Source organism: Bidens hawaiensis, unplaced genomic scaffold, assembly GCF_021521415.1.
Source record: "Bidens hawaiensis isolate Kalapana, Puna unplaced genomic scaffold, B.hawaiensis_p1.1 tig00007641_1, whole genome shotgun sequence".
Classification (NCBI taxonomy): domain Eukaryota; kingdom Viridiplantae; phylum Streptophyta; class Magnoliopsida; order Asterales; family Asteraceae; genus Bidens; species Bidens hawaiensis.
Genome location: NW_027491532.1, coordinates 416 through 72,504, shown reverse-complemented (window position 1 = coordinate 72,504; position 72,089 = coordinate 416). Strand labels below are relative to the sequence as shown.

Sequence of the window (72,089 nt, the reverse complement as noted above, 5' to 3'; positions counted from 1 at the left end):
ACGTTTTATTTTTCTAACGAGCGTGTTAGAAATTATTATTTGCTAAATAATATTGGTTTCAAATGTTTTGGGAACATGTATTTTCTAATGTGCGTCTTAGAAAAGATATTTTCTAGACCATAAAACGTTTGCGTACGTTTAGTTTTAACAAACATTTAGAAAATATCATTATTGTTAAATAAAAAGGCTTATACACTTTTACTTTCTAATGAGCGTGTTAAAAATTGTGTATTTTCTTAACCCACATTGGTTAAAATGTTTTATAAACGTTTGACATTCTAACATGCGCGTTGGAAACAGGTTAATGTTATAAAATAAATGAACGTTTTGTGTAAACGTCAACGGTTTTAACATGAGTGTTAAATACGTATTATTTTATAAATAGAAGCCTTAAAATATTTGTCTAAATATTTAACTTTTCTAATGAGCATGTTAGAAACGGTTTATTATGAACTAAAGTTTTAAAACGTTGATATCTAAACGTTAATTTTCTAATGAGCATATTAGAAATGGTTAATTAATATTAACCAATGTTTAGAAACATTTTATCTAAGCGTTTAATTTTCTAACGAGCGGGTTAGAAGTGATTTATTATAAAATCGAACGCCTAGAAATGGTTTTGTCTAAATATATTATATTTTCTAACGAGCGTGTTGGAAAGGATTATATTTGTATAAGGCATCTTATTTTCTAACGAGCGTGCTAGAAGTAGTTTATTTTATAAACTAAAGGCCTTGAAAATTGTTTTGTCTAAGCATTTATATTCTTTAATGAGCGTGCTAGAAACAATTATATTTGTATAAGAAATCGGTTAATATTCTAACGAGCATGTTAGAAGGGTTTGATTTTGTAAAACCAAAATTATAAAAACATTTTGTATAAACGTTTATTTTATTTTTAATGAACGTGTTAGAAACGATTTAAAGGCTTCAATATGTTTTGTTTAAAGCGTTTAATTTTCTAACGAGCGTGTTAGACGCGGTTTATTGTATAAACCAAAGGTTCTTAAAAAATGGTTTTGTCAAATCGGTTAATATTCTAACGAGCAGGTTAGAAGTTGCATAAATATTATAACGAGCGCGTTCATAATAATTTTATTAACCCAAAGGCGTTAGAACGCTTTTAAACAACTTGATGTTGTTGTGAACAAATTAAATTGTTCAAATGTAACTATGTGCGTGTAGTTAATAGTTGTTCAATATGGGAGTACCACTGAGGGAGAATCTCAAATGAGTGATGTTGTGATTGCATAGAGCTCTTGTGCAGGGGAGCCTAATTGCATCACTTGAAGACATCATGGGAACGATTTCGGAGATGTATGGAATCATGTGGACATTTGGTGTTCGTGGATAGTTCTTATTGTTTGAAGCATATATTCTGTTATGAAAAATGATTCAAAATTAAGAACTATCTTATTGCTAAGAGAAGCATGATACTTATTGATGGTCGTTGGACATCAATAGGAAAATGTAGAACTGGGTTATCTACATTAAGTATCCTAAGTTTGAGAGTTAATTTATATGTTCCCATACGTCTCAAAAGGGTATAATATTTTCTAGTAAGCTTACTAGAGATGGATACTCGTTGAACTATAGCAGTTTATTGATTTACTTTCAAATATTGTTTGGGTTCAATATCTTCGGATAACCCATACATAGAAATTAATCAAATGCTTATAGTATAACGAATAGTGAAAGAAGATATTTACACAAAGACAATTTGTGAGTTATCACCATGATTAAATGTCAAGAATGAGACATCACACACCATGTGATGAGTGTATTAACATGGATACAAGATATGTTGAGAGTATCAACATTGTGAAGATTCACATTTGTGAATTATAACATATGAAAGAAATATATGTTATTATCGTAAATGACTTTAATAAACCGTGTGTGATTTATTATAGAAGACTTACAATAATGATGGATTTATAGTTGCGTCTACCACCATCAATGTTGTTTGAATGATGTGGAGGATTTATCCTTCATTTTGGGAGAGTATCCCAATACATGGTTTCAACGAAACAAACAACGAAAATGTATGCATCACTTTAAGCAGATGCAATTGTCTTGTTTGATTGTCAATATACTTGACTATAATTCAAACTTTAGTGATCTTATACGGGTAACATTCATTATGTTGGATGTGTTCACCAAACTAACTTGTTTTAAGACTCATTTTTGAAGTTCTTATGAGTAAATGGTAAAGCTTTTGGAGAACAAAAGTATATATCTTAATTTGACTAATGAAATTAAGTATGTTTGCATAACGTACTTTAACTTTTGAGACTTTCCTAATACCAAGGTGTTGGGATGATGAATAAAGTCTCATTAATTTATCTAAACCAAGATATGAATGTTGGCAAGAGATAGTGCGGTATCTCTTGAGGATGTGAAGAATCAGAATGATGCATCTTCTGTTCACATGCTAAAGTATTGTAGTCTAAAGCATGCTAGACTAGTATTTGTTAATTTATATGCTCAACGGAGATTAAATTAACTTAGAAAGAATTCATAATATGGGCACACACAAGAAGGAATTCTTATATGGGCTAAACCATAAGTATAACTTCATTACGTCAAAACGGATAACTAGATCATGAGGAGAACTCATACGCTAGAAAATGTGGCAAGCTCACACTAAGGCATATTTGCCTAAACTGGATCAAAGTGCAAGCAACGTGGGGGATGTGCCATTTAAGAAACAACCCATTATGGTATGTTGAAACGGTCTTTGAGAATGCTTTCTCAATCCTCGCATGAAAGGGAGAACCTTTCATTACCCCTCTTAGTGATTGGATAAGTTTATCCAATAAGACTTAATTGTGGGGGTAACTTGCAATTTGATAAGAATGTGGAATGTTTAGCAATAAGGATGTTGGTAATCTAATTAAAGATTGCAAACATGTGACCAAGTGGAGTACACAAGGTCATAACAAGTCTATCTAGAATATTAGATTTGGATGCCAATTGGTAACATTCAGAATCTTGGTAGATTTCTGATATAGTTTACCAAAGGCATGATGGAAACGTGTTGAGCCTTGAAGAGTGTTTCATGTAATTCTAAAGAATAAATGATGTAACTAGATCCAGGTAGAGATTATGAGTTATAGTCTTAGGAATGACAAATGGCAAGAATGACTTGTGAGTCAATAACACGTTAAAACAACTTATCTCAATTACAAATTATCGTTGTTGACTTTACAAAGTCAAAGGTAATAATGTCTATGGATCCAACAACCCGAGGGTTGGTGAGAGATCAAGTTGTGGAATGAGACTACAGGCGGAATGGCTACGTCAATTTGTGGAAGATATTCCAATATGGCCAAAGCCTTTGTCGGCTATTTGCATACATTGTGACAATCAATCAGCGATTGGTAGAGCCAATAGAGTGATGTACAATGGTAAATCAAGGCATATTCGATGTAGACATAACACGGTATGACAACTACTCACAACGGGTGTTATCACGATTGACTATGTGAAGTCAAAAGATAACATTGCAGACCCGTTAACAAAAGGCTTAAGCAAAAAGTTAGTTAACAAGTCATCAAAAGGAATGGGACTAAAACCCATGGGAAAAAAGGGACATGAGGGAAACCTAATGTAACACCCCGACCGATGGCGGATTATACATCGGGGCGCCACGTATTGTTTCATTACTCGTGACACTATTTGGGTGTCAATATTTAATAAATACATTTTCATTGCGCACGCGCAGAACACAAATCGTAAAGTAACATAAATTATATCATAACTCAAAATTATTCAAATAACATAATTTGTCTCGTTACATTTTAATCTAGGTCCAAAGAAAAAGAAAACATCCTACGTGTCCTTGAGATTCCCGAAAGCAGCTACAGCAAACCTGAACATGTGTTAAAATAAAACGTCAACACTTGCGTGTCGGTGAGAAATCAAGTTTAATAGATATAAATAGATAATAACAAACACTGCGCACAACATGTGTTTAACTGGGGTTTAACATAGGGTGTAATCAGATTGTGATCAAGCCTAAATAGATCATAGCTCATAGTTCAATCCGTGCTCCCAATCGAGCACAAAAACAAATAATCATACATGCATGTGTAAACAAAACAAGAAAACCGTAAACGATAGGTCTCCCGTGTTCATCTAATGGATCCATGAAAACTTCGGAATAGGCCGAACAAAGCGGTTAATGATTCACACATACAAATAAACAGCCAAGTAAACGTCCATAACACATGGGGTTTTGCGCACATAAATTTCATAAACAAGTTTAAGACTCAAGTTGTACGAACACATGAACATCCCAAAACGTTAAAAATGAAAGGGGATTAAGTACGAGATTACTCACCTGTAAACGGTGCGTTGAAAGATAATGCAAGAATCCAATTTTTAAACAAGCACAAGTTAACCTATAAATAAGAGGTTAGTGGTTTAACGATTGGTTTTTATGTCTTGAATACATTTAAGCATTGTTAATAAGTAACTTAATCAAATTATTATATATTATAGATTACCGGAAAACAGGGCAGAACAGGAGAGAAGACGAATGCAAAGGGAAGAGGCGGCTGAGGACAACGGCAGAGAGCAAAGAGAGAGAATGAGTGTTTGTGTGTGTAGTGTTAGATAACAAGAAAATAGTATTATTTATAGGGAAACCCTAGGGAACACAATCCCTAGAAAAGGGGAAAAGATCTCAAAAAGTAAAAGATTCTAAAAGCAAAAGATATCAAAAGATATGACAGCTGCAGGGGACAAGGGAAAAGCTGACAGGTAACAGTAAAAAGCATGGGCGGGTCAGATAAAGGTATTGGTCAAAGCATGGAAAAGCAGATCTCAAAAGATAATGTCAGTCACTTTTTCTGCCAACCAATGGGGTTGGTGCGCATGCTGCGCCAAAAGTGGCTTTTCAGACAAGATAGGTCAGGTCAACAGCACAGAAGATAAGACATCACAAAAGTAAACGGCTGGGTTAAACAGAGACTCAAAGGGTTTAACGCGAGAAGGCTCGAGCGCGCGAGCGCGAAGGCAGACACAGAAGGTCAAGAGTGCGCGAGCGCGAAGGCAGACAGAACCAACCTTATCGCGCCGCGGGGAAAACTACAATTCTAAGCGCGCCGCGGGAAGAACTACATTTCTTAGCGCGTCGCGGGAAGAACTATAATTCTTAGCGCGCTGCGGGGACAGTTCGCCTCGCGTATCGCAGCAACAGATGGTCTTCACGCAGGCTTCCTTGTAAGGAGTCTGGCGCGTGGAGCTGCGCAGACAACCTTAAGCGGGAAGAAACAAAGGACAGTTAACAAAGAGGGGTTCAAGGCTTAAGGGTTAAGCAGAGGGGCGGAACGGCGACAAGAGAGAGAAAGAGGCGGGACGGCGACAAGAGGGACAAGGAGGCGGAAAGAAAGAGAAGAAGAGGGACGGGACGGCGGAAAGGAAGAGAGAGGGGCGGGGAGGAACATATTATTTTTATTAAAAGTAAAATATACAAGTATAAATAAATATTAAATCATAACAGAGAGATCGGATTAGAGAAACGGGTACCTGGGTCGGGTCGGATCGGGGCAGATGTCACAGTCTCCCCTACTTTAAGAAATTTCGTCCCGGAATTTATCTCGAAGTAGGTTGCGCAGAGAACAGGTACGGGTACTTGATCTTCATTTGATCTTCCCTTTCCCATGTAAACTCGGCTCCGCGCTTGGACTCCCAGCGAACTTTCACGATAGGGATGCGACTGCGCTTGGTTTGCTTTACCTCGCGATCCAAAATCTCAACAGGCTTCTCAACGAAATGCATAGATTCATCAACTTGAACTTCATCAAGTGGTATGTGAAGGTTCTCGTCAGCTAAACATTTCTTGAGATTGGATACATGGAACGTTGGATGCACATTGCTGAGCGCGGGCGGCAGGTCTAGTCTGTAGGCAACTTTTCCCACACACGCGAGAATCTTGAATGGACCAACATAACGAGACGCAAGCTTACCTTTCTTCCCAAAGCGGACAACACCCTTCCAGGGCGACACTTTGAGGAGAACAAGATCACCAACTTGAAATTCGAGAGGCTTTCGCCTGCGATCTGCGTAACTCTTCTGTCGGCTTCTGGCAGTCAGTATGTAATTGCTTGAGGCTTGAGAGTGTGAATGAATACCTTGAAGAAATGATACTCGTATTAATAGCCGAAGGTGGGGGAAGGTGATTGGTGGAGTTGTCTCTATCGATTTATTCCCTCTCTACCTGAATGGACACGTGACGAGCCTTTATTGGATGTCAAAGCTTGGACCCGTTTATGGGGCAACAATTATATGTGCATGTCGTGGGATGGCCATTACGCGTCCAGGTGTCATCTTTCCATTCGCCGATGTCACTATCAGGAGGTATTAGGGGAATCTTCTAGAAATAGTTTGTTACAACTACTCTTCCATATCACGTGGGGGTCATATGTGTGATGAGTTTCTTGTATTGTTTGCGGATTCCTTCCGCGGATGCTCTCATGGTAATCCGCAGGTTATAGTGGACATCTGCGAAGCATGACTTGGATGGCTTTGCCGGTCCACGTGTTCCTTGCACGGATGTCTTTTGACAATCTGCGGGTCAGAAGAGGGATCCATGGGTGGCGGATGTCTTTTGATGATTCGCGGGTCGGATAAGAGATCCGTGGGTAGCTTTGCTACCCTCCCTCTATAAGCCCCCCGAATCCATCGTTGCTTCCGTGATGCGATGTCGCGGGTGGAATTATGGACTCTATTGTGGCCTTTTGTCGCGGGTTGCAACTACTGACCCTTAGGATTCCTATTGCTTTTGAACTGGGGTACTGTTTTGACATATGATATGTGACATCTTCCGTCTGAATCATGTCAAGAGTGGTGCTCGAGGTTGGTGCACGAGTTTTTAGGCGGATGATTCAAAATTATTTTGTTTTGTCAGGTTTTGAACTGGACGGTTTTGGCGTGTGAGCTGGATCCCTCTCTCTTCGCATTAATTGTGATGTGTATATACAAGGAAAACCGTTTCTTTTTCCAATTTACTAGCAATAATTTTCTCTCGAATCCGATCATCTTCATCCTCTTTCTCTGCATATTTTCATACTTTTCTCTGAATTAAAATGGCCGGAAGTAAGAAGGAAAAGAGAGGCTGTGAGAGTAAGAAAGATTCGTCAAAGGGACTGGTAAAGAACATTTGCATTAACTGAAAAGTTACTGACTTCCAGGATATCGTCAATCTTTACGGGTTGGCGCGGAGTGGGAACCGAAGCTTCCTTCTCCGGGTTCTACTGCTGATCGGCCGCCAGCCGGAAATATTGCTCTGTATGGTGAGTCTTTCACCACTTGCAATTTCCGGTTGCCTATCACCAAGTTTTTTGGTGGTTTCTTGGGTGTATCTGGGATTCATATTTCCTAGTTGCATCCGTTCGGAATCATGAGGCTCCGACATTTTGAGTTTTGTTGCATGGCCCTTGAGGTGGAGCCCACGGTAGATCGCTTTCTTGCGATTTACAAGATTCAAACCCGGGGGAGTTCGTTTAAATTCCAGGTTCAGCGAAAGGCGATAGGAACTGAGCCTTCGCGGAGTCCTCACGAGTGGAAGAATAAGTCCTTGTGGATTAACGCCGACGTTATTCCATTGGCGATGACCTGCCGCTCACTAACTGAGAAATTTCTTCATCTTCCGGTTGCTGACGCTGAATATGTGGAGTGGTATGTGAAGCTAACACGGACTCCAACCCCTATGGTCCTCATTCCGGAATCAGCTTTAGTGCAGGTGGGGATGAGTCGCCTATGGCCGTTTCCGGATGAACACCCGTACTTCTCCCTGGACGACGGAAGTAAGCTCTCTCATTACTGTATCCCTTGATGCTGTTCTTTGTATTCCTTACTTATGTACACTTGTTTTTCTTCTTTGTTACAGGGGAGAGTTCGCTGTTCAAGGTTCTTATTCCCACCGTCGTAGGGAATATGTTCAATATGACTTTGGAGATGTACCAAGAGCCTATTCTTGAACAAACCCGAGGGAACTTCCTTTTCCTGACCCATGGTCGCACTAAGCCTGTGGTCAATGAACTTGCTATGGGCCAAGGTGTGTACATTCTGAACCCTAAACCTCTTACCATTATGCATCCGAATGGAACGATAGTCCTCTCTTCTAGTGAAGAGTCTTCTAGTTAAGACTCAACTAGTGAAGAGTCTCCATCCGGTAGTCCGGAAAGTTTTCATGCTGGCGTTGTGTGTGCTATTGCAGATCTGATTCGCCGCAATAAGAGGAGGACAGATACCGCTGGTGTATTCGACCATAATAAAGATTCTGACGCCGATGAACCCGCTGGTGGGGAGGCTACTGAGGGTATCGAGGATCCAGCAGGTGGGGAGGCCTAAAACACTACCGATGATCCCGCTGGTGGGGAGGCACCTAAGGGCGCTGATGATCCCGCTGGTGGGGAAGCGCCCCAGAACGCCAATGATCCCGCTGGTGGGGAGGCGTCAGAGGCAGGAGTGGAGGGTTCTCCTCCTAAGAGGATAAAGCTGACCCGGCTCCAAGACCGGGTCAGGAAGAGGACGACCGTTCGACAGCCCGCGGGTATTTGAAATATTTGCGTTTTCAGCTCTATATTGTGAACATCGCTAACTCTCTTTTGTTTTTCACTAGTGGCGGCTGCTGTTCTTCGTCCGCCTTCTCCACCTCCAGAGATTTTGCAGGCGGGAGGTGACAAGGATGTACCTCCTGAGGATGCCAGTACGCAACCTCCTGAGGTGGTGGTGGAAACAGAGGTCGTGCTGCCTAAGGATATAACTGAGACCCCTCCGGTTTCCGCAGGTGAAAGGGGGGGAATCTTCGAATCCTTTATCCTAGGACCAGGGGGATTCCCTTTTCCGTCCCTCAGGGAACCTTGGCCCGGACGCGCTCTTTACCGATCCGCGTGTGTGCCAAGAGTTCTTTGAGCACTGCCTCCCACCCTCTGAGTGTAACAGGATACACTCCCAAACTCAGGCTATTTTGGCGCAGGCACTTAGCTATCATCTGGCTAATGTGCTGCCAACTAGCTGTGAGGTATTCAAGGGTTGGGTTATGGGGTAGACCGACCTTTAGCGCACTGTCAGCCGCATGGTTGAGGCTGAAGCGGCTAGGGATGCTCCCCGGGCAAAGACCAGGGAAAAAGAAGCTGCCCTCCAGGCTGTCCGAGAAGAGAATAAACGCCTGGAAGAGCGTATGGCTGCGCAGGTCAAGTTTATCTCCGCCCGGGATTAGGAGGTCCGGAGGCTCACGGCCGAGGTGAAGGAGAAGGACGACCGCCTTGCTTCTGTTTCTGAGGAGAAGGAAGGTCTGGAAAAGGCCTTCACTGATGCCTCGGATGAGAGGCGGTGGCTCCTCAAATTTGGCATTCCCAAGGTAACCACTTCTATCTTGTGCTCCTTTTGTGTAATATTATGCTAACTATTCTTTGTATTAGATTGTCAGGCTCATTAAGGAAGGTCCTGAGCTTGGGGATTGCCTTGCTGACCTGTTGGTCAGTTCTTCGCGGGCGGGTCGCCAGGCTGGATTCGAAGAAGGCTACGCTATGGCTCGTGAGGGGCGCCCGTCCGCCGAATTTGAGCTTCATGGCCGGGATTGTCAAAAGGAATACGATGCCCATCTCGAATCCTTTGATAAACTTTCTTTTGACATCCTGAAGTACATTGAGGAGAACCGTCAAGAGCCCACCGCTGTTGGTGAGCTGCGCCTTCATGTAAACAGGCTGCTCGCGGAAACTGAAGGCAAAGAGGTTGCCAAAGAAGATTAGGACTATAGCATAGTGTTTAATGATGTATTTCCTTATCTTCTTTTGTAACTTTTGTACATAGATGAAATGAAATTGTCTTTTTCACTTGTTGTGTTGAACTTGTTGCACTTGGTGTAATTCTTTGTGCTTATCAGGAAGGCTATCCTGATTGCGGGTGATCGCATTGTTTATGACCTTTCCGCTTGTAATTATGACTTGTCTTTTTCCTGTTCTTTTTTGTAGTTTGGGTTCCTGTAGTGTCTGACTTGTCAGTCAAAACATTTAGTTTTTCTCGTAACCGTGTAACTAATAAGTTTTCGATTACTTTTGAGAAATCTGACAGATGTGACGGGTGTGATCTGTGTAAAATAGGTTTGACAATTGGCCCTAGCCGTATCTTGGGATTTTAAAATCCTGACTTTTGGTTTTCCTGCCTAACGTGTCACAACCTGGTTGGTCAACAGTCGCGTTGTACTATTTCACGCATTAAATGCTACCACTATATATATATATATATATATATATATATATATATCCGTCGATCCCTCTTCTTCTCTCTTACTTTGTATTGAAGAGCTGAGTTAGTCATCGCCAGAGTTCTTAAAGTAATCATCTCTTCAACCTTTAAAAAATTTCTTTTATTGATTTCTAGGGGCCATAGCTCGTTGTAAACAATATTTGGCCGATGATTGGGACATCAAAGGGTTTCAAGACGTCGTCAATGCTTATGGCACGGCTCCAGAATGGGAGCCGGAATTTCCAACCCCAGGTTCGACGGCTAACCATCCTCCGGTGGGGAAGATGGCTGTTTACGCCGAGTTTTTCAGCTCTGGGAATCTCTGATTTCCAATTACCCGGTTTCTGGGTAAATTGATAACCGGGAATATGGTTCATATCTCCCAGCTTCATGCGACGGTGATGATGCGCATGCGTCATTTTGAATTCTGTTGTCGGGCGAATGGCATAGTCCCTACTATTGACAAGTTTGCTGTGTTCTACCATTTGTATGGTAGGGGTGGCCGATACGTGTACCTTCCAACTAAACGGAAGGCTATTGCTTTAGACACGCCTCTTCTGGACCCGCAATGGACCAGGAAATTCTTTTAGATCCAGGAAGACGTGATCCCTGTGTCCATGTATTGGCGCTTGGCGAACCAGCCACTGCTCGCCCTTTCGTACGTTGATCGTCCGGATTGGCATGGGTGGTATCAGCAGCTGACTCATACTGCGACCTCAATGCGCCCCATCCCCTGAATCTGCCCTCATGGGGGTTGGGATGAGCCGCCTGTGGCCTTATCCGGATGAGGTGCCATACTTCCGGAAGCCAGATGGATGTAGGTATATTTAAGGTATTTCCTAGGTTTATCCTGATTTCTAACCTTGGCTTATTATGCAGTTGAAGGTCTTTTGCTGTATGTTCTTACTGCGGGTGTGCCTGGGGTTATGCACCTTGCTTCCCGCGACAAGAAAGATCTTCCTATCCTTGACAAGAACAGGGACAATTTTCCGTTCCCTCAACAAACCCATTGTGAACCCATGGTCTCCAAGGGTTTGTTCGCGACAGGTAACCTTTTTTTTTGATATTTTGATTTTTACCGTCACATTGCTAATAAATGTATCCATGATGCAGCCTTTGGTCGCAAGAGAAACGAGGTTTCTTCCAGCAACGTTCCATTGCTAGTTGCTGAAGGTCAGGATATGACTCTCTCCACTCCACCTACTCCTCCTGATTCGAAGAGGATTTTCCTTCGTGATCGTGTTGCGATCTGCATGCGGCGCACGTCAGGTACCTTTCCGAGAATTGCATATATTACTGTGCTTTCAGCAATTTGACTTTTGTAATGTTTTTACGCAGACGATGTCATCCTCTTCGATACTCCCCCTTCCAAGGGTAACCCTAGCAGACTACCTTCTGCTGACAGGGGAAAACCAAGGAGGGTGCAGTTCCCTCCGTTGTTCGGGAGCTGTCAACGTCGGAATCACTACCCTTGTCCCCGCCCATCGAGACCGAAGAATCTGTTGGGCGGGTATCTGCTCCTCCTCCATCTCCAAATCCTTCCGAGGAGGGGGAAAGGGTTCCTGTTTTGCCGGGGGGGGGGGGGGGGGGTGTTTCCCGCCGTGTTTCTGATTGGATCCTAACTTCTTCTTCCCGATTTTCTGACGGTGAGGTGTGTTTTGACGTCCTTCATGAAGGTGTGCCTCCCGCAGAACGTGAGTATCAGCAAAACCGTGACCGGGGTATCAGTTGGAAATTCGTATATTATCATCTGGCCAACTTGGTCTCCACGACCCAAGAGATATACCGGGACTGGAAGTTTATGGGCCTGAACTAGGGGTTGCAAGATAACCTCCTAGAAGAGCTCCGAGCTGAGAAAGAGAAATACCGAATCGAGGCTAACACCAAAAAGTGGAAGCTGAGAGATTCTGAACGGGCTTTGGAGCAGGAAAGGCAACGCCAGGCCACTACTGCCAAGGACTGGGAAGAGGCGTGTCGGCGACAAAATGCTTCAATTGAAGCTGCCCATGCTCTCGCTCGTTCTCGTGAGGCTGAGCTTGCCAAAGCAGAAGAGGCAAGGCAAGCTCTTGAGGCTCGTCTTGCTACTCAAGAAGAAACTCTTAACACTCTTCGCGCTGCCGCTGCTAAAAAGGATCAATTAATTGAAAACCTGATCAAAGAAAACCCGATATATTGGTGAACAGGGCGCCTTGAAGATAAGTGTTGAGCGAGTTTCTTCTGACCGAGCCTGGTTGATGAAGGAAGGTCTTTCCAAGGTATGGGTTTTCTTTCGTTCGTGATTTGTAATTTTGTTTGCTAATGTTTGAAACATTCTCGTAGGTTATTTCCCACATTCATAAAGGGGATACCTTAGGAGACTACCTTGCCGATCTTCTTTGTGCGTTAAGCGAGTCAGGGCGTAAGGCAGGTTTCCAAGAGGGGATAACCTTTTCTCGAGAGGGGCGTTCCCTGGAGGAGTTTGACCTTCATGGAGTGGATTGGGATAGGAAGTATGATGCGCAAATGGACGCGTTTGACCAACTGCATTTTCCCATCCAGGACACTATCCAAGGTTTTGCTGAAGCGGCGGATGGCGTTCCTCAACTCCACGATTATCTTCGTGAAGAATAATTTTGTTGTCCATTTGTTTTTTGTTTCTGTAATCCCTTTTTTGATTGTATATATGATATGGATTTTACATTTTGTCTTGTATGATTACAATATAAATGTGTGATAGCTAAATCCGTCATATGTCCAAAATATAGGATTAGGATAAGTATTGGCACGCAGACCTATCCGTACAGAAATTAAAAAACGTAAAAATGGAAAATTATGCGTTAATCATATTTGCATTAGCGTCAATTTCAAAATACTAAACAAAAACTTGTTGCGCAGACCAAGACTTAGGTCGCACAGGCCCGTAAAAAGGCGCGCAGGCCGAAAGCAAAAATTACATAGTTCATATATAGCACCTCCATAATTGTGCTACGTTCCACGTCCTGGGAATAGGAATGCCGTCCAATTTTTTCAGCTTGTATGCACCCTTTCCCCGTACTTCATCAATTTCGTAAGGGCCTTCCCAGGTCGGTGCCAACTTTCCTGGCGATTCAGCATTTAATGTTTCGTTACTTCGGAACACGTAATCGCCTTGGCTATACTCGCATAGTTTGACTCGTGCGTCATAGTATTTTTGGAGTTGACGTTTATATTTGCTTTCGCGTATTGTGGCCAACTCTCTTCTTTCTTCTAAGAGGTCGAGGTTTAATCGGAGTTATTTTTCATTATCAACAACTAAAAGCATTCGTATGGATGGAACACCAACTTTGGTGGGAATCATTGCTTCCGTACCATATGTCAAACTGAACGGGGTTTCCGAGTTACTTATTTTTTTTCTGGTTCGATGTGCCCATAGAACGTGAGGCAATTTGTCTACCCACCCCGTTTGTTTGGTTCCCAGCTGTGCTTTAATGCCTTCTTTGATACTCCTATTTGCTCGTTCCACTTGCCCGTTGGCTTGCGGGTGAGCTACCGATGTAAACACTTGATTAATGTGCAGCTCCGACAACCACTCTTGCAGGTTTTTGTCAGCAAACTGAGTACCATTATCACTAACTATCGACTGGGGAAGACCAAAACGACAGATTATGTATTCCCATAGGAATTTTTTGACGTTTGCTGCTGTGATGTGAGCCAGTGGCTTGGCTTCTACCCACTTTGTGAAGTAGTCAATCGCTACGAGCAGGAATTTGACCCGCCCAGGTGCTTTTGGGAATGGTCCCATGATATCAATGGCCCACTTTTGGAAAGGCCACGCTGAAGTTACCGACATCAGGTTATTTTGTGGTCTCAAGGTTTGAGGTGTATGCCTTTGACAGGCATCGCACTTCCGGATTTCCTTGACTGCATCCATGTGCAATCCTGGCCAGTAATATCCGGCATTCATTATCTTGGCGACAACCATCCTTGGGCCCGCGTGTAGACCACAGATGCCTTCATGGATTTCTCGGATTACGTAGTTGGATTCTTCCGCGTCTACGCATCTAAGCAACGGCCAAGGAATGACTTTCGGAACAGAATCCCATCGTGCATTTGATACCATAACTCCTTATGACGGATCTTCTGTGCTTCTGCCTTATCTTCCGGAAGAGTACCAGAAGACAGGTAGCTCATGATGGGTTCCATACGGGAACTTGTTCCGGTCTGAATGACCAGAACTTGGTGCTGAGGGACAGACGGAGCGTTTAAAACTTTGATTCTAACGTCTCTCCCCATGTGGTCAAAACTTGTGGATGCTAGCTTGCTTAGTGCATCCGCGGGTCGAATTCTCATTTCTCTTATGTGCACGACTCTATAAGAAGTGAACTGGTTGCATGAGCTCTTTTGCTTCAGACAGATACGGGGCCATTGTGTCATTTTTTGCCTCATAAGTCCTTGAAACTTAACTTGCTATGAGCATTAAATCAACCCGGGCTTCCAAGAATTTGACACCCAATTTTTTCTCGATCCGCAGACCGGCCAGGAAAGCTTCGTATTCTGCCTCATTGGTGGTACTTTTAAAGTTCAGCTTTATGGCATAGGTGAAGTCTTGGCCGTCTGGATTGATTAATTTTAAGCATGCGCCTGAACCTTCCCCACTGGATGCCCCATCCGTAAATAAGATCCACTTCTGACTTTCATCAGTTGGGGTTGGGGGTTGTTGCTCTTACAGGCATTCTTGGACTTTGTTATCTGGTATCTCTGTTAGAAAATCTGCTAAGACTTGACCCTTTATCGCGGGCCTGGGTTTGTACTCTATAGAGTGTTCCTCCAGTTCAATTGCCCATTTGGCCAATCTCCCCGATAATTCGGGTTTTGCCAATACGCTTTTTAACTTGTAGTTTGTTAGCCCGATGACGGGATGACCTTGGAAGTAACGTTTCAACCTTCTTGCTGCGTATACTAGCGTGAGAACCAGTTTTTCCAGCATCGAGTATCTGGTCTCAGCGTCTGCCAATGTTCTGCTGACATAGTATATCGGCGTTTGTACTGTCTTCCTGTCCGTTAGGAGAACTGCTCCTACCACAATGTCAGATGCGGATAGGTATAACGTGAGAGGTTCTCCTTCTTGAGGTGCAGTTAATGTAGGAAGTTCCATGGGACACTTCTTTAATTCAAGAAAGGCTAGTTCTGCTTCCGGTGTCCATTTGAAATGTGTCTTTTTCAGGAAATTCTGTAGTGTGGACACGAAAGGATGAGATTTGGTTGCATGATTCGAGAGGAACCTATTCAAGGCAACCAGCCTTCCGTTCAATGTCTGGACTTCTTTTAACGAGGATGGGGAGGGCATTCGAGCGATTGCCTGGACCTTGTCCGGGTTTGCCTTGAATCTGTCTCCCGTTACGATCACACCGAGGAACTTCCCTTCTTCCATTCCGAAGGAACACTTCAAAGGATTCAACTTCATGTTGATCTTTCGAAAAGTGGAAAAAACGTCTTCAATGTCTTTTAGCATTTGGTCCTCTTCAATGCGTTTGGTGACCAAATCGTCCATGTAAACTTCAAGATTCTTGCCAATTTGATCACGGAACGTATTGTCCATTAGACGCTGATATGTGGCACCCACGTTCTTCAGACCGAATGGCATCATTTTATAACAAAATGTGCCTTGGTCAGTTCGGAAAGCAGTTTTATCTTCATCGCAGGCTGGCATCCGTATCTGGTGATATCCCTTGTAAGCGTCTAGGAAACATTTGAACTTGAAGGGCGCGACTGCGTCAACTTTAAGATCGATTTCTGGAAGTGGGTAACAATCTTTTGGACATGCTTTATTCAAATCTTTGAAGTCAATACACATTAGCCATGAACCATTGCTCTTTGGGACCATCACTGGGTTTGAAACCCATGTTTGTTATTGAATTTCGCGGATGATCCCGGCACGCAGTAAGTCTTGCACCTGCTCATTCATAGCCTTTGTTTGTTCATGTCCCATCTTCCTTTTCTTTTGGACGATCGATGTATACGCTGGATTGACCCGTAACCAATGTTCTGAAATTTACCGCGGAACGCCTGTCATATCTGAAGGCTTCCAGGCAAAAATGTCAGTGTGCTTGATCAACAATTGTTTCAAAAAGACCCGTACTGTTTCCGAGATAGATGCCCCGATAGCAACAGTCTGTTCTGGGTATTCCAGGTTGACAACACATTTCTCAGGCTCTGTTCGCAGTATCTTTTTGGGGACCTTCGCTGGCTTTGACCCTTCGGTCGCGTAACAATGCTTGTTAACTCGGATAATGGCTATCCCTGTTCATGTGGGCACTCCCACCGCGCCGTGTGCTGTGGAAAGATTGGCGTTGAAATCACCGATTGCCTCCCGCCCTAAGATTATGTCATGTTTAGATCTCGCGGGCAGGACGAGGAACTCGACGTCCTCGATCCTTGTATGAATTCTGTCACTTAGTGTGACTGGGAATGTTATGACCCCCTTGGGGTGCATAACTTCATATCAAACCCAAAAACTGGCACATGCACCGGCTTCAGTTTTGCTTTATCTTCATCGTCTAGCTGCTCGAAACATTGTTCGTACATTATATCGGATGTACTCCCAGTATCGAAGAAGACATATTGAGAACGATAATGACCGAACAGAGCTGTGACGATTAAAGGTTGCTTCATGCATGGGCCACCTTTCACTCTTGGAAAGATTACATGTTCACTTTTCCATTCATCCACATCCGCCTCCATCCGCTTAAACTTCCGAGTAGGCCCCCCTTGAATCATATGGACATTCAAGTCTTTGATCTGCTTTCGCGGGGGACCTTTATCTGCGGGAGTCGCATTTCTCCGTGGGCCTTGCCACACGTTTTTGAGTAGATGGTCGAGCTTTCCAGACCTTATGGCGGATTCAATTTCGTTTTTCAAGCTTATGCACTCTTTTGTGTCATGCCCAATGTCTTCGTGGAACATGTAATGCTTGTTCGGATTCAGGTTCACCCGCTTAATCAGCGGTTGAGTTTTCTTAAATTCGACGTTCTCTGTTGTCAGGATTTCAGACGGGGTTTTTGTCAAGGGAGTCCAATGTTGCCGGTCAGACTTGCCCGCTTTTCTATCTTTCTATTTCTGCCCGATTAGTGATCTGGCATCAAACTGCTTGGGAGAGTTTTCTGGGGGTTGAATCCTCGACCAGATTAAACCCCTCTCTTCTTTTTTGGGTTGATTATTACGAGGCTCAGCTTTCACGTGTTGCTTCTGTGTCTCCCGCCCTAATAACTTTTTTGTGGCTGCAAAGACCTTGGCTGCGGACATGATTCCGTCCCAGGTCTGAGGCATACCATCCCGGCCTGTCAAGCATCTAACCATCTCTAGGCTTTTTGCGTTTACTCGGAATGCTCCCCTCAGCATATCTTCACTGATTCCACCGATATTCAAGCTTTCGTTGTTGAATCTGGTGATAAAGCTTTCTAGTGATTCGTTGTCTCGGCAGACAACACTCAGAATTTCTGAAGGGTCACGAGTATGCTTACGCTGCTGACTAAAATGCTGTGAAAATTTCGCAACTAGGTCGTCCCAACTTTTGATTTGACCATCTGGTAATTTTTCAAACCACTCTCTGGTTGCTCATGTTAATGTCAATGCGAACATGTGACACCAATAAGGAAGCGTCCATCCTCTCACTCCGCCAACCGCTGTGAAGTTCAATAAGTGATCGCTCGGGTCGGTCATCCCATTGTACTTTCCCAAATTACTTGGAATTTTGATATTCGTTGGGAAAGGGGCGGTGGCTATTCTCATAATGAACTTTGATTTTTCCGCGAACGCAGCGGGACGGTATGGTTTGGTGAAATCCTCCTCTACATCGCTGAAGTATTCAGCATGCTTCACCGGTGGTCTGGGACGGCTAGAAGTTTCTCTACCATAGTCCCAGCTGCCATCACTCGCGTAACCCTCTTCTTGTTGAAAGACCTCTTTTTGTTGAGCATCTCGTGGGGTTTTGTGAGATGGGGTACGCTGAGTATGGTGACTTCTCTCGCGGCTTTTCATGAGCGACCGACCAGCATATCGAGAGTTGTCTTCCAACTCTAGATCTTGGGTGTGTTGGAATGCTAGTGGCGGTGATGGAGAGGGTGAGTCATAAGTCAGTGTTCTGGCTTGTACTTGATCTCTTCTGATTCTTCGCTCATACTCCTCTTTCAGCCGTTGTTTTTCTTGTTTGTACCACTCTTCAGGGGAAAGAATGTTTTTTCCAGATCTGGTCTGGTAAACTCATGTTTCATCCCCATCATGTGTGGGAAATTCTCCGGCTCCGTCTTCCAGAGCCGGAGTATGAGTGGTCCGTTGAATCTCTGTAACTTTGTGCCTCGGGAACTCTCCGGCCGTATCTTCCGAGACCGAAGTTCGGGTGTTCCTACGAGGCGCAAAGTCTTCAAACCTTGGAACTTCTCCGGGTCTATTCTCGAAGACCAGAGTTCGAGTGCTCCGGCGAGGTTCATCCGGACACCTGTCCTTCAGGTACTGGATCGTCCAGAATTTCAGTACGACGGGGTCTCGCTGGAGCAGCAAAAGGCTGTTGGTTCTGACTCATCTTCAGATCACAGTGAATCGAAAAAACCGTAAAAAACCGTATATCTAGCTAAAACCGGATGGCACCAATGAAGAAAAACTGGCTCAAACTGGATAGTCCGATCAGATATTTCCCCATATGTGAATATGCTGAAGCGCTATGAGATCAGATCCAAACTAGTGCCTGCAAAGCAGAACACCGTTGAGTCTCGTTACGGGAAGGACGGAGTGGGGGGGTCTTCCCGTAACCACCTTGCGGCGTGAGAATAAGTATCGTACTCTGGTCGGAATAAAGTAAGATACAGTATGTAATTTTGCTTGAGGCTTGAGAGTGTGAATGAATACCTTGAAGAGATAATCTTCGTATTTATAGCCGAAGGTGGGGGAAGGTGATTGGTGGAGTTGTCTCTATCGATTTATTCCCTCTCTACCTGAATGGACATGTGTCGAGCCTTTATTGGATGTGACAGCCTGTACCCGTTTATAGGGCAGCCATTATCAGTGCACGTCGTGGGATGGTCATTACGCGTCCAGATGTCAACTTTCCATTGGCCAATGTTGCTATCAGGAGGTATTAGGGGAATCTTCTAGAAATAGTTTGTTACAACTGCTCTTCCATATCACGTGTGGGTCATACGTGTGATGAGTCCCTTGTATTGTTTGCGGATTCCTTCCGCGGATGCTCGCATGGTAATCCGCAGGTTATAGTGGAGATCCACGAAGCATGACTTGGATGGCTTTGCCGGTCCATGTGTTCCTTGCGCGGATGTCTTTTGACAATCCGCGGGTCAGAAGAGGGATCCGTGGGTGGCGGATGTCTTTTGATGATTTGCGGGTCGGATAAGGGATCCCTGGGTGGCTTTGCTACCCTCCCTCTATAATTATTTTATTTCAATTGTATTGTAATTTTGATTTTTTCCAGTGTAATTCGTATTTTAATTTATTTGCTTTCCTAGATAGGTTTGATTTCTTATATTGTAATCATTTTATTAAAAGTGTTTTATTTTTATAGACGAACGGTTTCCTACAAGTTTGTTGTTAAAAAAGAAAAAGAAAAAAATTCTTGTTTTAATCAAACTCGTGTTCTTATAAGTTGATTAATATACTTCCGTTTCCTTTGTAAATTAAATTAATTTTTAGTCAGTTAATTAACGTTCATTAAGAAATCCAATCCAACACAGCCCCAACCAATATGAAAGAAATTAGAAAAAACGATTTAAAAATCCAGCAACTTATTCTGTTACAGATTGGAACTAATTAAACTATCAAATGTATAACATAATTAACCAAGATTAAAATAAAACTCAACACATAGCACTTAGCAGAATATAAATATACATCGTCAAGGCTAAACAAACTAATTGAGAATTCGAATACCTTGCTGTTTTCCCCTCAAGTATCTTGCTATGGCTATCTTTTCTTTTTTTCAATATAAAGTTAAGTTGTTAAGAAAAAAACTTAAATGAGCCGGACTGAGTTGAACCAGGGTCAAGCTTGAACCGGAGTTGAGCCAGTGACTCGGCTCATTTACAACCGAATTGATTTTGAACGAGTTATTTCTGTACTTATTTAGAGTGAACTCCGAGTTACTAAAGAAACCTAAGTTGAACCCTCAATAGTCTCTGTTTCTACCAAAAAAAAGTTTTCTATTGTGGAAGGTTATTGCGTCCATTGCTTTGATCTAAGTCTCTAACTAGCCTTTCCATTTGAGAAAGTGATTTTGTATTGAAAAACTTGATCATGTCATGATCCTTCGTAAGCACCTCAAACTTTTTAAGAACCAAAACAGAATAAAGTTCGTTCCTTGTCGTCAAAAAATATATTTATATTTTTCTTCAAATTATACAATTTCTATATCTATGCATGTGTATAATTATAAAACATTCACCGCCAATAATCCTAAAGCCTGAATTATGTATATATAAATTTCTTTTTCTTTTCTTCTAGAAATTGGGCTCCAAAGGAAGCGAGGGCTCAAAGCTCTTATTTTATTTCAATTTCTCTAGAGATCCTTTTGGAGCCTAGTCTAAACTCTAAACTTGCATTCCAACTCCTCTTGCCTTACTTTATTTCACCAAATCTTAGTTTTAATTGTTCTAAATAATAGCTAGCTAGGGTATAAATATAGAACAATAATCGTAGGCTACTACTTTAAACAAAGTAAAAGGTTAGTGTTTTTAAAATATTCATGACCTAGATGAAGGATTTCTCATTATGAGTTTGGTTTGACTTGTTTGACCTAACTTCACTGCATTTATCGTTTCTTTAACAAAGTCGTAGATCGAGTCTACACTTCCTCACACGTACCATCACTTCTTGTTGCTCAACATCTAGGCTCACTTATTTTATGGTTCGTAAGTAGTCCTATAGTAACTTGTCGCTTTGCATCAAAAGGTGTATCTTACATAAGGCTTGTTGAGTATCAAAACTCAAAAGTTTATTTCCTTAAATCAGTCCCACAAGGAAATTAGAATGCAAATTTGTATCTTTTCTACAACTAACGAATCCAGAGAAGAATTACAATTTACAACTATGACTTTTTTGCATAAATATTCAATCTTTACCAAAATCACTTTAAAACCCAAATCCAATGGAACTATCAAATATGTTTCTGGTTTTACGAAATTCATCTACGAAAAAAAGGGTCATGCATTATTTTTACCAATACACATTTTGGATATTATGCATTGCAGAAATGATAAACTTGGTAATCAGAATTGTAATAGATTTGTATTTCTGTATGTTGAATAAGTATGATACAAGGAGACATATAGGGATAACAATAAGTAACCGAAAGACTATACGTATCCGAAGACTTTACATATTCAGATTCCGTGACTATATGTATTTAGTCTAATAATAAACTAATTTAAAAAATGAGCAACCATTTTAAGAGGCTACTAGCTTCTTCGCTTCTTCTAGCCACGGTACAAGTCATGAGAAAACATATTTTAAGACAAAAATTTGTGCATATTATTTTTATCACATAAGAAAATTTCAAAAACATCACTTTCAAATGTGTGCATCTCATAGCATCACTAATGGCACATAGATATCATCCCCTTTTTATATAATGCCGGATTTTATACAATATTACACAAACAAAACGACACCGTTGCTCCATTTGCCGGCTGTCAATCCCTTTAAAAAACTTCAAAATCTTAGTGTTCTCAGCCTTGTTTACGGCATAATTCATCTTCAAACCGATCACGTGCACGGTGCATGTTCACATGCTCATTCACATTCGTTAATGGAACCACGACGATTTAATAAAAGTGTAGGAAATGATAATCTTCAAAGGAAACTCGTTAGAATAGACGAAAGGGGAGTCGAGTCCAAGAGCAAGTGCCCGACATTGCGGATTTTATGAATGATATGTTCTTTGGGGCAGTAAATAATGAGAAAAAAGTGTATAATCTTACTGGTGATGGTGCGGATGTGGTGGATGAAGATGATGATTTTGACTCGAGCACACGGAGTACTAGTAGTAGGTTGACTCAAGAGTGGCTAGAGGAAGCGAAAAAGCTGGTAGCCTCTTCACCTAACCGTGGCTTGTCACGAGCCGAGGGGCATTCACCCTCTCGGCTTGCTGGATCACCTAGGTTTGGCGTGTCTGGACCTAGGTTATCCACTTCAGATAGAGATCCCCTATCAAGATCAGCTAGAAGGTAATTTCATGTATTTACTCATATAAATTACTGTTAACTTTTTTTAACAGCTAAATAATAATTGTTATTATTTGTTTAACTGAAAACTAGATTTCTTTATATAAAAATATTATAATAAAAAAATTATAAAATTTAAATGACAAACACAGATAATAGAAATACAAATTTTGTCCTTTAAACATGTCTGATTTACGGATTCGGTCCTTTAAAAAGTTTACTTTCAGGCGCTGTCCTTTATATGATATCTTTCCTCGATTTTCGTCCTTTACACTAACAAACGTTAAGTTTTTCTGTTAAATCATCTCATGTGCACTGCATTAAAAATAAATTAGAAAATATTAAAAACTATTATTTTATATAAAAACTATATATTTCATAAATATAGATATCAAACTAATAACAACAATAATAATCTCTTTCTAGTCATATCTTCTTTCTCTCTATGTCATAAGTCATAACCACAGCAGCAGCACCACCACCACAACACCACCCGACCACCGTCGCCATCAACTCCGACTACACAAACTCACCGCCTCATTACCCTTTTTACATCCCTATCAGAAGACCTCGGATCCGGAGGCGTCTCCGGTTCATTTCTAGGAACAAAATTTCGGATCAAGAAATCAACATTGGATGTTTTTTGAAGATATTAGCACTAGAATTGAAGTGGGTCAAAAGGGTTTGTGGTGAAAAGATCGAATTTTGAAATTATGAATTTTTCAGAGGGGTGACGAAGTGCCAACCTGGTGGCGGTGGCGTAGTGCGGTACTGGTGGTGTGGCTGTGGGTTGCAGTAGTGTTGGTGTCGGTGACAATGGTGGTTGCCGGAATCGCAGCAGCGGTCCTAGCTTAATAGTTAGTAGTGGCCGGTGGTTTTGTTGGTGATGGTTGAGGTTCTCTTGAATAGGTGTGGAGAAGATGATAGATTTGATGGTGGGTCCTATATTATTATATTTATTTTCATTTATTAGATTTTTTAATGATATATATTTACAAGCAAAATGACTTTAATGCCCTCATGTGCCTAGACTTAACTGAAAACATAGATGACCGTTAGTGAAAAGCACTAAAAACGAGACACTTTGTCGTATAAAGGACAACGACTGAAAGTAAATTTTTTAAAGGACTTGATCCATAAATTAACTATGTTTAAAGGATAAAATTTGTAATTCTGTCCAGATAATAATAAATCAAATAATAATAACTAGAATATAGCCGGGGTCTGATTGGTTGAATGTTGCAATAAACTGAATAACAGACACAGATCAGTTGACGGATTCACTGGAGAAATCCTGACAAAATCCTCAAACAAGACTCACAGCCGTAATAATTCTCAGACCGCTATCGACTCATTTCCAAATTCACCACCACCCACCACCGATAATTCCCCGGCTAACGCCGTACAGAAATGGTTCAACAACATCCTAAAACCACCCAACGCTAGCGATCCTACTCTCACCGCCACATCACCACCTCCAGACATTATCCCACCTCGAGCATCAACCCACCGCCGCTCCAGAGTTGAACCCCAATCTCCACCACCACCACTACCGCCGACACCACCATCCGCCACCATGACCACAATGGCGGCAGCTGACCCCACCGCGGTTATCCACTCACCGCAGATCACGATTCCAAAACGACCCGAATTTAGCCCAACCCCAAACAATATCATCATCCAAAAGAACCATGCCCACTACAGCCACTCATGTCCTATCTCCACCAAAACACCTGCATGAATCAGCTCAACGGAGATCAATATCGTCTTCTACGTGCTCTTTTCCGGATAAGCAAATCCTTTCTCCTCCGAGGAATCTAGTGGAATCTGCTCAACGGAGATCGATTTCATCGTCAACATGTTTCACAGACAAAATAATAAAACGTACCAGCCCTATGAATGGGGAGTTTAAGGAGTCGGATGTGGATCCTTTGGATCTTAATGGGTTCTTGAAGAAACAAAGAGTTAATATCCTTAAGCTTTTGAATGGTGAAATCAATGGGAAAGCAAAGATTGTGCTCTCTGGACATTCAAACAGTAAGTTTGTTTTTCATATTTGATTAATAACCGTTTATTTTGTCTCATGTTTTGTGAATAAAGAAATAGCGGTAATTCCTTAGACGACATGACACGAAAACGAAAAAGAAAAAGAAAAGAAGTTTTGGGTCGACTAAGACAACCCATTCTAGCATTCTGTAAAACATGTTAACTTGTTTCCACACGTTTAATAAATGGGTTAATACAATAATACGGCCTGTTTAATAAATGAGTTAACTTATTAACTGTTTAAGGTTTTAAAATAATTTATATATATATATATATATATATATGTATATATATATTTGAAGTAAGGTTATTTAAAATTCAAGTTTTGCTTCAACTATATAGTTTTTAATTTGTTACCAAGAATTGATTGCAAGCAAACATTAAAAGTGTTTACCCAAAACAAGACTTCGCTTTTAAGTGAGTATGACACAACACAAATAAATATATGGGTCAGGTTTGGGTTGAGGAATTTAAGCTGCCAACCTGAAGCCTATCAATTCGTTAACCCCGCACGATTAACATCCCTAGAACATTGCAGGTACTAGTTCAATGGTTGCAGCGATATCATATGCATGGTTATTGGATACCAAGATGAGAACAAAAAGAAATGGGTTAGTTGGTGACGGTTGTGCCACCGTGGAAATGGTTGTGCCAGTGTTGAACGTAAGTAGGGAAAAGATGTGGAAGCAGCGGCAGGCAGCGTGGCTCTTCCACCATGCCGGTGTTGATGCTATCGCTATCTTGTTTTCCAATGAGGTTTGTTTGTTTTAAACTTTAGTAGCTTAGTACATAAATAAAATGTAAAGTTTTATGTTACATTACTCCTATGTATGGGCATCAGATAGAATTGGAGGTGTTAATGATGAAGAAACAGTTAAGCATCGTTGTCGTCGGCCAAGAAATATTGAAGACTAATGGCGAGGTTCGTGCAAAAACTTCATAGTTATAGAAACCTCATTTGGCTTTGTCACATGGAACCAATGTTTTTATTACCGGACCAGATAATGAGGCTGTTTTACCAGACCACTAGTCCGCGACCCAATTTAGTTTAAAAACCCCGAATAACCTCAAATAGGTTAATAAAAATTAAAAATATAAATAAGATTAGAAAAAAAAAAGAAGAAGAAATAAAAACATGTTTTGGAAATCCAGTCTAACCACCATTAACGAAGACAGTCCAAAATCTCTCAATGCAGTGGTCGTGTGGTCGGTTTCTGGTCTGACTAGTCCACAGCGGTCTGGTCATGTTGCAAGAACACTAATATATATGTTACAGGCCACTTTTTAGTCGGCTCAAGCAAAATCACTAGGTCCGTATTTTTAGTAATCGTTTCCATATGTGAATAGGTTGGATCCAAGTGCACAATTGTTACGGATAATTACTGTGAGGACGCATATGATCTACTTCAAAGCCCCATTTTGAAGAAACTCATGGTATGTAACAATGTTATACAGTTCTTTGTGGATGTTTCATTCATATTCATAGTATTTGTAAGAACACCATTATGTATGATAGTTCAAAAGGTTGATCACTAATTTTTCTTATGTGTTTTAATGGTGAAATACTCTTCTAATGCTTAGTGCATAATTTTATGTAAATCAGCTTGCCGGAATTTTACTAGATACGCAAAATTTGAGCATAGCTACAACTAAAGATACCGAGGCTGCACGTTTGCTTGCCGTTGGTTCTGCGCCCAACTATGGAAACAGTTTGTATGATCAACGTACGATTCTTTATAAGCTTCTCCGTGTAAATGACTATTTTACCCTTACTAGCTCACGACAGATAACTTTATTTTTTGGCTTTAGTGACACAAGAACAAAGAGATGGGGCTTTCTGTGAAGCTCTTAGGCACAACTATGGGAAGCCTCCTAGTGAGAGTAAGTTTTCATGCTTCCTAAGGCAAATTTTAGTGAGATTCATGTGTCATGAACGAGTTTTGGCACATAAGGCGGGTGGGTAATTGATTAAAAAAGGTAACTTTTAGTACTGATTAGGTTAACCCAAGACACTTCTTCTTTGTTTTTAACTTTTATACAAAATATTTTTAAGAGACCGCTTGTTTATAAGTGAATGAGTCAAAATCGGCATATCTACTTCTTTACATGTTCTTGATAAGTCATGTTGTAATATACAGGCAACCTCGAGAGTACATCACCATCAAAAGACAAAGCTCTTGAGAAAAAGCATCAATCTCCTAACACATTTGAAAAGAGCTCGAGAAAGGATCAAAATCCACAAAACCAGATGCACCACTCGGTACTAATTTTCTGACCGTTTTCTTTTTTCTTCCGAAAAAAACATATTTTTCAAAATTATTGAAATATTTTATCTTCTAACTATAAAAGTATTTGTTGATTCTAACATCACTATCTTGTGCCAGCTAAACCAAAACCGCCAACGAAACGAACTCCATCACCAGCAAAATCAAGCGGCCCGGCTCGAGAAAAAGGAAAGAACCCGTTTTTCTTGGCAAAATGGTTTGGTTTTGGAAAGTGACACCCGATTTCATTTTTTCTATTCTATTATTATTCTTTATACAAAAAATTTTATCTGTCAGTGTAACAAAAAGAAAACTACATTGTTTGCGTTCTAGCAATCTTGTGACTCTTTCTTCTACACCTCATTCATATAATTATATGATATTTATTTAATTTTGCGCTTTTTTTGGCCTTATTGTCCATCATGCTTCTAATTTCTACAGCCATGGTATGACTATATAGGCGGATCTTTTTCATGGTTCGCTGTGATTTGTTGGCTAACATAATTATCGACCATCTTATAGGTTCGGTACAAATGCACAATGTGCGACACTACAACACACTTACTAAAATTAACATGTAGATTTAACGAACTTAGTTGTCAAAGATCATATCCGGACAAGGGACACCCAAATGAAGAAATTATTGAGTCGAGTTCATGACATGGATGGATCAAAGATAATGCTTGTAAAGATAGGATTTTCGGTCTAGACAATTTATATACTAATACATCAGAGGCTAGGGCTTTGGGCCCCCATAATTTTTGAGGCCCCAAATTAAAAAAGAATATGTATGTAGTTAATATAAAATAAGGATAGTTTGATTTTAGAAAGAAACAAACAACTCTAGTCAGTTGATAAACTGTAACCTATATAAATTAGTTTGTAGGTGGCTGACGAGTGTTCGAACCCCACTGCGATCACTATTTTATTTTTTCTGGATATACCTCTCTTAAGAGGGAAACAGCTGGCGCAACAAGAAATCAATATTTTTATTCTTTTTTTCACAATAAAGATCAACTCAATACCTTTTTTTCCTAATACTTCAACTGCCTATAATTTTTTTAAAACAAAATTTAATTCAATAACTTAAGTGTATATTGTAGTTTTCAAAGGGCAAAATTGTTTCAAGTTTAGAAGATTAAATTATATTATTTATATCACTCATTTTCTTCAAGACAAAATGACATAGGGACATTATAATTGTAAATGTCCATGTTGAAGGTGTCCAAAATGTGTTTGGTGTTGTTCTCAAGATGTTTTTCATTATCTTCCAAGCAACTTGCTTTCATGTCGTATTTCAACACATTCGCGTTGGTTGGTTTCTTTTAAAAACAAATTTAACATTGTCATCTACTATTACAAAATACATTGTCTAAAGAGAAATGAAACTATTTTGATATATATTTTTTAACTAATTCGTTTAATTAAATGTGAAGCAGAATGAATAAAAATTTGAAAACTACGAACTCAACTTTTTTTGTAAAAAGGCCCCGTATTTTTTGTTCGCTTTAGGCCACCAAAATGGTTGGGCCGGCCATGTAATACATATACAAGTCATATATAACACGTTCACTATATTAAGATGTTTAGATGTATTGTCGAGTTCTATAAACGTTATGGGACAGTACTTTGAAATAACTAGTAAACGCCTTCGCTGTACTATTTGGGTAGATGGAAAAATAGTAGTTTTGATTTAAATTTTATATGTTATAATTGCAAATAACAAGTAGTAGATTTGAATAATTTAAAACTGGTGAACGTATATTTTATTATTTATTAAAGAGTTACTTGATCATAAAATTTTAAAAGATTATTTTAGACTTGTAAGTTCGTTAAGGAACAACAATCATTATGATATTAATCATACAAATTTATTTATTAACATAAATAATTCATCAACAAATTATCAATAAATTAGTTATTATTAGTTTTTTTTGTTTGAAGATTCTCAAAGTAAACTAATATTAAATATTTAACATAAAAAATGAGAGAAAAATAATTTGACCTAAAGTGGATCTGGGCCTGAGAGTAGCCTTGTTCATATCATCCCATATAACACTATGTATGGGCTTCAATATACATACAAAATGTCCAAGTGGCAACTGGCAAGTGTATATGCAAATATGCAATCATATTGATAAAGAGTTGGGTGTTTATCGGGTCGGTTTTTGGGTAGTTTGGGTTATCTGATTTGAATAACAAACACCCATATACAAGATTACACACAAAGTATAACGCAGATCAAATTTCGGGTTTGGATGTAGATACAAAAAATGTATAAAGACACATAATTTTACTTAAAAATGCATAAAAGCAATACAAACATAGAAAGAAATTGCTCAAGTAATATTAATCTTGATCTCATTCAAGCTTCCAAGCATAAAGAAACAAGCAAAACTCGTACAACCCACTTGAATCAAACCCTTCTGATGAACCCGGACTTGTCGTCGTCGACGACCAGGATACCGCCGGAGAAGCCGTTGGAATCGCTCCAACTGGAGATGTCAAATTAATAATAAAAAGTGCATGCCTTATACCAGGACTAAAAAGCCAATCATGAACATCCCAATAAACCTCAATGTTCACTTTCTTGAAATTAATAGACTCATTACCCCTAAACTTCCATTGCAAATGTTTCACATCAATCATCAAATGCCCATCTATTCTTATCTCCATTTCCGAATCCACCCCATGATCGGTACTAGTGTTCTTCGACTCAATGGATATCTCATGAAGCCCGCCCTTTTCGTGAAACTTAACTCGTGTCGAAAACTTTTTCTTCCCAAAAACATGTTCCTTTCTTGATATTAAAACCGGATCAAACAACGAAGGCCTACATCCGGTTTTCCTATACGCATCTTTCTTCATATCCCCTAACAAAAGAACAACTTCTTCATCACACACAACCGCGACATAATACTCAGAACTCGGCTCGGTTTCACCATGGAACTTTGCGGATTTGAGGTCCCAAAACACATCAATATTCTTACCATCCAAAACAAAGCTTTTGGACCCTTGTTTCCGCCAAAAGTACCATGGTTTTAGCTCGAGTTTGCACTTGGTGGCCGCGTGTGGACCGTCTATAGACACGGATAGACCATGAAGTAACATGTTCTTGCACCAAGTGATGGTGATCAGCCAGCACTGATCACCCACTTTGGTCTTGTAAACTGACATGAAAATGCTCTGGCCTGATCGTGTGATCGCGGTTAGCTCATCGGGCTTGTCGCAGGCGGGTTTGGTAGTAAGGTCTTGCATGATCAAATGAATAATAATTAGATGGAGATTGGCAATGAAGAGGGGTTAGAAATAAGTGTTAGCATAGAGATATGGGAGGAAGGTATGCCAGAGGGGTTTCTTGGCAGCACTAATGGATATCTAAGGAATTAAAAATGTTACATATCTGGCAGGTAGATAGGCAGATCATTGAAATTGTGCCAACAAAATTATTTTTATATAAATGACACAAAATCATATCCAAATTCATAATATTTATAGTGCATGGAACATATATGAGATATCTTGAAATTCAATTTTCTCTATCTTGATTATTTTGGCAAAAATCTTTCTTGGGTATTAAAAAGATTCTAAAATATGGTTACTTTTTAAAAAAAAAAGTATTATTTTTTATCTAAACTTTTTTTTCTAGAACGACGACTTTCTTTTTGTGTTTAAACCACCACACTCTCTATTTGAAGAATCCCGTTGCCCTACTTTGACCAGACAATGTTATCTTAACCGACATGTCAAAATATTTGTAAAAGACGAAAATCACATAATTACAACAAAACGTTTATTGACTGTGGCATTAGAAACTTGTGATCCTTCGAATATATGATGAACGTAGTCAAACCCTACAAAAATTGGGGCCCCTTTTGTAAATGTTGGGTCTCAAGTTTGAGAGGTTTCTTTTTTTTTTTCCCCTTTGTTTTTTTTATTATGTATAATGGAACCGTTCGTGCTTGATGCATAGATATGTTATGGTTTAAATTCAGTGTCAAGCTATACCGTAAACTTTATACATGTAAGGTTTGAGAGATGTAAATACAGAATAATGTCATATCTAGTTAAACATATTTTTAAACTTGTTAACATATTTTAATGATTAAAAGTTTAGTAGATGTTGGAGTTATAATATATTTTGTAGGCTCAAGGAAGGAGACCCTTGTAAGCATGACAAGAGAACATGAGTTGAAGGTTGAATAAAAAGGCAATCACGGCCCACCGGTCAAAGATTAACAAAAAAATAATTATCATTAATCACCGATTAATATTTCTAAAGGTTATTACTTACATATAGACTCTCATTAAAATATAATTTTTTATTCATTTCATATAAATGTGTAATTTTTAAAAGAGATTATCAAACTACGTGTTAAACAAAACACATCATTTTTAAATAATAGTGTATATGCTAGATAAGGCGACATGACATGCATACATGCATCTAGTTACTCCATGTATACATCCATTTATTCATGGAGGCATTAGGCGCAAATACAAAAATAATTTAGAATTTTTTTCAATATTTTTTTGGTGTATTATTAATTTGTAAATCAACTGTTCATTAACTTTGCATAAAAATGCCACAAGATAACTATTGTTTCTTTCACGTATCTTTCCAAAGAGATACAACTACAAGTAAATCATATTTCATTTTTCATGGCACAAATAAATCATATACTTTCAATTTCATTGTCAAGAGCAATATCACTCGATAATCATAAAGATTTGCACTTGATCATTTTTCCATGATATCACTCACAATAAGTGTACGTTTCTCATGATATCGCTTTATGATAATTATACGGGTGAGACTGCTCTGGGTAACGTAACCAAAAGTGGGGTTTATTAAACATCAAATATCGGTATTGAATATCGGTCAATAAGTTAGATTATTAAAATCTAACTTTACTAGAAAAAGGCTTAAGGGGGTGTGACCACAATTAAATCCAACCAATAAAAATAAACATTCTTAATCCAACGAATACATTGATAAAAACCAAAATGATTATAAACTTGATTTGTTAAAACTTAAAATTCCACCACTACACTTGATTTATGTGTTAACTAGCTAAGGCCCTACTACCTAGGTAGCAATAACATAACATCACTTTTAGTTAAATAACCAAGCTCTTCAACACATAGTTTAAGGCCAAAACTTATTCATAATTTTTTATTTCTTCGAAACCGATGCACCCCTTTAGCACCAAATATGATGGTATATAAATATTCATTGAAAGTGACCTCCTATTTGAGTATAGACTGATGCCGGGGTATGTTGGTCCAAGTTGAGTCATCTTCGGTACTTGGGTTCAACAATCATTGGATCTATCACACGTATTTCCTTAAAATCTGAAACCGATCCAAACTTTTGGGGTTTTTAAGGGATTTCTTTTTAAGATTTCAGGTACCTTTTCACACATTATATCCACCTCTACCTATATACTATTAAAGCAAAACAATCTTTTCACGTGTCATTTAACTAGGTTATCCACATATGATGCCAAGTACGTAATACAATTTCTATAAATAATTTATCCACATACTAAACAATTTGATTTTAAACATTAACTCATAACTTGGAGAAAGTTTCAAAATAAATGGTTGCAATAACCATTTATTGAGTAATGAAGACAATTAATTGTTTTCATTGTTATTTTTAAAATTTTGAGACTTTGTTATTTTATTTTTTTTATCTGGATTTTGGGAAATTATTTATGAACGTTTGGACTAAATGTTTGGATTGAAATGACGGTTTAAGTCACAAGGTTTGGATTTTATTGTTGCTTTATTGAACATTTTAAGATTTTCTGACGTTTACAATTCATTAAAATGTGTAACACACACACATGTATATATATTATATGAAGTTTTATATATTATGCCCGTGTGTAACACGAGATCTAACCTAGTATGTGTGTGTGTATGTGTATATATATATATAGAAAAAGGATCCGATACAATAATTTCTAATCGTACAAGATGTACGAGACTTGTATCTCCGTCGATTTCAATTAGCGATCTAGGACTCTTCAATCAGAATAGCGAGCAACAACAACGGCGAGCCGATCTTCGTCCACCACTGCTCCCATAGATTCCGACCACCTTCACCATCATCGTTCAGCAATCTGTCACCGTCCAACTATTCCGTCCACCGTCACGACAATCATCTATCGTCGTGAGCACCGTCCTCTTCCGTCACGACCATCGATCATTGTTCACAGTTCAGTTGATTAAATTGACCAATTGAAATTAAAATTCATCATCATCATCGTACACAGTATACCCCACCAATAGCAAAGCTATGGTAGGGTCTGAGAAGGGCAAGATATAGACAGTCTTACCTCTACCCCGTAGGAATAGAGAGGCTGCTTCTGGTGAGACCCTTGGCTCGATAGTAGTTTTGCATCAAGTCTTGGACATAAGGCACATAACACTCAACCATCGGCACACCGGTCGATTGGTGCACGTACCATTGTCTTTCGGCTGTCAACGCCACCACATGATACCTGATTAACCTTCCGCCACTTTTAACGTTATATTCACGAGATTAGTAAAATAACGTCAAAATTAGTGCAATTTCACTTTTGCCCACCCGAGTGTTCATACCTATATACATTATAAGCGCGCACCGCAAGCAGGGTGTACAGTTGAAATTGAAATTGTTGAACATAATTGACCAATTAACCTTGAAATTGTTCCAATTAATCATCAATTTGAAGTTTCAATCGATCAATTTTTAACTTTAAGTGATGGGCTTTAACCTTGAATGTATCATGATTTAAGCCTGAACGTTTAAGTTTTTTTTTGCCTGAACGTTTTAGATTTAAACCTTACGTTTAAAGGTTTAACCTTGAATGTATAAGATTTAAGCCTGAACTTCTTAAGCGTTTTCTTCTAAATTATTTTTTATCTGAACTTCTTTGAGTTTTGTTCTGAACTTCTCAACTTTTCTTCTAAACTTTTTTCGTCATAAACTTCTTAGATTTTTGTTCTGAATTTCTTAGCTTTTTCTTTAGAACGTTTTATGTTTTGAACTGAACATTTCAGTTTTGTTCAGAACGTTTAAACATAATATTTTGACCTCTAATTGAGTGTATTGTTCTACAATTTCATAATCGATTGATGATTCTACAGCCTCCTGCACATTAATTCAATTGATTAAATCATCAATTTTTTATCAATTTGAAAAATTTTTGATGTTCAGTGACGTTCTATTTTGATTTTGATTTTTGACTTTTGAGATTTTATACTTTACGCTCTGATTAGGTTTTAGAAATTGGATGAGATAGAGCGAGGATTTCAAAATTTGGATCTGAATCGATTTGTAATTGATGAATTTGATCACGAACTAGTTTTGGGTTATTTACGAAACTGCCACCACGCGTTTTGTAATCTAACTCTCTGGAAGGTCGCGTATGTAATATACGATAAGCTATTATTGTACAATAACTCACCCATATATATATAGGGGATGGTTCAGTGGAGAAATCATATTAGTTTGAGAAGTTGGAGAAGTTAATTATAACCGTTGATTGTGTTGATCTATGGCCTACATTTGTTATGCCAATTTTATAATTAATTGGCTCATTAATTCTGAAAGTATTGTTTGGCGCGTGCTGATGTAGAATCGACAATAGATTTATCGGCTTATACTTCAAAGTGCAGAAACCATTGAAGGTGAAAGCACACAAGAAACTTTAATCTTCACTTATATTAACTTCAAAGATCAATTGCAACAAGATTTGACAATGTCCAAGTACAAACTCTCTCTCAAACTGACTGAACTCACTCAAAAACTAACTCTTGAAAACGCATAAGTCTATAGGTACTTATAGACTTGGAATAACACTTATGGGTGCATAAGTTATGCGGAGCGGTCCATAAGTTGACTTATGCGCTGGTTTCATACAAAATAAAATTAACTATCAAATCTAACACACACAAGACCTTAGCGATAGACGTTTATGTACTAACAATCTCCCCTTCAGATATTGCTAGGTCTTGTAAACTTCATTGACTTATGCACTAATAAACTCCCCCTCGGATATTGCCGAGTCTTTTCATTCACATGAAGTGCTTTAACATTTTCTCTCTGGGTATCGTTTGTCTTGTTAACGTATCTCTTATTCTCCTCTTCAAATCCTTGATCGACTAACAAACTCCTCCTCAAGCCCTCATGTCTTGATGAGACCTGTTACTCATGATAATAGTAAGTTGAAAAATCTTAATTAACAAAGTAAGCATACTCAAATACTTGTAAAGATTTTTCAACCATTTTCACAAATTTACGATCATTAACAAAAAGTTGTTTATCAAGTATAAATTAATGATCTTGAATAAACTTTGACATTTAAGTATGTTTCCAATCGATTTTATAAATTTTGTATTCCAACATCAACAGTCGAAAATAAAACGGAAAAATAAAATCTTTATGGTTTTAATGAAAAGTAATAAAGACAGTAAACAAATGAACTTCAAGCTATTTACAAACATGTAAACAATTACATATTTTTGTGAGTTTGAGTATGGATCATATTAACCATATTGCCTTTCCATCATGGTCTTATTTTCACCTTTATTACGACTGGTGTTAAGTCAGTCATTGGTATTGTTGTTCACATAAACCTTCCAACAAATAGTTTTGAATTTATGTGATATGATTTATTTGATTCAATTAAGCATGAATCATATGTGGGCCCCATCTATCAGACATAATTTGTATACCTTTATACTTTGAAGTATTCACATGTATATTTTTTCATAATTTTCTCAAGTCAAATAACCGTGACTCATGCAAAAATAATAATGCAAAACAACTCAGAACGTTAAAATTTTCCTTAAGATCGGTATTTTTACACGCAGATAAGGTTTCATTTTAACAAAATAAAAAGATAAATTAAGTTTGAAGTTGTACAGGGTCTTAACCTTCAGTTCGATACATGACTTTCACACATGTGTGCTTATAGTGTACGCAGAGAAGGTCCAAGGCTTGTACGAAACACCAAGAAAATAAAACATAATACTTATGTTTTAATCCTCATATCGGTATTACTACACGCAGAGAGGATCTAAGACTTAAGCAAAAATGAAGAAAAAATAAGCTGAATTTCTTTGCAAAATAAAATGAAAAATAAGTTGAAGTTCTTTGCAAAATGAAACACATGCACACACAACAATCTTATAGACCTTTTGTTTCTTTAAAAACAGATATTAACTAAGCTTCAAGATGTTTATCCACTAGAATCGACTGGTTTTATATTTATATCACATACTTTTTCTTACTTGTTTCTTTAAAAGTCTACCAATGCACTGATACAGTTAAGCACGCAACCTTTTTTACTTACTTTTTTTTTACTGGAATTGGTGCCAGATGATCAATGTACTATCATCTTTTCTTTTTGCTTTAAAAACTCATTTTGAATGTTTTTAAAATTTTTCTCAAAAATTTTAAATGTTTTTTAATTTTCTCCAAACTTTTATTCTCCCTAAAATAAAAATCATTTACAAAAACAAATTGGCTGTTTGATGTGGTCTACTGACATTTTTAGATCACTTGTAGTTAATCTCAATAGAAGCCTCATTAACAAGAATAGACATTTAAGCAATCCAAAATGGACATGAAAATCAAACCGTAATGAGCTCCATATTTCCATATTTCCAATGTATACCCCGCTCTCCATTGATTTGACAGTGTTTAGCAAAACCATGCTCCAATGATAGACATTATGAATTTTGGGATCCCCTACACACACAGTTTAAGGAAACGGAGAAATCCAAGCCCACTTGGTCTTGGACCTTTTGATATTTTCAAAAATCTCAACAGTTTCGAAATCTTTAGACAAATTTGTTAAATCAGAATACTTGTTGTCTGAACTTTTAGAATTGATATTTAAAAACCGTTGATTTTTTTGAACTTTCGGATTTTACATATGACATTATTATCCGAACTTTCAGAACATGACACATTCTCAACATCTTGTTTGGATTTGACATATGAGTCCTTTTCTTAATGATCCAGTTATATAACTTTGTTTTGAATCTTTTCACATAAAATTTTAAATTTTCTAACCCCTTAACATCACATTCTTTCAAGTCAACAGCCTCAACAATTTTAGATTTGACTTTTAAATTCAAATTAGATTTGGCACTTGAGCTCGTATTTTTAGATTTTGAATTCTAAAATTTTGTTTTTCTATTTTAAGAACATCTTGGTTGATTATAGATGTAGCAACATCTGATTTTGGAATGTAAACAAACTTATTATTATTCTTATAACAAAGAGATTATGAGTTTGTTTCCATTTGTCTTTTCGAACAAAGAAATCCTTATTGAATTGATTTCGATACTGGATTTCTTTCTCACTTTCAGATGTCGCACCATATATGAATTCAATCTTATTAACGAATTTTTGGTGGTTACCATGATTGTGCTTATAACGATTAGGACACACTAAAAACACATGTCCTACTTCGTTATAGTTAAAGCATCTTCTTAGTTCATTAAAGTTTCCGTTGTGTTCCAATCCTAGATATTGTTATCTAGGTTTTTTTTAATTTTTAAATAGTTTGACAATGCAAAATATTTTTAAAAAAATTGAAAAAATTAGTAAAAATTGAGAAAAATAGATTTTAAATAGTGAAAAATGAAAAAAAAATCTTAAAAAACGGCAAAAAAAATTGAAAAATTGTGAAAAATTACAATATAATTAATATGTTCCTATTTTTTTTTTGTATGAAAACAATTAATAATTCTACTATTAAATATTTTAATATCACCTAACTATCTTTTTGAAATTTTTCTAAAACCATGATGGTTTCTTATAAAAAAAACCATAACTAAAAAGGGTGATTCCTTACTACTTTTTTTTTTTTGCAATTTTTCGCAATTTAAAAATTGTTTTTCTCAAATTTTACTATTTTTTTCAATTAAAAAAAACATTGCAATGTCAAACTATTTAAAAATAAAAAAAACTTACATAACCTGCGATCTATGTAAAATATCTATGATTGGAACACAAAGGAAGCTTCAGTGACCTGATTGAAACAAAATATTTTATGAGTGACCTGATTGGAACAATTTCAAAATTTGATTACTATTTTATAGAGTAATCCCTAAAAAAATACAGTAGAAACTCTATAAAATAATACACTTGGGACCACCAAAATTTATTAATTAAAAGAGTTATTAATTAATCGATAAATTAATAATTATTAATTTATATATTAATTAATATTTTATTAATTTATAGTAGAATGTTCTGACTCACCCAGAAGAAAATGTAGTTGCACAGTTGTTGACTGATGAAGAAATTATTGAAAGCGTTATTGGAATTAATAAAGATGATATCGATGAAGAAGAAGATGATGAAAGTTCTATAATGGAGCCCCCTTCGCTAAACGAAGCTATTAAAGCGACAATCACATTAAACAATTTCTTGTTGAGCTATGAGAAAATAACACCAGAAGTTCTTACCATGCTAAAGAAAATTAGAGACGAGATTCAAGGGGAAATTGATTTCAACAAAAAACAAAAGACAATTGAGTCATTTTTCAAGAAACCTTCATAAATCATTCATGTAATATGCTATATATAAGGAATTATTAATTTATATTTTATATGGGGTCTAAAAAAATTATCAAAAATGTATTATCTTATAATTTTAACGAATTATTAATTTAGCACCCTATCACCGAGTCGGGACCGGCAAAAAATATTATCTTAAAGAGTTTATTAAATAATCGAGTATTAATTTCTTGTTGAGCTATGAGAAAATAACACCAGAAGTTCTTACCATGCTAAAGAAAATTAGAGACGAGATTCAAGGGGAAATTGATTTCAACAAAAAACAAAAGACAATTGAGTCATTTTTCAAGAAACCTTCATAAATCATTCATGTAATATGCTATATATAAGGAATTATTAATTTATATTTTATATGGGGTCTAAAAAAATTATCAAAAATGTATTATCTTATAATTTTAACGAATTATTAATTTAGCACCCTATCACCGAGTCGGGACCGGCAAAAAATATTATCTTAAAGAGTTTATTAAATAATCGAGTATTAATTTATCGAGTTTCTACTGTATTACCCGATTATGTGGAACGGTCAGAGCCTACAACATGGACCAATGGTTGCATTGCTATGGTACCGGCATTGTTATTTAATCTTAAGTATAAGTATAATATAGGATTAAGAAAACAAACATAAATGTGTTATCAGGTCAATCCACACAAACCCACTCACAAGTCACAACATCGGACTACAACCATTGATGAGTTCCACTCAACCAAACAGTGAGGGCTCAAACCCCATTTTGAGTATTTAGGCGGATTTTAGGTGATATAGAAGTAAGGAGTGTCTACCAGACCACAACTATTAAAAAACAACAGTATCAGAACTACGCATTTTAACCCGAACCCACTTTAACAATGTAAGCACTGTGCTAGTACTTGCCAGCCCAAAATTAGGTATTTCTTAATTCTTACCCTTTTACACGACAAATGCCCATGGATCGTATTCTCTTGGGCCTAGAGCTTCTTTTATGTTATTTTCATATAAGTCTCTTTTTAGTCTTGTTAATTTTGTTTTTCTCATGGGCCTGAGGCCTTGTGCATTTTGTTGACTTACTTTGTATCTTAACCTCGTAAAATAATCCTTAGGGTCATGGACTAAACTAGTGGTTTAATGATTGATGATATTCACCTAACCTGAAGGATATATATAAAAGGAAAGGATTGGAAAAAAGGTGGGGAGAAACAATAAGCACATGTGGAACAAACATATGCGGTTTAGGTGAAAAAAGTTTATAACATGTGCATGCTACCAAGTTATGGGAGGCCATGAGTTTTGGGGGCAATCTTACGTTTATTCTCCATCCACAAGAAGAATAACATGTTGTAGACAAGCAACATGCCCTTATACGCTCGAAAACATGCCGACATACGATATAATTGTTGGGTATAAAAAGGATGTTTATGTCTAGGTATGAGTATGTTATTGCTGAACTGGTACAATGGACTTGTCAAATTTGAACTGATATAGAAAACCCGTTTGGTTTTTAAGGGAGGTGGGGGTGGTCTCGGGTAAACCTATGCAGGTACCTCGAGTAATTTAGGAACACCGCTGTCACCCCCTTTTTTTATTAATTCGGATGGTATCAATGGGCTATATAGACCTAAACTAAAAAATATTTGTGTGTGATGAAATATTTTGTGACTAATTGGAAGATTTGGTATAAATGGAACAGCTCCCCACCACTTAGGTACATTTGGACAACTTTAGATAGTTTTGAGTTGCATTCATATAAGTGGTTGGAAGATTTAGGTAATTTATTTAAATCGTGTTGTACCCCAGTACCCCACCTCCCTAATTAGATTGTGATTTGATGAAGAGAAAATGAGTAAGATGATTTTTTTAATCAAATTGCTTATATTAAATTTGATACTATTTGATGTTTTTATTAATGGAGGCCTAGCATATGGTCATGGGAATAATTATAGTTATGGACACCAAATGAAAAAAGATATATTTGTTTGAGCACAACTTGTTATATTATATATCAACATAATAATTCTCTCGGCATGGGAGTAGAATTTTTGTTGGAGTAGTTTAGGAGTATAACTAAAGATAAATGAGTATGTGTAGCCATTAAAGTATGATAAAAGTAAAATCTAAAATGCTCTTTAATTTGAGTTTATGAAAAATGATGGGATTGTGAATTATTTTTGAAAATGAAAGTTACTTCATTTTTTAAGCACTTGTATTTAGTGTTATAAATGTCGGTCTAGGTGGTCAAATAATCCCCAACACTCCTCGCCTAGGCTGCTGCGTACCTGGTGAGTAATTCCGAGTTATTCTGACTAGGCTGAGTACTTGCAACTTTCCAGTCGACCGACTTGGCATCGTCTAGCGACTTCTGTAACGATGGTGAGCTTTATGTTAATATAAATTTGTAGGACCGGCTCAACGTCCTCGAAGGTCTAAAACTAACTAAAATTTTGAGGCCTTTTTCTCTTCTGTTCTTTATGTATAAGGATATGCAATGATAATGGATATATAATATACAAGAATTATAGAATTTTGATTATATGCAGTGATAATGGATATGAAGCAATCCTCTTTTGTTTGTGGCACATCAATAAGTTACTAATTCTATAAGAACTTTACTTCAAAATCTCATAATACATAGCTTTTATTTAAAATGAAGGCTTTATAAAAGTAGAGGCCTAAAACCAAGAGTCGTCCCAGTAAATTTGATTTGGACTCTTTAAGAATAATAGATGGTTTGGTGGATTTTTGAACTAGATCACATTTAGCCGAGAAACAACTTCAAAATATTGGTAAAAAGTAATAGATGTTTCTTATAAGAGCCGACCCAACTTTTGTTTCTGGGAAGAAATGAATTTTCAAATGCTATACTAAAAAAAAAAACAAAAAGAAAACGTTCTCTCTCTTATTCTTAAGATTCTATTACGCAAAAATATGATTTAACATATAGAGTTTGGGTACGTTTTAATAATGAAAAACTCTTCCAAGTATCCTGGTTATTTGCTCTTCTTTTCAAAACTGATAATTAAACGAAGTTAAATCATTAAAATCACATATTACATCAAATTTTTGGAAAAAAAAAAGATAAATAACGATTCCAACAAAAAAAAAAAATCAAGACAGGGAGAGAGAGAGCTTTGGGTCTATGGTCATCTTAGAATCAAATGTAAATCGAGCATAGTCAAGCTAATGCTGATTCCAAGCTTCAACTTAGGGGCCGTTTGGTTCAAAGAATTCGTTGGCATGGCCGGCCGGGCATAGGGCAAAGTGAACGACCGGCCGGGGCACTTAATTTTCAGAGGCACAAAATTAATTAAAACGTATAAGGTTTAAAAATCATTATTGCGATTTTATAAAAATTCCGACGGGTTCAGGATCAAAACGCACATTGTTATACCGCGTAATGAACGATGGTTAATGTTTCTCCGTTATAGTCTAAATGCTTTACGAGATTTAATTGATTTATAACGTACGTTTTAAGGCGTTTTTATGGTCGCCGGATTTTTCTCGCCGGATTCCGGCTGTTGCCGGAAAAGCGAGGTAGGGGATGACGGGGTGGGTTTGGGCTGGGTAAAAAAAAACAAATATTATATATTATTTTAAATATTTTACACTTAAGACCCTTGTAAAATCAAGTTGTTTTAAGAAAGAAAATTAAAGTAAAATTACAATTTGAACTTTTCACTTTGAAATATTATAAAAATGTAATAATAAGTTATAAACTTGGATATTTTGTTATATTATACTCGTATTGTTTGAAGATCGTTTAATTAAGAAATTAAATCCCGAGTTTTGTGAACTGGACAAACGAATAGAAAATGAACTATCGATAAAAGGAAATTATCAAGGTTGGTATAGTGTCAAAGGAGTATGACTCCTGACCAAAAGGTTGTAGGTTCTAGTCTCACTTGAGACATTTTTAAGCTTATTTTTATACAAAAAGTTTTTTACACAACCTAAATTATAACCAAGTAAGCCCAATTAAAAATTTAATTGTTTAAACCAAACAAAAAACCATTTACATAAGACCTTTTTTTTTCTTATATTTTGTTACTCGTTAGAGTCTACGGGCCTTTTTATTTCGTCTCAACTGAGGCATATAAATTCTTGAAGACGGCCCTGTTCGTTGGAATTTGAATTGGAATTGGAATTGGAATTGGAAGGATTCCTCGAAAATCCAAAATGTCTTTGGTTGGTACATTTTGCTATGGAATTGGAATGTAAAAAAACATAAAATGACAAAATTACCCCTTGGTGGTTGATACACAAAAAAAAAACCGAAACACACAGATTGACACACGCTAATACACACACAGGTACATTATGTATACAGAGGTGGCGGTCGTCAGTGGTGAGTGGTGGTAGCAAAGGTGACTATCGGTGGCAAGTGTGGGTGGGTGATTGGTGGCGGTGACATCTACAACGTGTGGTGCGAACGAAGTCGATGACGACGAGGGTAGCGAGAGGCGGATGGCAGCGACAACATGCGTTGGTGGGTGGCGTGACATTTACGTCCGTTGGCAGTAGTCGACAGGCCGCAGCGTTAGTGCAGCGACGGATGGAGGTGGGTTGTAGAGCCCGGGGTTAAAAAAGGTGTTTGAAAACATTCCTGGGAAATCCTTCTAAACATTAGAGGAATTTTAATTCCATCAAACTTGGGATTTACCTTGAATTAATTCCAATTCCAAATCCAAATCCTTTTCCTATCCAACCAACCATACTAAGGAATGGAATTTAAATTCCAATTCCATAGAATTTCAATGATTTCCAGCCAACCAAACAGCCCCTTATTCCCGTCTGTATGAAAGTTTAAAAGGGACATAGTTTTTTTTTAAACAACGATTTTCTTTTTTATGTTTAGCCCACCACGTGCTTCAATTTGAAGAGTCCCGTTGCCCACTCCGATCAGACTATTTTGTCTTAACCATGCTGGCTTTAGAGTTTGGCTTGGGTGTTCCTTAGGGGTGTCAATTCCTGACACAACCCGAATCTCGACACGAAAAATTATAGGTTTTGGGTCGGCTGGCATGACCTGTTTTCTTAAATAGGTCAGCCCGAACCCGACATGTTTAAAAAATGGGTCAACCCGAACCCGACCCATTAAAAAGTGGATTGACCTGTTAACTCGTTCAAGAATTTTAGAAAGTTCATATTTTGATTTTAGAGATAAAAAGTTTTAAATTTTAAAGTTAAATACTTAAATTTTTAATTTTTCATATATCAATTAACTTTTAGAATTAAGCTATTTTTTAAAACAACTTTTATCTACTTTTTATTTCAAACATTTTTATTTTATTAGTTTTAACCATCTATTCTCTACTCTAGTTATTTCCATTTGTATGTTCTTAGCTGTATACGTGAACCTAAGTTTGTTAATTAAGAATGATAAATAAATACACAAAAACAATTAGATCTAACACAAATTATTAACAAGCTTTATATAAATAAGTATAATTAACTGTTTAATTTGTTACTAAGTCGATATAGTATATTCGTATATGAACAAAATGGATTGACCCGAAACACAACCTAAACACGACACGAATTTAAATGGGTCGACACGACATGAATAAATATACGTGAGAGGGGGGGGGGTTGTAGAATCTCAACACGTTAACCTGCCAACCCTATAATTAACACCCCTAGTGTTCCCGGGTAACTATAACATTGACGACCACTTGACAGTCGCTGAGCCCCAATGGGATTGAAAGGGACATAGTTAAAGGGCCATTATTGTAACCCACTCCTAATCTTTTCATTTCAACCAAACTCCCCAAATTGACTTCCATCAATACTTCCAAATTCAACCTTTATTTTTAAAATAATTAAACTTGGAATTAGATTTGATCTGAACATAAAACGGAACAATTTCAGTATCAGTACCTCAAACAAACTCCTTCTAGATCCTCTTTATATTATTCAACTACTTAACTTACTTCAAATCTCATTCAATTCCATCAACACCCAAAACCCTAATTCTAATTTCATGCTTACAACGCTTTTCCGGCCAAAACCCACAATTGATTTCGTGTAAGCTCACTGAAATCACTTCAATTTCAGCTTAATTTTGTTCCTAAACAATTTTGGTTTACGAAGAAGTAATAATATACTGAGCTGCCATTGGAATTGCCGATGTCGGATCACGAACCGGACGATTTGGATACTGAGTTCGTTGAGGTGGATCCAACTGGACGTTATGGGCGGGTTGGTGTGTTTAATTTTGATTAATTTGATTAATATTTGTTGGGTTCTGATATTAGTGTTATTCGGGTGATTTGCAGTATAAAAAAGTGCTGGGAAAAGGGGCTTTCAAAAAAGTGTATCCTTTTTTTTTTTGCATTTTATAAGTATTGATCTGATTGAGGTTTATAATAATGAATTCAGTTTGATAATGTCAGTGTTGTAGAACTTGCGCGGTGGGGTACAGGCTCGCGATTAATAAGGATTATTCGCATTGGAATTTTATATTTAATTTTTTAAAGTTATACATACATACAAAAGTTTTTTTATGTAGTTTTTCAAACCTATTAAGCGGATTGGAATTTTATATATAGTTTTTTAAAATTATGTATACATACAAATTTTTTAGTAATTTGTTGTGTAGTTCTTCGAACTTATTAATCGGATTGGATTATTAAGTATAATTTTTCAAATACTTCAAAAATTTTAACCAATTTTGACAGATCTTGACTGAAATTTGATTGATTTTGACCAATTTTGATAGCTTTTGATAGAAATTTGACTGCTCTGGGCCGATTTGGACCGGCTTTGACTGACTTTGACCGACTACTGATTTGTTGGACTGATTAGGTGAAATCGAATCAGTATCATACCGATTAATGATTGTTCGGTGACTGATCGTGATTTTTACAACAGTGGATACTGTTGATAATTCATATGAAATTTGCAATTAGAAATTGTTAGGGTTGATTTTGAAAATGAAGTAATCAAATGTACGTTTTGATTTCTTAATTATATTGGGAGTTTAGATATAAAGCATTTGATGAATTGGAAGGTATTGAAGTAGCTTGGAATCAAGTAAAGGTTTCTGATTTCTTGAGGAATCCTGAGGAGTTGGAGCGTCTATACTCGGAAGTCCATTTGCTTAAAACACTTAAGCACAAGAACATTATCAAGTTTTACGGTTCTTGGGTTGATACAACGAACGAGCACATCAACTTTATTACCGAGATATTCACATCTGGAACATTAAGACAGTAAGTTTATCTCGTTTTCGTGTTTTTTTTTGCTAAGACATGTTAAAAACGGTGGCTTTGCATGGTGGCCTTAGATGATTGTGTGATTTTCAAATTTAAAGGTTTGGTTACTATCGAAGTTAATAGACTGTGCCTTAGATAGCCTGCAAATATTTGACCAATATTCTTTCTTGATATTTACAATTTAGCTATTCCCGATTGCTATAATCTAGGAATATGCATCTCAAAATAACCCCAAGAAATACCAACCTTCTTTAGCTTACTAAGAGAGAATTATAGAGTTCTGTGATTTCTTGTAACTAGAGAGAAGATGTGATTCCCGTCGACTACCTAGTGTTCGACTAAGACGAAGAAATAGATGGTGACATGATATGCATCGGACAAAGAGAATTTGACTGGAAGTTTGAATAGTGACATGTGACACATGGCTGGTGGTTTTTGTGCGATCTCCAAGATGTAGGTTCGCGTGTTGCCATGTTGATTGTGAATCGATGAAGGGGGCAACTAGGGTTTTTGGCGCTACGATTTAAGAGGGCAAGTTGTTTTGCAGTGCTAGGGTTTGGAAGCTGCTTGTGGCGGCTTGGGCTTGTAATAGTCGTCGACTCGTCGTGAGCGGCTAAGATTTAGGAGGGCAGGTTGTTTCTCTTAGTGCTTGGGAGCAACTTGGTTATTATACAAGCTAGACAATAAAGGTGTTGTATATTGCTTGTGTGTAGAGGTTAAATAGAGGCTTTATGTGTTGGGTTGCTATTCTCCCCCCCCCCCCCCCCCGGTTTTTTCGCGTAGTAGTGTAAAGTTACCTGTTTTTGTCCAAAATTTTTTATGCGTAGTGTAAATTTAGCCGTTTTCGGCCAAATTTAACCGTTTAGATGTTTCTATGCATATACAAATATATATTTATATTAGGCTTAATTATCTATTTACAATCCGTTTCAGTTTACTTGCACACATTTCTTTTGTAATAGTCTCAAGTAAAATAATAGATCCAGTTTGTTACAGTTTTCCTTTGTAATAGTCTGAGGCTAAATGAGTATATCAGTTATCTATGTGCTTTGATCCTATAAAGAAATGTTTGCCAACAATTATTTTTAGTATTTCTTTCTATGTTTTTTTTATAATGGGTTACTTGTACTAAAGTGCAATGAGCTAAAACCGTGAAATCGAACCGGAACCAAACCGTTACTAACAGTTTGGTTTGGTTCGGTTTTGAATTTCAACGGTTAGGTTTCGGTTTCAATAATAAAAAACCGTTAGTAACGATTTGGCTTGTGGTTTGACTCAAAAACCAACCAAACCGGACCGTGAACACGCCTAATTGAACCAGGGTTGGCAATGAAAGCCGAACCCAATGGGAAAACCCGAAACCCGACATAAATGGGACAGGTAATACCCGACTCGATAGGGTTTGGGAATAGTTATGAAATTTTTTGCAGGTTTGGGATGGGTTTGGGATTTCTAATATAACCGATAACATAGACCCATTTACCCGATTATATACCCGATGTACCCGATATAGCTTATTATATTATACATATACTATATTCCAAATATATTATTTGTCGAAACTTGTTTATGTCAATTATTTGAGATATTTTACCTTTATGGTAACCATCTTTGTAATCGATTAGTTATATTTTGTCAAAACCCCGGTAGAAACCCGACGGGTTTTGAGCCGGGTATACCTGACAAGTATTTTGTCAAAACTCGATAGGAAACCCGAAACTCGATGGAAAAACCCGAAACCCGACGGGTAATTACCCGATTAAAACCCGACGGGTTTGGGATGGACTTTTATAACCGGGTATGGGTTTGGGAATACCAAAACCCGTCCCATTGCCATCCATAAATTGAATAGGTTGGTTCTGCTCCTTTTAAAGCAGTTTTGCTGTCAAGTTTTAGTTAAAAAAAATCTAATGTATCATTTAATGTAGGGTAAAATTCAAGACGGGTTAGCAAAAACGTTGAAAGATTCGACTGATCCAGCAACAGTTGATGAGATTGGGGTACTCCAGCGTGCTTTAGGTCCTAGGCGTGGTTTGTAACATTCGTTAGTTTTCAAACCTGAAAACACGACCCATTTCGAATTTTCGGGTTCGTTTACAAATATATATATAAATACATATATTATAATATTCTCAAATATAGCTTCATGTAACATTCGTCAATTTTTCTTTAATTCGTGTTCGTATTTGTATTCGTTAACCCGACCCGTTAAGTCGTTTCGATATATATATATATATATATATATATATATATATATATATCACCAATAAAATATTCTCGACAATTGAAACCGTTCGTTTTATATTACTTTCGATCAATTATTAAAACTCCGGGTTTTAACGTTTAACCGACTCGCAAAGTATTGGGTAAAATATAAAATAATATGACTCCTTTATTTCATTTTAATATATTTCAAAGTTAAGGGTTAATTTGTAACTATACTTTAATCAATGTTTTAATATTATATGAAAGAGCAAGGGCCATAATGTAAATATATTTAAAATATAATAATATAATAAAAAAAATTCAGCACCCAGCCCTCCCGTCCCCTTCCTTTCCTGTTTTCCCCGGTGAGCATATTCCGGCGAAGCCGCAAGTCTTCCGGCGACATTCAAAACCCGTCAAAAATGAGTTAAAACACAACTAAAAGTTTGTAACGTCTTTTGTCACTAACGACAATCAATAATCAACAATTATTACGCATTATAACGTCCTAATCCGTGCGTAATTGAATCCCTAATCATCGCCGGAAAACAAGATCAATCAAATTAATGATAATACGCTCCTATAACTAGTATAAATACGGACCTAGAATTGAACTAAACTCGCTCACAACATTCTTTCTCTCTTAATCTCTCGGAATCGGGCATATTAGAGCTCAAAGTTCCGTCTCCGGCCAAGTCGTGTTCGTCATAAAAAACATAACCTTCTAGGTAATGCTTATATGGCTTTGAACGTTTTCTTTGTGATGATTAAAACCCCTAACACAATTCAAACAAACATTTAACGGTTTTGACAGATTGAAAAACTAGGGTTTATATGTGGAGAAAATGAACATGGATAATAATTTTTATAAATTATGTTTCTTTATTAAACCAACAATCATACTTAGCTCATCTGGTTAGTCTCCTTTGGTGTGATACTACCGATCCCGGGTCAATGCAATATTTTTTGTTTATTTTTTTTAATCTATAATATAAACTATATATACTTTTATTAATCATTTTTAAATCAAATAAATATCATTTTAAATTATATAAATCAAATATAGAATTATATTTTTCATTTTCACCCAAAACCAATCTTTCAAAACCCGTCAAGTTTCGTTTAAACTCATTAAACCATTAAAATTAATTTATAATTTTTTGTTACTCTATTAACTTTATAATTCTTCACACCGTTAAAACTATTTTATAATTCCATTACCTTACATTAATGCGTTAAGCTTTTAAACTGTTAATATTAGCTCGTCGTTAAACTTTAATTTATTAACCTTAATCCATTTGCTTCAAATTCGTTAAACTCAAATTATATAACTTTTGTTTCATTAAAGTTCTTGAAAACCTGATTAATATTATTATCAAACTATTCGCTAATTTTTTTAATACACTTTTCCCATTTAAAATCCCGACTTTGTAAAGACTGGTAAAATTCCCATATTAATAACAAGTAACAAGAGGAAATAATATTTACGCTATTATTATAATACCCTTTGCTAAACCATTAATATTAGTTTCAATAAACTTTAATTTATTAATATTAGTTTCAATAAATTCGTTAACATAAATATCCTTCGAGTTATGTTTACTATTTAAAAATCCGTTAAAACTTGAAAATAATATAATATTATAATGTCTTAAAATGCTAATAAATATGTTAACTAATACAATATTCCGCTAACCAAATATATATAACCATTTCAATTCCGATATTTAGATTTTGTTTTTGTTTTAATTATAGTTGAGAACGGCAATCATTTCGGATTCTTTAACACACTTTCGGTTGCTTCGGTTTCATTATCGTGCTTTCGGCTTTTATTGCATATATATTATCGATTTCGAGGTGAGTTTTTCACAACCCCTTTTTAAAACGTTTTATTGTTTTGGGGTAGCATATGTATCCTTATAAAAATTCAAGCGTTGTTTATTCTATTACAAAACTACAATTCGTATATGGACTTGTGTGTTACATGTATTACTTGCACAAATATTACTTGCACGATTGGTAAGCCTCATTAAGTATGATCATACGCCCCCCCCCCCCCCTTGCACTCCTGTCCATTTGCATCGAGTGGAAAATGGCCTCATTATCCAAGTACGTTGGTTGTTATCAATTGGAATGGATCTTACTTGTGCGATTATCCAAGTACGTTGATTGTTACCAACTGGAAAGGACTTACTTGCTCGTTTATCACATGTCTATGAATTGTATGGTTTTTATGTACGTATTTAAACTGTGGGATTCTCACCAACTATGCTCATAGCTGACTTTATTTTATACATATGTTACAGGTGTAAAGTTACGAGAATGAAAGTAGAAGACCCATAGCATGCCTATAGGATATTCAAAGAACAACTTATCATTTCTTTATTTATTTGTTATAACTTGTATTATTTGATAAACTTGTGTTACATGAAAATTTAAATGAAATAATGTTATTATGGTCACCTAATAGTGTCACGTGTGTTTGAGCAATCTGTACGTTACACTCTGGCGTTTCCGCTTTAGCCGGGGTGTTACATGGTTACATTCGCGGCGTTGGACTTGTTGTGAGAAATGAAACCCCGGACATATCGAGGTCATACCTCCGCCACAACAACAACAATTGCAAGAAATGCAAAAAATGCAAGAACAAATGCAAGAAATGTAGCAGCAACATGCCACCCAGCAGCAACAAGTGCCACCAATCTCAAACCAAGTATTACTGGAAATAATGCAACAACAAAACCAACTACGTCAGTTTCTAATGCAGCAAATGACACTACAGTTCCAACAGGAAATAAATGCATCTAGAAGAAAATTGTCTCAACTTGATGAAGATGATAACTAGGAACTGAATGCTTTGCTTTTATTTAGAAGTTTGAATATCTTGTGTTTTGAACTATAAATATCTTGTATTTTGAGCTTTAAACATCTTGTATTTTGAACTTCCGTTGAATATTATGTGTCGTTTTACTTTTTTTTTATATTGTTTGAATTCAGGTTAAAAATGCACATTATATATATATATATATATATATATATATATATATATATATAGTGTAAGGTTAAAATAAAAACCCGCTTAAGTTTTGAAAACTCTAAAAACTCATTCTCAACCACATGTTTTTAATTAAAGTTTGAAACTTGTGGTTCACAATTAAAGTTAATAAAAAAATGTAAAAGTAAATATAACTTTTTCTCTCTCCTAAAAACATATATAAAAATTTGTAAAAAATGTTAAAAAATAGCAAAAAATTTTTTTTAATTTTTTAATGTTTTATATTAAATGTAACAACATATATTACATGTGCAAAAAGAAAAAGAAAAAAAAAACGATGTTACATAGGGTTTTCACAACTCAAATGAGTTTTCATTCTATACTTCCCCTGTATATATATAGGGTTAGGTTATAATAAAAAGTATGAATTTTGTAGGAAATATAAGAAGTAATTTTATTCGTTGACTTTGAACATGGAGGGTTGAGATTAGTTTAGGGGGAAATTAAGTGTAAAAATAAAGGGAATGACATAAAAGGAATAACACATTTGTTGAATTTTTCTCTCCACATGCAATGCACATGATAAATTCCCCCATCATTTTAAAACGTCAATAACTTTTTTTTACGATATTTTTATTGAAAAACAAATTCACCATAATAACGAGTGTCTTTTTATCTTTTATATGAGTACCATATTGTTATATAAAAATTAAAAAAAATTAATGGGTTTTTTACATATTGTATTTACCAAAATTGTGTTTTACAAAATTGTGTTATACAATTGTATCTTTTATTGTGTTTTTTTTCCATAGTGTTTTTTTCCATTGTGTTTTTTACATTGTGTTATATATTTGTGTTTTTGTCATTGTGTTTTTTTTCATAGTGTTTTCTCCATTGTGTTTTTACATTGCTTTTTTTTTCATAGCATTTTCCAATGTGTTTTTTTCGGTGACCGTTTTTCGGTGATCTTTTTCCGGTGACTTTTCGGTGAATTTTTCGGCGAAATTTTTCCGGCAGCGATTTTGCGTTGTGTTTTACCAAATTGTGTTTTAACATAATGTTTTTTATGTGAAAAACACAATTGTGTTTTAAGATGGTGTTATTTCATTGTTGTGTTCTAATCAAATTTTTTTGTTATTCTTTTTAGTCCATTGTGTTATAATAAAATCATTTCAAAATTCCATTATGTTTTTCAAGATCCTTTCCTATCTCAATCTCCCTGTCCCCAACCTAATCTCCATGACCACCATAGCCACTACGGTTCACCATCACACCCAATATTCCACAGCCGCCGACATTACTGTAGGTCACCGCAGCAAGCACATTTTCCGCAGTAGACCACCATCAAAACAAATCGGACAACCGAAGCTTGTTGTAGGTCGTTTTTCCAGCGAGTAGGTGGGTAAAGATGGTGGATGTTAGTGGTTGGTGCAGCAAGCTAGTGGTGGGTGCGGCGGTGGTTGGATGTGTTTTTCCGGCAAGAAGGAGGTACGTTTTTCCGGCGAGCAGGAGGTGTTTACGTTTTTCCAGGTTTTCCGGCTAGCGGGAGGTGGGTACGTTTTTCCGGCGAGCAGGAGGTGGGTGCGGCGATAGGAAACGGGTTGTGGTTGTGGTGGCGGTGGTCCGTGGAGTGGTGGCGGTGGTGTTCTTTTTTTTGGTAAATTGAGTAAGTGGGTTTTTGAAATATATTTTGTGGACCAAACTACACTCATTTCTAGTCTTCTTAGGAAAATTAAACTTCCTATTTAAACCTAACCATATATATATATATATATATATTATATATATATAAAAGGAGAGAATAAAAAGAGAACTCATTTTTAAAGAGAAAACTAAATAACTAATAAAAAAATATTTTTAATTTTTTTTCTTTCATCCTTTTTATATGTTGTTATTCTTCACTAGAAAAAAATATAAAAATAAAAAAATAAAAAATTAATAAAAAAAACTTGTAGTGCACATATGCAGTACATCGACTTTTTTCTTTATTGCATATGTGCACTAGTGTGTATTTTGATATGCACAATAGTGTTGAGTATCATATATGCAATTTTTTGTATTGTAATTAGTGCAATAGTGTTATATTATATACAAAATAAAAAAATTGGTATAGTGCATATGTGCATTAGTGTTGTATTAAGTATATGCGATAGTGTCTATTGCATACAATTATTAGTGTTGTATTTGCATATATTCAATAGTGTGCATTGTATAATGCAATTGTGTTGTATTATATGCAATAAAACACTATTGTATATATGCGATACACATTAGTGCACGTATTGACAATATCATCTTATTAGAAGGAGGAAAGAAAAAAAATCACAAAATATATTTTTAAAAAAAGTTAAAAATAATTCTCTATTAGTTCTCTAGTTCTCTGTTTAAAGAGAAATTCTCTCTAGATCCTACCCCTATATATATATATAATATATATATATATATATATATTATATATATATATATATATATATATATATATTATATATATATAATATATAGGGTTTGGATCAAATACAAATGAAATTAACGTGCTAAACGTGAGAATCAAGTAGAGTAATTATATATACAAGTAGCGTAATTATGTAATTACACCGTAGAGTAATTACGTAAATTACTCTATGGTGTAATTACATAATTACTCTACACGTAATTACTCTATGGTGTAATTACATAATTACTCTACTTGTATATATAATTACTCTACTTGATTATCATGTTTAGCACGTTAATTTCATTTGTACGTTAACCTTCCCCTATATATATATATATATATATATATATATATATATATATAGAAAAGGGTTAAAATAAAAATACATAGTTTTGTAGGAATAATAGGAAGGACATGAAATTTAGAGTTAGGAAACTATGTTAGCATATTTAGGGAACTATGTAGCCTAAATCCTAGATTCTAGGAAACTATTTGGTATTTTGGAAACTACTAATCTCAACCACTAGATTCTAGATTCAATGGCCTAGATCTATTCTTACTCTTCTTAGAAAACTATATATTTTTACTATAACCCACCCCTATATATATATATATGTATATATATATGTGTATATATCCTTTAGAGGCGACATATTGTCCCTATTGATTTACTAGAATACATTTTTTAATTTTTTTTTTATTTTGCAGGGACGACATATCGTCTCTACAGATTTTAAATATTTTTCTATTGTTAGTCTATTGAGATGACATGTCGTTCCTATAAATTGAATTTAATTTTTTTACTTTAATTCTATTAAGACGACTTGTTCTCCCTATAGACTAAAAGTAAGTATTTTCTATTTAATTCTGTTGACACTACATGTTGTTCCTAAAAGTATATCTATGAAGACAACACCTATAAAGACGACCTAAGGACCTATTCGGTACAAGCAGTGACTAAACCTGTGTAGACAACAAGTTGTTCCTACAAGGGTTTTAGACCTATAGAAAGGACATGTTGTCCCTAAAGTCCTAAAAGGTTTTTGCCCCCATATATCTACTTTCTTGCAGTGGGCCGCAATCAGAATTCTTCGGTAAAAGCTTAGCTTTTCATGAAAAAACTGGGTTGAAACTTGAACTCTGTGAAGGGTGGGGGTGAAATCTAAGTAGACATGAAATATAACGGTTGACGAAATATAAACTACTTTTAGTATAGGACTGAGTGATAAAGCTAACCTATGGGCTTTTTAGCCCACTCTTGATGATTGGTTATTGGTATTAAGAGTTATGAAGTTGAGATGCCCAACATGGAGGTGCACAAAAAATCCGAAACCGGACCCGAAAAATACCCGGAACCGGTTTTTTTATACCCGGTTTTTAATGTACGAACCCGTACCCGACTCTACTCGTAGGGTACAGATAGGGCATGCATTTTAGTACCAAAACCTGTATCCGGAACCGGACCCGATTTATACCCGGTAATACCCGAAAACCGGAACCGGTTCCCGGAACTGGGTTTTTCAAATACCCGATCTATACCCGAAAAATGCCTGAAAATTACCTGAAAATACCCCTAAAAGTTGTAACCCCTTAAAAATCCAATTTATACCCGAAAAAAGCCCCAAAAAACCCAAAAAATAGGGTTTTTTCAATACCAGAAAATAGGGTATTCAAATACCCGGTATGATACCCGACCCGAACCTGATGCATAGGGTATGATTTTTAAAAAGAATACCTGGACCCAAACCCGACCCAGGTACCAATACCCGGTCATACCCGAACCCGGGTATTTGAAAACCCCAATTTGTGCACCTCCAGCCCAACAAGTCCTCAAACAGTAAAACGATAAATTGCACAAATATATATTAAAAATCATGCTTGGTGTTAAATTTGTCTAGGTGGCAACATGTGATTGTGTTACGTTAATTATTTTATTTTTTCTATACTTTTCTAATTATTTTGTTTAAAAAACTGTTATTTTTTGAGGGAATAGTAATTTATGTTTACGATTTAGCGTCGATGATCGAATTCGAATTAGTTCACTTCCGCCACGTGCAAGTTGTTTTTTTGGCTTGCCCTTGTTTTAAATTAAAAAAAAAAAAACTATGGGAGCAAGGACTCAAACCTGAATAGTTATATATGGATGATGGACTAACATTCCAGCCCATAGTTTAGTACGTATCATCGAGGCACCATTCCCGCAAATTCTCTGGCAGCAGGCTCGTATAATGGATCAGCCTATATCTCGAAGGTAGCAAGTTTCTTGATATTCCGTTCGCCAAACTTTAACAAATCTTTAGGATTGACCTTTATCAAGTCGAATCACAACAGAAGTTGTTTCTCTATCATAAGCCCAAAACTGCATATTATCTAGTGCCCCTTCAGGAGATCTTTTGGTGATGGGAATAGATCTCACTTTATCGGTAGGTACGTGGCCGCATCACAGTCTTCATTGTCTTGTTAGTATGTGGATCAATGAAACCTTTGACTTCTTGACATGGGACTCTGCAGTGGGCATATCGGGAAAGCCTTTTGATGCTTGTGTATCCAAGAAATTAAAGAATTTCCAAGCTTTAGGTTCCCTGCATGGATTTATGAAACGGAGATTAAGATAGTTCAGTAGAATCAACTTTGGTCCATGACCTAAAGTCCTTTTCTTTTTTGTAATGCTCCATGTTTCCACCTTTTGTAATTCTCTCCAACCTCAGTCACAAAATGCTCTGGATGATCAGAAGATGTGACATTTTTTATTTGAGTTCTTCATAATCAGTGTCACACCCAACCTACGACAGAACATGCCGGGGCGCGACATCGTAGCTCAAAGACACTAAATTAATAATAAGTGTTTTCGAAAATGTTTCTATTTGAAAATGTTTTCGAGGCTGTGTGCATACTTGTAAGACGTAAGAAAACAAGTACGTGATAAAGGTAAGAATGGTATCTACGGGTACGAATATGTAAGATAAATATGTAAGACTAACATTTGACTTGTTAAACTAGAACTCACTCAGCGTAGCTGACTTTTAGTATGCACGCAGGTGAGTAGAATGCGACAGGTTGCTTGAGGGGAGACACATGACATCAAAGAATAAGAGACTGGCATCGAAAGAAGAAAGAGTCATGTGATGTTACATGTTTTATGTTGAGACTATTTATGATGTTTTAAGACAAGTAATATAAGGTGTGTAAGAATTGGTTGACTTTTCCTTTTTACCCATCAACTTTTTATAAATTACCTTCCAACAATTAAACTTCTATTTTCTAATGATTTGGTGTTTCATTTTAACAATTTTTTTTTTTTGATAAATTACATTAAAATATTTAAACTAACTAAATTAAATTTTTCATAGTTCACGAAATTAATTTTATAAAATCTAAATAGTTATTTCATTATTTATCTGGCTATAATTATAACCATACATCAATATTTAATTTAGGTTTTGCGAATATTCGGGTTACACTACAAATAAAAAGCCATATAATGGCACACAAAAAGTGTCGCCAGAAACAAAAAAAGTGTCATTAAATACCCTTTTTGAAATGAGTGACACACAAAAAAAGTGCCACTAGAAGCGCTACCACTAAAGCCTTTTGGTGGCACTTTTTAATTTGCTACTACAAACTTTTGAACTTTTAGTGGCACTTTTTTAGTCTGCCATTAGAACCTTTGGACTTTTAGTGGCTACTACAAACTTTTGAACTTTTAGTGGCACTTTTTTAGTCTGTCACTAGAACCTTGGACTTTTAGTGGCACTTTTTTAGTCTGCTAGAACCTTTGGACTTTTAGTCATCTACCACTACAACTTTTAGGCTTTACTGGCACTTTTTTCATCTACCACTAAAAAACTAAGGACTTCTAGTGGTACTTTTTTTGTCTGCCACTACAAATCTTTGGAATTTTAGTGGCACTTTTTTTCGTTCGCCACTACTTTTAAAAGTTTGATCACATTCCAACACAAACCAATCACATTCTAAACACATACCGAATGTCTAATAACTCTCAAATCAAGTCAAAATGTCATACATATAAAATGAAAAGTAACAAATATTTGAATAAAAACTGAAAACTTCATCATGCTCATTAACCTCTTCACCATCTTCAAACGAGGTACCTAATAAAAAAAATAAAGACTATTCAATATGTAACCAATATGGACACTAATTTGTGTAACCGACTTAATTATTAACCTAAAACCGATAATAACCTATTGAAATCAACCATATCGACTTGTGTAACCGCCCGAGCCTAAAAGTAAGCTCGTTTAATAAACGAGCCCGAGCTTCAGTTTTTGAGCTAAAGCCGGCTCGCGAGCCGAGCTCGAACTCTCGTAAGTAAACCGAGTCAACCTCGAGCTCTCTTAAGTTAAACAAGCGGGGCACTCGTAAGTTAGATGAGCCTAAATATTTGATTAAATAAAATCTAGCAAAAATATAACTTTCTTGGAGAGAGTTCAAACCTTTAGTACCACATCCAGTTGCCTCTCGACAAGTTCCTCTATTTCAAGAGTTCTTAAGAATCCAAATTCATGTAAAGACTGAAGAACCACTGTGTCATATGTAGCAGTAGAAAGAGTTCAAAGTTAATGCCTCCTAAGCCAATTAAAATAAAGTTAAAATATCTTATTGAAGTAAACTTCATACTAAATCAAAGTTAAAAAATAAAATTACTATTGCTTACATGTTATCAGGTGCCGAGCCTTGAACTCGAAACAATGCGATCCTCGTCTTTGTGTCATCACTCATCAGGAAGATCCTTCTCCTTCTCAGATACAAAATATTGTATCCCTCTTCTTTATTTTCCAAACCATGTCCCAATAAGGCATATATCTTGATCTTCCCCAGGATAATTATACAGGAAGATATAACATTCTCCACCGTAAAACTTCGACATGTCAAAGACTGAAAGAAAAGTCTTCTCTTGACCAATCAAATGATTGGACACGTTAAACAAAGGAGGTTTTATTTTTCTTGTTTGTGTTCATTCGTTAATAGTATAAACGTAAAGTTCACAAGAGTAAACGAACGAACGAGCATAACTAGATATGTATGAACAACACAACTAAGCTAAAAGTAGTTAAAAGTAATGTGAAGAGCAAAGTGTTGGTCTGTAAAGTTATTAAAAGTAAACTAAATTGTAATCGGCCAAAAACTTTTAAATGAATATATTAAGGAACGAACTTAAACAAACGTAAAATAAAAAACATAAATGAGCATAAATGAATAAACATAAAATAAACTACAACTTGTATATATGAAAACAAAACCAAAATACCTTTTCAAGCAAACAAGTTCCAAAACCAGTAACAGAAATCGCTCATCCACCGCCCGACCTGCCTCATGGCTCCCACAAAAAAGCCATACAATTAACATACTGACAACAAAAGCAACAAAGTTTTAAGGTCTCACAGAAAACTAACCACCAACTATATCCTAGTATTTAGGAGAAATAGAAATTAAAGTACTAGTTACAATGCAGAGAGTATAACTAAAAATCACAAATAATTAAATAGATAAAAACTAGAAGTCTACAACATGGGGTAACTTGGGCGTGGATTCATGACCAATTTTGAGATTTAATATTTCATCTTTTGTTCTTGGGCTGGATTTTAACAGTTAATATGTTATCTTACAAAAAAGATTACCTATGGTAAAAATGATCACCTATGGTAGGGATTGTGGTGACCAGCTTGCATCGAGACTAACCATCAATATGCAAATCTCTTTCTTGGCAATAAGAGCTTGGTGAAAGTTAGTCCTACAATTAACAACACTAACAGTGGGAGATCTAAAACAATTTCTAGAATGTAATTTAATGTATCACATTAGTTAATCTTTGAATCCATTATCACCGTTTTTCGAATTTTGAAAAAAAAAATCAATCTTACTACCACTCGATTATGAAGAAAAACACAGAATACAAATATTTGACTTCTAATATTAGTTAATCTTCACATAAAGTTTATATAAGCATAATTTATCTATACTTCAATTTGGAAAGAAAACTTCAATTTAAACCTAAATAGCTGTGTCTTCTCTATTAATCCCTAAATCTGCGCAATGAAATGCTAATACACATAAAGTAACAGTATAAGTGATGACCTTCCATTGACGAGCTTTTTTCAAGCTCAATAACATCTGCAATATCAGGATCCACGACCTCAAGTGGAGCATTCAACAGCTTCGGCCACTGCATTTCAAAATCCTCCACCGTTAAAAGCCAATTCGCACACAAAATCAATAAACGAGCACTAAAATAACCTAAACGATGAAATTAAACTCACAGTGATGCAAGGTAAAGACGGTTGTGAAACAAATCACGGCACACAATTTGAATTAATACGAACCTACACAAACAGGTATTTAATTGAAACATATAAGAGCAGAAACAAAAATTCATACAACTGACTGCCATTGAAGATACGTTTCAACAAAACTGAAGACGAGAGTCTACAAGATTGATTTCGAATCGCTTGATGTCAGAGGAGAAATTGACTTCAAATCACTAACGTTTCTTCGATCGACGGAAGACCTAGGGTTAGGCATTTAATCTTCTTGAACGATATCTTAAATAAAACGAATTGACCGTCGTACGTATCACTTGAAATCGACGAAACAGCAAACGTTATTAAAGAGTGAAATAGACGAATTGAAGCTAATTGATTACCTTCCTTGATGAAGAAAGCGAAGATTAATGGCAGATCTGAATGCGCAGAAGCAGCGCGTTGCTATATATTCATTGCCTAATTTGTATAGACAGAGAAAGATAGGGCTAAGGGGTGTGTGGGGCTCTAACAGGGGGCTCCAGCCAATAATATTATGACGTGTGGCAGAGAGAGAAACTAGATAAGGGGTGTGTTGGAGCCCCTGGCCCTGGTGTGGAGGGGCTCCAGCGAATTTTTTTTTTATTTTTTTATAAATATATTCAAACAACGTATTATTAAAAAAACCTATAAATTATTAAAAAAACACACATTTTTTTAAAAATTCAAATTACAAAAAAAAACATACTAAAAATTAAACAAACAATAATACTTAATAATAACACTAATCTAATACAAGATCATCGAGTACGACGACATTTTTTTTTAAAAAAAAGTTGGGAAGATGGGTTGATTTTGGGTTTTATTTTGAAGTTGTGGTGATTGATATGGGTGAAATGAGGTATTTTATAGATGAAATTGGGTATTATTTAAGGAAAAAATATTTTTTTTTTTTAATTTAATCCCTTCCCAACGGCTTTTTTTACCTTCCCAACGTCCATTTTCTCTCTCTTCTCCCGCGACCAGCCTCACGCCTGCCTGGATTTCTGCGCTCGCGCCCCGCTCGCGCCCCGGTGGTGTGGGGTTAGCGCCCCGGGGAGCGAGCGGAGGGGCTCTAGCGCCCCAGTTAGCGGCCCACACCCCTCAGCCTAAGACCTGTGAGATGTGAATGACAAAACCATATTTCTAATTTAGCTTCTTATTTTATTATTATTTTTTTTTTCATTTTGTGAATCTTTATTCTTAATTTTAGCTTTTTTTATATATGTTTTTTTTTTAATTAATTTTAACTTAACCTATAAATAGAATAATCCATATTTTTAGGTTGTTAACTAATAGTCGACATCAAGGTTTTGTGATATGACATGCTCACGTCGTTTCACCAAAAATTTAATGGCACAAAAGCAAAATAGCTAAATTGTTATAAAAAACACGTGCTACCAGATCTTTAGTGGAATACGCAAGGTGCCACTAAAATCATAAATTAGCGGCATTAAAACTATGTGCCACTAAAAATGTGTTATAAGCAAATATGGCATACACAAATTGCCATTAAAAACCAAAATTAGTGGTACAAAAATATGAAAAACATGTGACACTAGATTTTTGGTGGCATACACAAAGTGTCACTAAAATCATAACTTAGTGGCATTAAAACTAAGTGACTCTAAACATGTGTTATAAGCAAAGATGGAATACACAAAGTGCCACTAAAAACCTAAATTAGTGGCACAAAAGCAAAATGTCATTAAAAATATGTAACACTAGATTTTTAGTGGCATACACAAAGTTTCACTAAAATCATAAATTAGTGGCATTAAAACTAAGTGCCACTAAACATGTGTTATAAGCAAATATGACATACACAAAGTGCCATTAAAAACCTAAACTAGTGGCACAAAAGCTAAATGTCATTAAAAATATGTGCCACTAAATGGCATTTTTCTTGTTATCCACTTCAAATCATCTTTTATTTATTATCCTAAAGTTTAATCTACGTTATCCACTTCAAATCATCTGAAATAACAGCATGCAAATATGCCGTCGTTCGAAATGCTATATGGTAGACTTTGTAGAACTCCATATGTTGGGGAGAGATTGGTTAGAAAGAGCTCGGGAACTTAGAAGTTGTGTAAGAAACCTCTTCCAGGTTTGATCAGATTAAGACAACGATGAAAGCTGCTCAAGATCGTCAGAAGTCATATGCCGATAAGCGGCGACGACCGATCGAGTTTAACATTGGTGACAATGTGATGCTCAAGGTCACGCCTTAGAAGGGAATCATTTGTTTTAGAAAAAGGGGGAAAACTGAGTCCAAGGTATATTGGACCGTTCAGGATCACAGCTCGTGTGGGCGAAGTGGCCTACAAGCTAGATTTACCGGAGGAATTGAAGGGAATTCTCTCCACCTTCCATGTTTCTCACTTGAGAAAATGTCTAGCTGATGATATGTCTCATGTGCCATTAATGGAAATTGAGGTGGATGAATAGCTAAACTACGTTGAGCAGCCTGTGAAGATAGTTGATTGTAAGGAAAAACAGTTTTGTCGCAAGGTTATTCCTTTGGTAAAAGTGTTATGGAAGCACCATAAGGGATCCGATGCTACTTGGGAAATTAAAGAAGAGATGCGCAAGTTTTACCCAGTATTGTTTAAGTAGTAGTTAGGTTTTAGAGACGAAACCTCTTTTAAGAAGGGTATACTTGTAACATCCGTCCTTTGAGAATAACAAATAAAAAAAAGTTTTATAATTTTATGTGTGTCGTTCTTTAATTTTGTTAAGTAATCATGGGACTGAGTGGTAGGTTTAAGATTAATGCATGGACTTGAGAATGGTTACGGGCCTAAGGTCTATGGGATTGGAGAACTCCTAAACCTCCCTAAAACCCTAAACTTTCTCATTCTCCATCTCCTGTCTCCATACACCCACTCTGACACACACACAAACTCTCTTCCTCTCATATTCATCCAAGATTTAGGACAACCAAGGAGATTCTTGTCCAAGCAACAAGAAAACACGTCTAGATCTACTTAAGGTCCAACATCCGAACCCAAGAAAGGTAAGTTCTAAGATAAAACTAGGTTTTTAATGTCGGTTTGTGTTAAGATCTATTGACTAAGGCAAATCGGGTCTTGTAAAGTAAGAAAAATGTAAACTTTGTAGTAAACAAGTTATTTGGGTTTAGGCGGTATGGACAAGTGATGTTCGGGCCGTGTTAAGTAAGAAAATGAAGTTGTTACGACACGAAACTCATTTGAGTCTAGTCGAGCAGATTGTGAATTTTTTAATAACTGCCATGAACCCAAGGGTTTCATTAAGGGTTTCACTAACCTAGAAGTGTGAGATAGTTAGAACTAGATGATTGATGCTTATAACTTGTTAAACAGTTAGCTGTGCTCAGTTGAGAAGATGTGTGACCATAAACTCAGAAATGAACCGACTCCAGGTGAGTTCTAGCCCCATTTCTATTTGAAAATGTTTTCGAGGCTGTGTGCATACTTGTACGACGTAAGAAAACAAGTACATGATAAAGGTAAGAATGGTATCTACGGGTACAAATATGTAAGATAAATGTGTAAGACTAACATTTGACTTGTTACACTAGAACTCACTCAGCGTAGCTGACTTTTAGTATGCACGCAGGTGAGTAGAATGCGACAGGTTGCTTGAGGGGAGACACATGACATCGAAGAATAAGAGACTGACATCGAAAGAAGAAAGAGTCATGTGATGTTACATGTTTTATGTTGAGACTATTTACGATGTTTTAAGCCAAGTATTATAAGGTGTGTAAGAATTGGTTGACTTTTATTATTTCCGCAAAAAGTTTTAATTAACTCTGATATTTAGAACTGTGTTTATGAGTAAATCCAACACCAAAGTAGGGCTGCCGGGTTCGGGGCGTTACTTTTCCTTTTTACCCATCAACTTTTTATAAATTACCTTCCAACAATTAAACTTCTATTTTCTAATGATTTGGTGTTTCATTTTAACAAAATTTTTTTTTTGATAAATTACATTAAAATATATAAACTAACTACATTAAATTTCTCATAGTTCACGAAATTAATTTTATAAAATCTAAATAGTTATTTCATTATTTATCTGGCTATAATATAACCATATATCAATATTTAATTTAGGTTTTGCGAATATTCGGGTTATTACAATAAAACTTCATTTGCTAATGAAAAAGGTACAAGCGTCCACATGAATTTATGATATTGATAATATTATATGATACCACCAAATACACTCCAAAGAGTATTATACTATAAATGGGTACACAATCAATGAGCATAGCAAGATACTTGTATCATTATTCCCTGGTCATTTTATGGGACCTTAACCTTATGGAGAAGTCACGTAAGACTACATATAGAAGCTTAGATTGGGCAACCGTTGAGACGGGATAGCAATAAGCGTTTTTTTTTTCTTTAATACAATGCTAAATATTTCAGGTTGGTCATGATTTTCACCATTGGGCAAGCTCCAATCAAATGAGTGCAAGAGAGAAGCCAAAATAAACATTAACATTTTTTCTGCCAATGGAATACCTGGGCACAATCTTCTTCCTGATCCAAATGGGAAAAACATCAATTTGTTTCCCTTATAATCACATTTGTTGGCCAAGAACCTCTCGGGATTGAATTCCAAAGGATCATCCCAGTACCGAGAATCACGCTGGATTGACCAAACATTCAAAAAGATTGTACAACCTTTTGGAATTGTATATCCCCCTGCAATGCATGCCTTGCTTGGTGATCGTGGGATTAGGAGAGGGGCTATAGGATATATACGCAACGTTTCTTTAATAGTTGCATCAAGATATTGTAGTTTTGGAAGATGAGATTCTTCAACCATGTTATTTAGTCCTACAATTTTCACTAATTCTTCTTGAACCTTTTTCATTATGTTGTGATTTTGCATGATATTTGACAACACCCATTCTATTGTTGTTGCTGATGTTTCTGTTCCACCAATCAGAACGTCCTGATACAATAAAGTTTACCATGTTATTGGTTCACAAATCAAACACTAACATTAGTGGTTATTCCCAATTCATGTATACCAAGACTAATTAATGAAAATGCGTACAAATAATCAATTTTATTAAAAATTTTTATGATGAAGATTACACACTTAATTAATTAAAATATAGAGTTTTAAAGTTAAAATTTGGTTTTAATATATATTGAAAAAACGGGACCACCCGATCGGTTAAATCAGCCTCGAGCGAGTCAGACAGAATTGCAGAGTTGGAACGAGAACTCGCGGGTTATAGACGAGAGAAAAAGAAAGAGGTTGGTAAAGTCGGGGTGAAATTCCCGGTTTGTGCAGAGTGTGGTGAGTTGGGGCATAAGACAAAAAATTGCCCCGAGTTTGATAAGGACGAGTATCCCGACTAGGGACGAGTATCCCGACTAGGAGGAGGTTAGTTATGCGTACGGGGATTCCAAAGGCTAAGGGTTTAATTCAAACACATATCACCCGGGCCTGAGGAACCATCCGAACTTCAGTTACAGGAACACCGCGGGTCAATCAAACCCAAACTTTCAGGGGTCCTATCAGAACTGACAACAGAACAGCTACTGCTAGGGCGTTGATCTGCAGGGTTCATACAATCAGAATAGCAGTCGGGAGTATAATAGAGATGGTTACCGGGGTGACAGTTCGTCGGGTAATCAGAATCAGGACCAACAGAAGGGTAATTCAGGTAATTTGAGTAATACAGACGAGTCAGTACATTCAAAACAAAGATGCATTGTTGAAGCTTGTGTCGGATAATCAAAAGGAAACGCAAAAACAGTTCGAGTTGAGGGATAAGTCTTCAGAAGCAATGTCGAAACAGATTGGTCAACTCGCAGCAGATGTGGCGAGATTTCAGAAAAACACGGTCAGTTACCGAGCGATACCATAGTAAACCCGCAGCATTCTAGTTCAAGCTCTAAGAAAGAAAATAATGTGCACATAAACGCAGTAAGTCTTTTACCTCATTTTGAAATTACTTGTGTTGAAGTTGATTCACCGTCACAGTTTGTTGAGGCAGTGGTGAGTGATGTTAGTGATGAAAATGATGTTGTTGGTCAAAATGAAACAATTTTCCAAAATGAATTGAAACTAAAAACAGATGAATTGTCTTTTTGTGAAAATTGCACTTGTGAAAAATGTTTAAATGGTAAGTTGACCAACAGGATAGATGAGTAGGTAGAGGATAATACCACCTCAAGTAAACTCCAAGACCCGGGGAGTGCCATTTTTATCAATTCAAATTGGGGAATTTAAAACTGATCGGGCACTTCTAGATCTTGGAGCATGTGTTAGTATCATGCACGGTATTTTATTTGATTAGTATGAATTTGGCCCGTTAGAAAGTTTAAACACCACCGTGGTGTTGGCGGATCAAACACATATACTCCCTCGGGGCATGGTTACTAATATAATGGTTCAGGTGGATGAATTTAGCTACCCAGTTGACTTCCTTATACTTGATTACGTTAAAGGGAATATTACACAATCTGAAGTCATACTGGGTAGGCCATTCCTCGCCATAACACATGCGGTAATTGATTGTGCTAAGGGAGTTTCTAGGCGATTTTTTAGAGCTAGCAAGGAGGAGAACCATTGATTCCAATCATCTCAAGGCCTCATATATGCTCTATAACATCATAATCGAAGCCCGAGAGATGCCCGAGATGCGGAAAGATCCTTCGAGTCATACCTAGGATGTAGAGTATTGTATTTAACTGTTTTTCTCGTGTATTAAGAACGAAATTTGTAACCATCTTTGATTAATCAATGAGTATTGATGTCTAGTATTATTGTGCACTCAGTCAGTTGAGGTTTATTCGATCAGAATGATTAGTGTGCCAGTTGCTATGATAATTGCTTATAGGATTGTTTTGACTAGTTGAATATGATGAAGCATACGATTGCCCTTAGTTGAGTCACACTGGCAGGGACCGTTTGATAACCAGTGCCGTGTGTTAGTGAGCGTGGATGCCTATGGTCTATCTAGTTAGTCAATCTTTGTTGATCATTGATAGTTAATATGCTAAGTTGCATGAGATGGATATTAGTTTACTTGCTTGAACCTTGGGTGTGATTTGTCTTTGTTAATTGCTTGAAAGTTGTTTACTTGTTGATCAATATTAAAACTAACTCGTTTGCTAGTGTGATCAGCACTGTTAATTGAATTAATTCATAATGTTAGAATCAGTTTCACTGCACACTAACCACATACTACTCGTGGTTCGACAATCTACTTACCCTAGCTTGCTTAGGTGATTAGGACACTGATTTAATAGTTTTTGACTAGATAGCGACAGTCTAGCATCAGAGATGGGATTACGTGTTTATAGGTTGAACATGATTTAAGCTGGGGAAATGGTTGAATTTGCCAGCGGTGTGAAAGAAATAGCCTTGAATCTTGAGAATGAGAATGTAGAGATTGTTGTCCTTTGGTAGTGATATTGCTATTAAAGAAGGAGATCTTGTCAAGCGCACTGCTCTATTGTGGATGTCCTAGCGGGAAAGGCTATGCTAGGGCATGTGGTCGACGCTTTGGGAGTACCTATTGATGGAAGAGGGGCTCTAAGCGATCACGAGCGAAGACGAGTCGAAGTCAAAGGCCCATGGGATTATTGAACGTAAATCTGTGCACGAGCCTATGCAAATGGGTTAAAAGCGGTAGATAGCCTGGTTCCTTTCAGTCCAAAATTGACTAAGGACAGAAGCAAGATACAAGCATTAGCCACCGCTTTCGTTTAATCTTTCATCAAAAAGAATCTTTTTTTCTTTGTTCGTTTTTAAGTTATTTTAAGAAGAGAGAAAGAGTAGAAACAAAGGGTACGCTCTCTAGAAGATTTGCTCGGATCTGTTCACTTTCGCGGATCGACTGGTATCTTGAAACCTCTTTGCCTGGCGGGCAGGAGTGGAAACATCTGAGAGCGCTTCGTGAAAGAAGCATGTGGCGCGGTGAAGGGTTCCTGTTGGGGTTTCCAGCTCTCCCGGTCTCCTCCTACTTGTGGAAGAGGGGGTGATTTGAGATTAAGGTGTCAGGCACTCGAAGAAGGCCACAAGTGGAAGCAACCGATGCTTTGGTCATTCAGTTGACTCCTTGTTGCCAGTCTGTGCTTGCTGTCTTGCTAGGCAAAAGCGGGGCTTTCGGTCGGTTTTACCTACTATTGGATTTGAACCAATGACTCTCGCTATGAAAGCGATACTCTAACCGCTGAGTCAAGTAGGTCAAGCTAAGTCAAGTCAAAGAAAATAGACCCGAGAAGTAGAAGAGAAAGTCGCGCAACCAAAGTTCCCCTTACTGTACAAAGGGGCGGGGCATCGCTATTATCATTTGTTTGAATTCAGCCTTTTTATTTGGATTGTCTATGTAATCTATGAGCCACAAATGTTAGTCTCATAAACTAAAAATCCACATAAACGTTTTCTTTAACACTGTATATTGAGTTTTTTATTTAAGGGTTTGGAAAAGAAAATATAAGAAAATTTTTCTTTTTTTATTCTTGGGTTTTTTCATTAAAAGAAAAGAAAGAGAATGGAAAGAAAAGTTAGTGTTTTTTTCCTCCAAAACTTTCCAGCCAAATATGGCCTGATTTGGAAGGAAAGTTTATAATCATGACAATATTACTAATTTACCCTATCTTTTCCTTCTTATCTAACTCAATAATGAGGATATGATTGTAAAGTTACATATTTTTTTATCTTTTCTTTCCTATTTAACTAAAGAATGTAACTAATATTTTCTTTTATATTCTTTTATATTAACTTGAGAATATATTTAAATATATAATTTCTTTTCCTTTCTTTCACTATCCAATCTTATCATTTCTTTTTCTTATATTTTAAACCTGAGAATACAATGTAAATGACTAGGACCTTTTGTTGTTAAAAATAAATTTTGACTTTGACGCGTGTTTTGACCATTTATTTCTTTAGCACTCTCGAATCATTCATTTATATCGGTTCATAATCCTACACCTTTTTTCCGTGTTTAATCAGATGCTTCACTTGCCATTTGGCACATCCAATTTTTTCTTCGATTTTTAGTGTTTCCAGTAATTAAGCTATTTTTACTTTTTTTTAAAATCCATCGGGTGACACAATATGAGTGAATTGAATCATAATTTTTCGAATTGCTTTCATTGAAACATATATATCTGAAATTTTAATTTCTTTTAGAATTATGCATATTATACTTTTTAAGTTAAAATCAGTCATTTATGGTAATAAGGTTTCAGAACTATATTTAAAATTGTCTTTATAATATAAAAAAAATAAAAACAAGAGACCCTAAAATTTGTGGGGCAGGGTAGGGCTGTAAACCAACCGAGCGAACACGAACAAGGCCTTATCATGTTCGTTCGTTAAGTAAATAATGTGTTCACGAACGGTTCACGAACACTTACTGAACGACATTTTATGTTCGTGTTCGTTTCATTAAGGGAAATTAACGTGTTTCATGAACGGTTCACGAACACAAATAAAATCGGCAGAGCCTAGAGATTGAAACCGATGTATTTTTCAAGGTGAATAATGAAAGTCTGTAAATGAATCGAATGAACACGAATAAATCTATGCTCGTATTCGTTCATTTAACTTTAAAAGAACACGTACACTTAATCGAACAAATAGTTATGTTCATGTTCGTTTATTTAAAAATGGACATTTGTGTTCGTTTGTTTAAAATCTAAACTAACATAATTGAACAACGATAAATGAACATGTATGAACAAACGTAAATGAACACAAATATAAACGAACTTAAATAAAAACACTTAATGAACACAAATTAACAAATATAAAACCTTTAAGCAGATAACCTATCCAGATAATATTTAATTATTTTCTATTAATCTTTAATTCATAAATAAACAGACATAAACGAACATAAACTAATAAACGAACGAACAGAACATGTGTTCATGTTCGTTCGTTTAATTAAACGAACACAAATTTTTTGTTCATATTCGTTCGTTATTAAATAAACGAACATAAACGAACTTCCCGCCGAACGGTTCACTATAGTTCACTAAACGTTTAGTTCGTTTACAGACATAGGGCAAGGCACAGGCTTACTATTCCCGATTCCTTCTTTTAATTGTATCTTTTTCCTTATTAGACCGGAATAGTTGAATTCTAGAGACCGAGTTGAATAATATGAAAAACACCAATGGAATGGTGTAAGGACAAAACTTTTAAAAACCTGGATTTGAAAAGAGCAGATCTTAAATTCAAGTCTCACAAACAGTAACTATTAAAAAATCTTCACCGTTCAAATAAAAATACATAAAAACAGTTCAAAAAACACCCGTTTTGAACGATCTGAGTCGTCTAAAAGAATCAATTAAATCTCACTAATAAATCAAATTCCTACAATAAGACGATATGCAATGCTCACAATCTGATTAGATCGTAGCTATGAATCAAATTCTCAATTCTGTATGTTATTATCATTATTATTATTATCAACCACCTAACAGTAACTGTTTCTTGTTTAACCCTTGAATATTACCACCACCACCACACAACAAATTTCTAGGGTTTGCATCTCGACCGAACCGCGACACCACCGGCAAACACTCACGGCGCCATTGCCTTCTCGGATACGTCAACGGTTTCGGTTTCGATACCGACGAATACTCAACAAGCGACTCAACAGACGGAACAGGCAAAACCTTCTTCAACGAACTCACCGGACACAATACAACTCTAATCTTGGCCTCGGGCGAAACACGATCGTACTCTTCAATCACAGCCGCGAGTTCCTCAACGGAAGACACGGAGACCAGCACGTCAAGATCTTCCGACGGTAACTTGCACTTCAAGGTAACGGAGAATCACACGCTTCGTAGAATTTGACGATGAGTTCTGCGTATGAGATGGAACGGTTAACGGCGAGGACTCTGGTGTGGCCGCCGATGTAACGGAGGCTGGCGTCGGTGTGACGTGGGAAGATTTTGCCGTTGTAGCTGTACAGGAACTTGACGGTGGTTGTTGACGGTGACGGTTTGTTGACGGAAGTTGTTATGCGAGTCATGATTTGTCGGGTGTTTGAAGTTTTGAAGGAATGGAAATTGGGATGGGTGAATTTATAGGCGTAGGGTTTTTAGTGTTGGAATGGAATTGTTAATCATAACTTTAGTCCCTCAACTATGTTTAGTATGTCTTATTGGTGTCTCTAAACTTGGTATTTTCAAACATTACTTTTCTCAATTTCGGAGTTTAGGTTATATACTTAGACTGTGCGTAGTGGGAGCCTTAACCACCCAAAACACCCCGAAGCACCGGGGAACACCGCCCTCTTGGCGCCTTGGATTGAATTGGGGCGGGTTGAGAGAGAATTGACCGATCCTATTGGTTTTAATGAAATATTAAATGGTTTTTATAATTAAAAATAATAATGAGTAATGATGGGAAGAGGCTCTATTCACTACATCAATTTGTTGTAAAACACTCTTACGGTGACGTGAAGCTACATGTAGCAAAACGCCCAAATATGTGCTCCATCCACTACACACGGTCTTACAGTCATCTTGCAACGAGGGCGGGGAGAGTGGAGAAAAAAATTAGTGTTTTATCAAGTTGGGTTTCGGTTTGTAATATCAGTTTTATTTACAAGTCATGAACTAAACCGAACTTGAATTTTATTCATGGTCGGATAATCTTGCAAAAATTTGGTAATATTAAACTTATGAGTGTGGTTATGCTTGATACCTTTGTTAGTAAACATAGAAATGTAAAACTTATGATCTAAAAATTCAAAAATTTTAAGATGTCAAATTTATAACTTTAGAGATCTTAAGTTGATGTTCAAGAACATGCCATGCCATTCTAGTTGATACTTCAAATAAAATGTTAATGAATTTAGTTATAAAAATAGATACTTCTATACATCATAAATTAATATAGTAGGGATTTAATTTTGGTTCTTATCCAAGTCAAACCGATTATTCGAATTTAAATTATATAATTTATAATAAAAGATACATATATTTATATTTATTATATATTATATGCATTCTTTCAAATTCATAATCCGTGCTCGAGCTTAATTTAAACCTACAAATTTGAATTAATCCTAACTTTCTAAATTTGATTCGTTAATTAGAATTCATGTTCAAAATTGTCCAACTCGATTCGAATAACCAGCATGTCAACATGATAAACACCCAACTATAAAATGACAAAATACTTGAATAATGTAAGTGACTAGATTAGTAGAAGGCTTTTAATAGTTAAATAGATAATGTAGTAAGTTTTTCTAGTTTAGATGATCAAAAAACAACATAGTTTAAGAGCATTAACAATTAATTCTCTATGAATATGTAAGTGAGCTTTGTAAATTATAAGATACGATGAGAGAAAATGTTAAGTGAATTTTGTAAATTTGAGAATATGTTGTTCAAACAACATAACTTTAATATATTCTGGAAGTGGTTGTTAGCGTAGGAGAGTATAAGATAATGATAAAAATATAAAAAACAATATTATTTAACTGAGAAAAAGATTATAAATATATTGATTTTAGTGTAACCATATAAATATTGATAAAGAACGAGATGTTAGCCTAAGAATGACCGGAATTGCACGCAGTTTAGCATGCATTGATAGATCATATGATGGTTAAAAGTTGTAGATTGGTAGATAGTTG

The 72,089-nt window shown here is 36.5% G+C and overlaps 3 protein-coding genes and 1 long non-coding RNA gene across 4 annotated transcripts; 2 read left to right on the top strand and 2 right to left on the bottom strand.

Annotated features, from left to right (window-relative positions):
• Nucleotides 1–24,044: 24,044 nt before the first annotated feature.
• Nucleotides 24,045–26,480, top strand: LOC143635656 (uncharacterized). The gene is made up of 6 exons (XM_077103430.1): nt 24,045–24,475; nt 25,023–25,240; nt 25,326–25,406; nt 25,832–25,918; nt 26,088–26,208; nt 26,294–26,480. The coding sequence occupies exons 1-6, from the start codon at nt 24,130–24,132 to the stop codon at nt 26,446–26,448; spliced, it is 1,008 nt and encodes a 335-aa protein (XP_076959545.1). The 5' UTR covers nt 24,045–24,129; the 3' UTR covers nt 26,449–26,480.
• Nucleotides 26,481–29,109: 2,629 nt separating this feature from the next.
• On the bottom strand, nt 29,110–30,006 carry LOC143635630 (uncharacterized). The gene has a single exon (XM_077103412.1). It carries the CDS (start codon nt 30,004–30,006, stop codon nt 29,110–29,112), a length of 897 nt encoding a protein of 298 aa, XP_076959527.1.
• Nucleotides 30,007–44,430: 14,424 nt separating this feature from the next.
• Nucleotides 44,431–45,519, top strand: LOC143635655 (uncharacterized). The gene is made up of 3 exons (XR_013154101.1): nt 44,431–44,509; nt 44,587–44,624; nt 45,295–45,519. It is a non-coding gene; the product is annotated as an uncharacterized LOC143635655 (long non-coding RNA).
• Nucleotides 45,520–50,324: 4,805 nt separating this feature from the next.
• LOC143635629 (putative (S)-N-methylcoclaurine 3'-hydroxylase isozyme 2) lies at nt 50,325–64,330 on the bottom strand. The gene is made up of 3 exons (XM_077103411.1): nt 63,976–64,330; nt 59,259–59,417; nt 50,325–50,506 (listed from the first exon to the last, which is right to left on the bottom strand). The coding sequence occupies exons 1-3, from the start codon at nt 64,328–64,330 to the stop codon at nt 50,325–50,327; spliced, it is 696 nt and encodes a 231-aa protein (XP_076959526.1).
• Between the last annotated feature and the right edge of the window lie 7,759 nt (nt 64,331–72,089).

Excerpts from the sequence above, each read along its gene's own strand:
- LOC143635656 (XM_077103430.1), top strand. The coding sequence starts at position 24,130 with ATGCCCACTACAGCCACTCATGTCCTATCTCCACCAAAACACCTGCAT. Across the intron at positions 24,476-25,022 it reads GCTCTCTGGACATTCAAACA|GTACTAGTTCAATGGTTGCA; the intron begins GTAAGTTTGTTT and ends AGAACATTGCAG. Across the intron at positions 25,407-25,831 it reads TATTGAAGACTAATGGCGAG|GTTGGATCCAAGTGCACAAT; the intron begins GTTCGTGCAAAA and ends ATATGTGAATAG.
- LOC143635630 (XM_077103412.1), bottom strand. The coding sequence starts at position 30,006 with ATGCAAGACCTTACTACCAAACCCGCCTGCGACAAGCCCGATGAGCTA.
- LOC143635629 (XM_077103411.1), bottom strand. The coding sequence starts at position 64,330 with ATGAAAAAGGTTCAAGAAGAATTAGTGAAAATTGTAGGACTAAATAAC. Across the intron at positions 59,418-63,975 it reads AGGAAGAAGATTGTGCCCAG|GTTATTTTAGTGCTCGTTTA; the intron begins GTATTCCATTGG and ends TTCATCGTTTAG. Across the intron at positions 50,507-59,258 it reads AAAAAGCTCGTCAATGGAAG|TGTCATTTGCTGCATTAGAA; the intron begins GTCATCACTTAT and ends TTGGAACTGTAG.